The sequence below is a fragment of the Marmota flaviventris genome, chromosome 2 (assembly GCF_047511675.1).
Source record: "Marmota flaviventris isolate mMarFla1 chromosome 2, mMarFla1.hap1, whole genome shotgun sequence".
Classification (NCBI taxonomy): domain Eukaryota; kingdom Metazoa; phylum Chordata; class Mammalia; order Rodentia; family Sciuridae; genus Marmota; species Marmota flaviventris.
In genome coordinates, this window is record NC_092499.1 from 36,504,675 (window position 1) to 36,564,152 (window position 59,478).

At 45.1% G+C, this 59,478-nt stretch overlaps 4 protein-coding genes across 5 annotated transcripts; 1 reads left to right on the forward strand and 3 right to left on the reverse strand.

Annotated features, from left to right (window-relative positions):
• Positions 1-1,524: 1,524 nt before the first annotated feature.
• On the reverse strand, positions 1,525-12,312 carry Cdh24 (cadherin 24). Of its 2 annotated transcripts, XR_011706565.1 has the most exons (14): positions 12,219-12,312; positions 10,877-10,929; positions 10,384-10,708; positions 9,904-10,198; positions 9,611-9,730; positions 9,370-9,537; positions 9,012-9,199; positions 8,284-8,537; positions 6,816-6,952; positions 4,315-4,436; positions 4,120-4,231; positions 3,631-3,879; positions 1,871-2,866; positions 1,525-1,785 (listed from the first exon to the last, which is right to left on the reverse strand). XR_011706565.1 is itself a non-coding variant. In XM_071607759.1 (13 exons), the coding sequence occupies exons 3-13, from the start codon at positions 10,582-10,584 to the stop codon at positions 2,367-2,369; spliced, it is 2,346 nt and encodes a 781-aa protein (XP_071463860.1). In that variant the 5' UTR covers positions 10,585-10,708; positions 10,877-10,929; positions 12,219-12,312; the 3' UTR covers positions 1,525-2,366. The 2 variants fall into 2 exon arrangements, 1 of the variants encoding a protein (XP_071463860.1); XM_071607759.1 differs by having other exon boundaries at positions 1,525-2,866.
• Positions 12,313-13,308: 996 nt separating this feature from the next.
• Acin1 (apoptotic chromatin condensation inducer 1) lies at positions 13,309-49,173 on the reverse strand. The gene is given in 19 exon segments (XM_071607760.1): positions 13,309-14,252; positions 15,242-15,342; positions 15,451-15,775; positions 16,010-16,117; positions 16,252-16,359; positions 16,815-16,960; positions 17,280-17,421; positions 18,243-18,395; positions 18,514-18,647; positions 20,413-20,455; positions 23,854-23,995; positions 31,787-31,902; positions 34,504-34,719; positions 35,685-36,953; positions 37,982-38,070; positions 44,062-44,181; positions 44,594-44,705; positions 47,386-47,451; positions 48,862-49,173. Coding segments are annotated over 19 exon segments (4,029 nt in total). The 3' UTR covers positions 13,309-13,925.
• C2H14orf119 (chromosome 2 C14orf119 homolog) lies at positions 48,966-52,233 on the forward strand. Its single transcript, XM_027920081.3, has 2 exons — positions 48,966-49,504; positions 50,694-52,233. The coding sequence occupies exon 2, from the start codon at positions 50,695-50,697 to the stop codon at positions 51,121-51,123; it is 429 nt and encodes a 142-aa protein (XP_027775882.1). The 5' UTR covers positions 48,966-49,504; position 50,694; the 3' UTR covers positions 51,124-52,233.
• A 218-nt stretch (positions 52,234-52,451) lies between these two features.
• On the reverse strand, positions 52,452-57,057 carry Cirop (ciliated left-right organizer metallopeptidase). Its single transcript, XM_034637400.2, has 14 exons — positions 56,763-57,057; positions 56,567-56,660; positions 56,431-56,482; positions 55,995-56,138; positions 55,612-55,737; positions 55,193-55,277; positions 54,904-55,049; positions 54,651-54,822; positions 54,405-54,474; positions 54,233-54,329; positions 53,859-54,131; positions 53,420-53,649; positions 53,073-53,252; positions 52,452-52,602 (listed from the first exon to the last, which is right to left on the reverse strand). The coding sequence occupies exons 1-14, from the start codon at positions 57,055-57,057 to the stop codon at positions 52,452-52,454; spliced, it is 2,115 nt and encodes a 704-aa protein (XP_034493291.2).
• Positions 57,058-59,478: the final 2,421 nt, after the last annotated feature.

Genomic DNA, 59,478 nt, shown 5'->3' on the forward strand with positions numbered 1-59,478 from the left:
CATCTCCTTATCTTGTCTCTTATTCCCTTTTTTCCCCTCCCTTCTTTTCCCACAGTCTTGTCCATCCTCATTCACTTTGACAGGTTTTGTCCTTCCAAAAAATGAGGTATTTAAGGCCAGACTTAAGCCCATAGGTCTTGCTGACAAGTCTGTTTCCCTGTGCCTTGTCAAAACTTAGAGGAAGCCAGGCAGGACCCATGCCTGTAATCCTAGTGAGTCAGGAGGCCAATACAGGAGGATCACTAGTTGGAGGCCAGACTCATCAATTTGGTGAGATCTGGCTAAAAAAGGAAAAAAAGAAAAAAGAGTTCTGGGGATGTGGCTCAGTGGTAAAGTACCCCTAGGACTGATCCCCAATATCAGGGGAAAAAATTAGAGGGAAAATTCCTCTAAGTGAATTTTGAGTTGGGGGAGGAACTCCGGAGGGCATGGGGAGAGCTGGACAGGCAAAGCCAACATCCCATTCCAATATCTCAATACTTGGGAATGGCCATGAGTCATTTCCTCTTTGCACCAGTAATTCCTAAGTGTTTTTTTTTTTTTTGGTGGTGCTGGGGACTGAACCCAGGACCTTGTACTTGCAAAGCAAGCAATCTCATTCAACCAACTGAGCATTCCACATCCCTAGTTTTTTTTTTTCAATTAATCACCCCCAAGTTATTTTTTCTTTTCTTTCTTTTTTAAAAATAATTTTTGTGTAAATTTTATCAAGGCACAAATAACATACAGTAAGATTTGCCAATTTTTTTTTTTTTTTTGTGTGTGTGTACATGGTGCTGGAGATTGAACCCAGGACTTGGTGTATGCGAGCGAGGCAAGCACTCTACCAACTGAGCTATATCCCCAGCCCCCCACCCCAAGTTCTTTTTATATTTGGTGCTGGGCATTGAACTCAGGGGTACTCAACCACTAAGCCACATCCCCAGTCCTATTTTGTATTTTATTTAGAGACAGGGTCTCACTGAGTTGCTTAGTGCCTCGCAGTTGCTGAGGCTGGCTTTGAACTCGAGATCCTCCTGTCTCAGCCTCCCAAGCCACGGGGATTACAGGCATGCGCCACCACGCCCCGCATCGGTTTATTTTTTGAGGCAGGGTCTTACAAAGTTTCTTAGGGTCTCACTAAGTTGCTAAAACTGGTCTTGAACTTGTGATCTTCTCACTTCTCTGAGTCACTGAGATTGCAGGTGCCCAGCTCCACCTTCCCCTCTTGCCAGTCCTCACATTTTCACTTTCTTGGACAGTCGATAATAAGAAGGAACGGGGAGAGTTGGTAGTAGGAGTGGGGGTGCATCCATTATCTCCTTGCTCTCCGAATGCAGTGACTCAAACTCTCTTCTAACTAGAGGGTCTTGAACTGAAATCCCCCAAGGAGAAGGAATGAGCTGGAAAGGTATAGGTTTAGGCCTCTCCTTCCATCCTTTAGTACAAAGGGAGCTCTGTCCAGAAACCTGAGTGCAGAAACAGAAGCAGGGCTCTGGATTTACAAAATAAAGTGTTTGTTTATTATGAAATTAGAGATGGAGGCCCCTCCCCTTCCTCCTTCTTTCCCCTTCCCCAGCTGCCTCCTCCTTTACTCCCCCTCTCCCTGGGGCCTGGAAAGCACACAAGACAATGCCCAGAGCTGGGATGCCCAGGGCAGGCTGACAGCTGGGCAGAGCTCCAGGGAGGCGGCCACGTGGGGGCTGGAGCTCTCCCCCTGGGAGGCAGGCTGGCTCCCTCCTTCTGCTGGAGGCCAGTGGAGCCAGGATGAGGCCATGAGTGATGGATGGAACCATGCGGGCAGGTCTGTTAGGACAGGAGCAGCAGTGAGAGGCAGAAATTAGGGAAGGGCTTCTATCCACCCCTGGCCAAGCTGTCTAGAGACACTGACCTGGGGCAGAGCATCCCCTGCAGGAGGGTGGGCAGCAGTGGCTGGAAGTTTCTCTTGCTTTTGGGATGGACGACAGAAAACCAAAACCAAAACCAAAAAAAGCCAGTAACAGGGACTCAGAGAGGGGGGAAGTGTGGGTGGGAGACAGACACAGAGCATATTTGTGGGCAAGAGAGACAGTATGTGAGAGCTTTAGAATCACAGAGACAAAACAGTCACAGAGAAAGCGGAATCACAGTGAGAGAACAGAGGTTCAGGGTCAGAGCCATAAAACCCAGACCAGGACAAAGGGAAAGTGGCACTGACAGAGATCCCTGGAGAGAGATCCCTCCAAGTGGGAGGTAAGGGCAAGGGAGCCCTGGGGAAGGAAGGAGGGACACAGGGACGGGAGGAAGCCTGAGGCTCTGGCTGCTGCGGCCTGCCTGGACCCTGTGGGGCTCACTCAGAGGACCTGTACTGGCTGCCCCACCGCGGCGGGCAGGGCCAGGGCCGGCTCTCAGGGGGCTGGGGGCTCTTTGGCCCCATATAGCTCGGCCAGGGTGCGGAAGAGCGGACCCCAGTCATCCACGGGCTCCGCGGGGCCAGGGGTGCCACCGGCCTCACTGCCAGAGCCCAGGGAGCTGAGGGAGCCGCAGGAGGAGCCCCGGCCCTCATAGCCATACACCTGCACCGAGTCGTAGGGGGGCACGCTGGGGTCCTCGTCTGCCTCACGCAGCCGCAATGCAAGCAGTTGGGCCACGTCAGCAGGACCCGGTGGTTGGGGCTGGCGCGGAGCCCGGGCCCGGGGCAGCACGTCGCGACGCACTGGTGGGCCAGGAGCTGGTGGGGCAGCCCCATCAGGGTTCTGCAGAGCCGTGATGTCAAAGGCTTCCGTGTCCTCCTCGCCGCCCCCCTCGTCGTCATAGGTGATGATGTTCTCGCGGACGTCCTCCTCCTCAAGTACCATTAGTGCTTCTTGCTTCTGCCGCCGCAGGGCCACGAAGAGCACCACTAGGGCTGCAGGAGAATGCACACAGGCCTCTGAGCCAACAGCAGGAACAGAGCAGCATTTCCATGCTAAACATAGATAGGTCAGGTGGAAGAGAAGGGACAGTGGCCTAGGGATCGCAAATCCTAGGTTTGACGTCTGATGATCTTTGCTTTGAATCCTGACTTCACTTCTCACTTGCAGTGTTACCATGGGAAGTCACTTAACTCTTCTGAATCTCTTTGACCCTTGGTTTACTTATGTGGAAAACAGAAAACTGCCAGGTATGGTGCATGTCTGTAATCCCAGCTACTCCGGGGCTGAAGCAGAAGGATTTTAAGTTAGAAGTCTGCCTCAGCAACTTAGTGAGACCCTCAGGAACTTAGTGAGACCCTATCTCAAAAATAAAAAAACAAAAGGACTGAGGATGTAGCTCAATGGAATACTACTCCTGGGTTTAATCCCCAGCACCAAGAAATAAATGAACAAACAAAAACTCCAGAAAATCTATTTACCTTTTAGGGTTATTGAAAAGATAAAAATTAAGTATCACTAGTGATGTGCCCAGCACCACACTTGGCACAGAGTAAGAGCTCAGTAAATAATTCTTATGGTTTGTTACTGTCATTATGGATTGGCAGATGGGGACATGAAGATAGAACTTTTCTCTTGGATACATTAGGTAGTGGGAAAATCCTGGCATTAGGGGTCAATTAAAGCCTATGTCCAGGGAGCTGTTTCCTCTCCATTCCCCTTCAGGCCAGGATCTATGGCCCACAGTGGCCTGACTCACCAAGCAGGGTGCCCACACAGGTGACGATGGCAAGCAGGGCGCCAGTGCTGAGCCCAGTAGGTGAGAGCTGAGCCTCAGGCCGGCAGGAAGCCACGGAGCCATCAGGCCGGCAGCGGCACACACTGACAGTCACCGTGGCAGTGCTGCTCAGTGCTGGCTGCCCCCAATCCCGCAGTTCTATGGGAACCAGGTAGGGGGCCTGGCGGGGTGGAGCAGGGCGGGAGGGCAGCAGCAGGCTGGCGGAGCCATCTGTGGGAAAGGGAAGGTGTTGGGGCACCTTGTGGGACATCTTCCTGGTAGGATTAGTCCAGCCCTTAAAGCCAGCTTCCCATGGGAAGGTTTGCAAAGAGCAAATGAGTATAAACCTACCTTCTGTTGGGTGGAAGGCCTGACAGGGGCAGGGGTCAGGCAGGCTGGGCTGGGGTGGTAGAGGAGGAGAGGAGGGAGAGTCAGGCATGGGCATGGTTATGGCTGCAGGAGGCCACCCACCTCGGTTGTCCTGGATAGTAAAGTTGGCATCAGGGCCCAGAGGACCTTGAAGGGAGACTCGGCTACTGTTGCCGACTTCATCTCTGTCCAGGGCCCGGATAACCTGAATCAACTGGGTGGAAGAAAAACGGCCTTGAATGGAGTGCTGCTTGAGAGACGCCTTGAGAGTCCAACCCACCTGCCTTAGCTGCTCACCTGGCCAGGGGCTGCAGAATCACAAACAAAGGTGTCATAGGGCTCAGCCAGCTGGGGAGCATTGTCATTCTCATCCAGGGTCTGGATGGCCACTTGTACACGGGAGGCCTGTGCAGAGCTATCTGAAGCCAGAACACCAACACATACACACCACATATGCACACATAACAAAGTTTACACATAAACATACATGGTGTGTGGTCATGGATGTCACGTGCAACACACAGCATGCACATTTAATACATGAAATAAGCATGTAATAACGAAGTAGCAGCAAACCACATTGTGAAGCAAGTGGAACAACATTGCCAAGTACATAGAATATTCATGTAGTACCCGAGATAGTTGCAGAACATAAGATATATGTGGTAGAAATACAGTACCCATGATATATGTACACAATAACCCACATGCAGGACACATAGAGCATATGAAAAGTAAGTAGAGGGTGCATACAGATTGTATGCAGATAAGGGTCATGAAATATACAAACACATTCATAACACATATTCAAAATGAATGTTAAAAACAAATACAACATACATGAAGCAGATGTTTGATATACACAGTACATGCAGTGCCACCCCCGCTCACATACCTAGGGCCCAAAGAAAGCATTTTCACGTATAGTGACCACGCATAGCACCAGTGAATGGACACACACACACACACACACACACACATAGACACACATTCCATCAGAGATCTGGGAGGCTATAGTGTAGCAATAAGTATTACTTAGATTTAACCTTGGGGAGGAAGAAGCTTCATGGTCTACAAAGTGCAAAGCCAGGATGGCCTGGCCATTATGGCCAGACTCAGGCCCCCTATTCATCCATCCCCTTCATCAAGTGGCTCCCCGCCATTACTCTACCTTGTTTTCCACTGCTAATGCCATCCAGGAGAGAATGCAGAGGTGCACCTGTCATCTCTCCTAGGCTGAGCCTCCCAATTTCTTTAGTCTTTTCCCTAGGCAGGGGGAGAGCTGGCTGGCCCTGGCCAAAGGGGCTGAGGTCATAGCCTTGGCAGGGGAGGCTGAGTGGACTGCCTGGGATAGAGCCTGGAGACAGGATGGGAAACAGTCCACTCCTTCTCTGTAGGATGGGCCCAGGGATGCTAGCCAGTACTGGGTAGGGGTAGGAGCAGGAATGGCAGGAAGGTGAGAAGACAGCGAGGAGGACACATACATACACAGCTACATATACAGGAAGGCAGGCACAGTCATACGATGTATGTCTACACACACACACACACACACACACACATACACACAGGCCATCCTTACAAGCACAGACATAGCACTGCCAGATAGCACACAGTTGCCTATACAGAAACACAAACTCAGACACATACACTTAAACACACATGAAAGCCAGTATGGTTGAAGAGATAACAGCTCAGACTATAGACCGACTGGGTCAGATGGCTCCACCACTTAATCTTTGTATGACCTTGGGAAGCTACTAAACTTCTCTGCCTGAGTTTCCTCATTTAAATATGGGGAAAAAAGTCATATCTCCCTTATAATGTGTGGTGATGATTAACTAAATTAATCCATTTTTGGTACTTAAAATAGTGCCTGATATACAAAATGTAACAAATCATTATTATCTCTCCACAAACACATGTACACAATACAGTATATACAAACAGCTACTTGCATATAAAACTATATATATCCAATCACACATATGCAGTAATAATAGCAATAAAATTCTAGATACTCGATCATTAACACATTTCCAGTTATATATATATATATATATATATATACACTCACAAATTGTGTGTAGGTGAGTACATGTATTTTTCACACATATGGATTTATAAACATACCTGAGTTCTACCCACACGTACACATACTTATAGCTCTTCACTGACATACACAAACATCTTCATATACAGTCCCAACCTTGATATAGAGTATGAAGACAGTAGAGGCACAAGAAGGAGGTAAGGGACTGTTCACAGAAGGGAGGGAGGATTCCCTGTCTCCCCAGGCCATACTGGGTGCCTGAGGGAGAGGCACAAGAGCCTACCTATGATGCTGGCACTCCTCCCCTACCTTGAGGGCTTCCACCAGGCCTTCTCTGGGAGGGGCTGCTAGTACACTCCTTAGCTGCCAAGGAGGTGCCCAGCCCTTTTCTGGCCCCCAGCTCTAGCCTGAAGCCGAATGTACTGGGTAGACAGATGCACAGGGAAGGAGAGGTAGGGCTCACTGAAGCAAGACCCACTGGCTCTATGCTCTGAATTTGTGCAAGTCAGGTGAAGGGGAACATTTAGGGACAGAAGAATGCTCAGGGAGACCTACTGTGCCCAGCCCAGCCCAGCCCAGCGCAGGAGACAGGAGGCCTGCTTGGAGGTGAGGATCCAGGCTGAGGACCCAGGAACTGGACACACTGGTGAAGGTGTGATGGCGACTGGCCTTCCCCACCCACATGCTCAAGGACAGCCCCTCTGCCAGCAGGATGCTGCCTCCTCAGGGGCCCAGGACTCCTCACCAAGCTCAGTGGCCAGCACAGTGAGGTTGTGCCAGACACAAGTCTCACGGTCCAGGGGTACTGCTGTTCGGATGGTACCATCTTCGGGCTCGATGGAGAAGCAATGCTCTGGATCCGAGTGGGGGAGGATGGAGTATCTGAGGAAGATGGGGCTATGTCGGTGGCTGCTCCCTCCCTTGATTTCCTCCCTCCTGGGCACCTTGTTGGACCTCATAGCTCATCTGGGCAGAGGGCCCAAGATCCTTGAGCAGAGCCTGCCCCCTGCACCCAGAGCCATAATTCATGTTGGAGTCTCCTTAAAAGGCAAATATTCCCAGGAGTTCACCACCATTATACACCTGTCCTAAGTTTCAGGGGGACTCTATTTCGTGAAAGTGGAGAAAGAGATACAGAAAAAGATGAAAGTGGATTATACTACCCGTCTTTCAGATTTCTGGGCTCCATTGTGTGGACACAAAGACTTGTGTTTCAGCCCTGTTTTGCTTTGGACCAGATGTATGGCCTTGGACAGACTGTCTCCTCCTTTTTTTTTTCCCTTCAGGTGCTGGAGATTGAACCCAGGGCCTTGTGCATGTGAGGCAAGCACTCTCCCAACTGAGCTATATCCCCAGCAACTGAGCTATATTCCCAGCAACTGAGCTATATTCCCCAGCTAGATTGTCTGACCTCTCTTTACTTAACTGCAAAATGGGAATAACACCAACATCTCCCTCCCAATGACAGAGATGCTGGCCATGCAGGTGTAAAGAATAGCTTGTTCTCAAGATAGATTAGAATCTCAGCCCTACCACTTATTGTTGGCAAATTGCTTAACCACTTACAGCTGGCCTCTAAAACAACTGGTGATGGTTACACCTACTTAATAGGGCTGATGTGAAAATTAAATGTTATCCAGTGGGTAAAATGTGAAGCACTTAGGGAGGGATCAGTAGAAATCCACTTATCAAATGAGATTATACTTAGCAGGGTGTGGTAGTGCATGGCATTTTCGGGCTTGATAGAGAAGCAATGCTCTGGATCCCAACTACTTGGGAGGCTGAGGCAGGAGGATTGCATGTTCCAGGCCAGCCTCAGCAACTTAGTGAAACACTGTCTCAAAATTAAAAAAAAAAAAATTAAATTAAAAGGACTAGGAATGTGGCTCAGTTATAGACTACCCTTAGGATCAATCCCTAGTTCCACCAAAAAAAAAAAAAAGAAAAAGAAAAAGAAAATTACATTTGCCTGCACTACCACTGGGAGGTGCCACTATAACCTGCCCAGGGATGGGCAGTGGTTAGCCAGGCCCTTCAGCCCTTCCCTGGGACTCAGGTCTGCAGATCAGCAAGGTAGGCCACAGGTGGGACAGTCTTGCTGGGAAGTATGACCTGTGGCAAGGTAAAAGGGGCATATCCTTGGGTGGAAAGAACCCACCTCTGTGCTCCTCTCTGGAGGCCCTGTCCCTCCCCTAGCCCACATCCCAGCTCACCTGATTGGACTGGCTGGGGAGTCTAGGTCAGCTGCTGAGACCTGGCCCACCAGGGTCCCTGGAGACTTGTTCTCCATCACTGCCAGGTGGTAGGCAGCCTGGGTGAAGGCAGGTGGCTCTGGAGCATCTTGCACCGTCACTCTCACTGAAGCCACATCCTTGAAGGGCCCTCGCCGCAGGTAGGCTGGGTCAATGAGTGTGTTGGTGGCCTCTACACGGAATGAGTAAGAGCGGCGGGTCTCAAAGTCTAGGGGCTATGGTGAGATAGAGAGTAAGTGAGGCACATGGAAACCAGGGCAGGTCTAGTGTGAGCTGGAAGAAGGTGGAGTCCCTTCCCTATATGGACCCGGTGCTGACGGAGGTGGTTCTAGGAGGGCTGTGGCCTAATGGTCAGCACATTACATAGTATTGTGACTCTAGGGCTTTCCCCAGATCCACTGAAGACTTATCAAACAATGTGAGTCAGTCATTTTCCCTTTCTAGGCCCCCGGGGCCTCACCCGAAAGATGAGATGGCCATGATCTCTGTGCTCCAACATAAGAGTCCTGAATATGTTCTTGGAGACCAGTTAGAAATGTGCCCAGTGGGTGAGGCAGGAGGAGATGTATTTGAGTCTGCAGGTGGTGCTGGGGATTGAACCCTCGGCCTCACACAGGCTATGATAAGTGCCCTAGCACTAAGCTACCCATCCAGCAGAGTCTGCATGTGTTAATAATCAGGAGGCTAACCTTGCGGACAGTGAGGAGCCCATCTCGACCCTGGGCATCTGTGCTGATGCTAAAGGCCTCTGACCCTTCCCCATCCAGGATGCTGTATGCCATGAGAGCATTATCCCCCAGATCTGGGTCCTGGGCCTGCAGCCGGCCCACCAAGGTGCCAGGCCCAGCTGTCTCCACCACGGAAAACTGGTACAGGCCTGGGGAGGATGGAGGGAGACACATTCTTAGAGTCAGCCCTCTTCCCTAACCCCAGCACTTCCTTCTCCCAGGGTGTGGGCTGGGGTCAGGGTAAGGACGGATGGTTTCTTTAGAGGCTGTAGGGGTGGGGTGGTCAAGGGACAGCTCAAGCACAGTATTGCCCCCTTACTCTGAGGGAACTTGGGGGGGTTGTCGTTGACATCGCTGAGAGTGACCGTCACTGTAGTGCTGCCTGATAGCCCCCCCATGTGGCCGCCCATGTCCTTGGCCTGGATCACTACTAAGAACTCCTCCTGGGTCTCCCGGTCCATGTTGGGGATCGCTGTACGCACCACTCCTAGGGAGAGATACTAGGTCAGGGGGTGTTTATCCTGGGGACTGCCCACCAGGGTCCTGAGCTCCATCCTTACCAGTCTGGGGGTCCACAGAGAAGAAAGGCAGTCCATCTAGCACTGTGTATACCAGCTTGGCACTGTTCCCATAGCTGGGGTCATCAGCATCATGAGCAGTCACCTGGATCACTGATGTCCCTGTGGGGGATCCCAGTACCCCACTCAGCAGCAGTAGGGCCAGATGAGGGGTCCCAGATGTGAGGGAAGCTGAGTTAAAGGAGCTGAATTCTGGGGCAGACAGCAAAGGAGGAAGGAGAGGTGAATGGGCACCTATTGACTGCAAGTGGGGCATTCAGAGTGGGGGTGCTCACCAACATTGGACATCTCAGGTACTGTAGCATGGTAGGGCCCGAGAGGAAACACAGGTGGATTGTCATTGATGTCTTGCACTTTGATGATGAACTCTGATGGGGGCTCCAAGGGCCGATTGGAGGCTCGGTCCACAGCTTGAGCCAGCAGCACGTATTGTGCCTTCTCTTCCCGATCCAGGCTTTTGGTGACATGGATATTGCCTGTGGCCTCGTCAATCACAAATACAGTGCCTGCTCCCTCTCCGGTCAGCAGGTACTTGGTGCGGCCCTCACCCCTGTCAACATCTGAGTGCAGCTGTAGGAGTCAGGGAAAAATAGCAGAGGGCTCCCAGTTCAGGGAAAGAGGGTTAAGTCTAGGTTTGGGTGGAGGGCTGGGAATCCTGAAGGACCAAGGTCATTGCAGAAGTGATAAAGTTGCAGGGCGGGGCCTAAGGGCCTGACAGAGTAGTCAGAGTAGACATGGGAAGGGCTAATCCTTACCTTGCCAATAAGGACGGGCTCTGGACCGGCATATTCCTCAATGACAAAGAACTGGTTCCAGACCCAGCTCCTTCGGGTCCGCAGTAGTGCAGGCCCTGGGCGCCCCCGGGACCCTGCCCAGGCCCGAACTGGGGCTGCCAGACGCCCCATGCAGCCCCAGCCACCCAGCCAGGCCAGTAGGAGCCTCACCAGGCCCCACATTTTTGGATTCCAGCCAGGGCTCTGTTCACTGGCCGGGGGTGCTGAGGCTGGGCTGGGCCAGGTGGCCCATGAGCGGGCTGGGGTGGAGGGGCAGATGCAGTGGGGCTACCCCATGGATCCACACCTGTAGGACAGGTAGCTGCTCAGGGTCAAGGAAACCCTAAACCGTATTCCTCCCCAAAATTCTAAAGACCAGATCTCCAGAGAACCAAGACACCCCAATGCCCAGAACCCAGACTAAGGCAGAGAACAGTTTGCTCCTTCCCTCCACCCAGGCTCTGCCTGTATTCACCTCCAGCCTTCCAAACTGATAAATCTCTGACCAGTCAACTCTGAGTAGAAAAGCTGGGGAGGAAAACAGAAGAGGAGATGTTGGGATGGTTTGGAATCCCGAATCCTGCCCCCATCCTCCCACCTCAGGCATGTAGCCAGGGGACTGGAGGAGAGGGGACTACCAGAGAAAGGGTTTAGAATTAAGGTGTTAGATTCAGAGGTGTGGCCTTAAAGTGTCTATAGGGTCAGGCAGAGAGATGACAAGGAGTGCAGTCTAAGACAGGTCGAGAGCCCATAAAAGTCCCTCCCCTATGGGAAGCCCCCACCTTTCCAGATCCCATCCCTAACCCACAATGCCAGCTGCAGTCCTTTGAAGGGGGATTGGTCTCATGAGGCAGAGTGGAGGCCAGAGCTAGAAGACAGGGGACAAGGTTTCAGGCCAGGCAAAGAGACAGGGGCCAGAGACAGTGTGATTGAGGGCTGGACCCAAGACTCGGGGGTTGTCCAGCAGAGACAGAGACAAGATGAGAGAGACACAGAATGGCAGGTTGGTGGGGGGAGAGGGAGAGATATGGAGAGATGATATCTGAAAAGCAGAGAGAAGTCATAGGTACCCGTCTTGGGAGCTGGTTGGGGTGCAGAGGGGCTTTCAGCATGTGTGCATGGGGGGGAAGGCACTGGTGTTATATCAGGCCTTGGGAACTTCATTCTGGGAGAGGGAACAGCCAGGAACAGAAGAGGTAGGGAGAAGCTGCGGGAAGGGAGCTAGGGAGAGGACCCTTCCCACTGTTCTCTCTCTCCTCTCTCCTCCTGGGGGGCCTCCTCAGGTAGCTGTCGTTTCCGCCCTTCCTCCCCCAGCGCAGACACACACCTGACAGTCCGTTTGCTCCCGAGGGAAGACAGGCCAGAGGGAAGCTGGGGACCAGGGAGGGAAGCGGGACGAGAAAGAGAGAAGGAAGGGTATAGAGGAGTGGGAAATAGGATAGCGGGAAGGGAAGAGCGGAAAGGGAGTCAACAGGGGAGGGAAAGGAGAGCGGGAAAGGGAAAAGAGAAAGGAAAGGGGAGAAAGGTGGAGGAAGGAAAAGGCAAAGAGATGGGAAAAGACGGGACAAGAGGGAGAGAAGATTGGGAGAGGGAACGGGAAGAGACGGCAAACAGGCAGAGAGAAGGAAGGTGAAGAGAAATAGAGAAAAAGAAAGAGGTGCGAGGGAAGCAAGGGAAGAGGCAGAGCGCGGGAGAAGGGAGCCGGCAGTGGGCTCCCAGCCACGGAGCGCACTGCTCTGAAGACACCCGCAGGCAGCTGGCCCCCTGCTGCTCCTCCAAGGATTTCCGACCCCAGGCTCCCGGGCAGGCGCCCTTACCTGACACTATGGAGGGGCCCAGGACGGCGGGAAGCGCCCCCGCCCGTTCCCGTCGTCGGCTCTCGGGGGCGCAGCCCCAAGCAGATCCTAGCGGGCGCCGCGGCTCCGCTGCAGGTCTGAGCGGCCCCGGCGAGAACAAGGGAGCGAGACGGAGGGGGCGGGGGAAGGAGGCTCCGCCTGCGGAGGAGCGAGGCGGCTCCGCGCCGCGCGGGAGAGGAGAGCCCAGCCTCCGACCCTCCCCGGCCAGCCGGGCCCGCGCGGCGGGGGCGGGGGCGGCGCCTCGCGCTCGCCCCCTCGGCGCTCCCAGGCGCATACAGATGCGGCGCCCCTCCGGGACCCGGCCCGCAGCGTCCGGCAGGGCACTCGGAAAGGAGGACAACATCCAGGCCACAGCGCCAGGCCATTTCCGAAGATCCGTCAGGGAGGGTGAAACAGCGAGCGCCAGGCTGCACGTCGCCCGCAGCAGGGCAAAGAGCGAGCGCGCGGTGAGGCGGAGAATTAGGAGCCCACTGCGGAGACCAGGCTCCTCGCTCCCGGACCGGCTTTTGGGACCGGTGTAGCTGCAGGACGACAGCATCTTGGGATGTTTGCACTTCAGAACACCGTAGCGCGTCGACTGGGGTGCGCTGAAGAATGGCAGGAGGGTCCAGGAAGCCTATGAGTCGGGTCCAGGGAAGGGGTCAGGGATGCAGGCACGACATCAGCGGGAGGGCGGAGGTGGGCAGTGGAACCTTTTTGGGAAGCTCATTTGCAAGACCTACAGAGTGTGGGACTACCGCCCCCTGGTGGCAGTTGTAGGAAGCACCTCGAAGATGGTGACCGAATGCCCAATACAGGACCAGGAAGCGGGAAGCTGGCCATTCTAGGCCTGCTGCAACGGAAATGGGGTGTTTCATTCCCCTGGGGTTCCCCCTCCCCCAAAGTGAGCAAGACCCACAGCAAGAATGAAAAACTGTGGGAAGTCCCTGCTTCATGAAACAGGAGTTGGCTGGAGTGCACGGAATCTCAGTCGTGACTGCTCCGTGCAATAGCCATTCTCTTCAATTTGGCTTCTCACCCAAACCCTTTTCAACAAAAGCCACACACATACTTGTTAAAACTAAGTCAGATTTTTATTTTTTTCCATAGACCACATCATTTAATAATAAAAAAAATAAAAATAAAAATTGAACGAAAGGAAAAGGTGGATATAAAGTGGAACCAGTGGGCAAGAGGCAAAGGCTGCAGGACAGAAGAGACTGGGAACTGCAGGGGCCCGGGGACTCAGGAAGAGATGCTGATTCAGCTCATAGGTGACCCAGTCCTGGCCCCGGCTGTTCCCAAGAGGAGGCTGTGAGTACCCAAGGAAGGTGGTGAGTAGGACAGAGGGAAAAATCAAAGAGGTTTGGGGGACTTGGTTGTTCCCCACCTCTGGCCAACCACCTCCCTCCATAACCTGGCTCTTCCCCCTCACAGACTTAATGGAAAAATGAGAGGGAAGGGAGGGCTAAGCCCCAACAGATAGGTTAAGGAGAGTGTATGAGGGGGAAAGATGGCCACTGCTCCATTTGGTTATGTGGGGACAGGTGGCAGTCATACTTCAGCACTGGGCAAATGGTGTGAAAAACCCTTGGTTACAGGGTGGTGGTGATTGTACCTATCCCTCTGTGGCCTTCAACCCCCTGGGGCAGAGTGGCTGGTACCTGCAGCTCTCTAGTGTTTTCCCAGCTAGCGACGCCCACCCCTGTCACGAACAGGTGTGCTCCGACTTCGGCTTCTGCTGTGGCGCTTGGTGTCTCTGCGATCCCTCTCCCTGCCTCGTTCCCGGTCCCTTTCTCTATCCCGATCTCGGTCCCCCCTGTCCCTCTCCCTGTCCCTGTCTCTCTCCCTGTCCCTCTCTCGGCTATGCTCTCGACGTTTCTCCCTCTCTAGCTGTCGGTTCCGTTCCCGCTCAGCTTCCTTCTCACGCTCCTTCTGTTCTTCTTCTTCTTGTTCCTTTCGCCGCTTTTCCCGTTCCTTGGCGCGTTCAGCCCGCTCTGCCTCCTTCTGAACAATCTGTAGCCAGAAGGGTAGAGAGGAGGCATTGCAGCCCTGCTTGCCTTGGTCCTACTCTGTCCATCTTGCGTGGATCCCTCACTCTTAGCTCAAGGTCACTGTAAGCTTTGCTAAGCAGGAAGGGGGGGGAAGGGACTTCACAATTGGACCCATCTTTCTCAGGAGCCTCTTTTTCAACTTCCATATGCTGATAAGCATTGGTGATATCCATGCCCAACCTGTTATTTCCCTAGCTTCCATCACCCTAGATGTAAACAAATCTCTTCTCTTGAGTTTTAAGCCTGAAATTCTCAAAAGGCCCATCACTATTAAAAAGCAATAATCACCCCCCCAAAAAAAACAAAAAACAAAACAAAAAAACCCACAAAGAAATGGATGACTTTATAACAGATTTCTTAGCCAGGCCTGTAATCCCAGCTACAGTTCAAGGCCAGTTCTGGCAACTTGGTGAAGCCCTGTCTCAAAATAAAATATAGCTCAATAGTACAATAATCCTGGGTTCAAGCCCCAGTTCTGCAAACAAATATAAACCAGCTTCTCAGATGCCTACAAACCTCAGTTCCTGTCTGTGATCATCTTCACTCAGGTTTGGTTTATTTATTTATCTGGCAGTGCTGGAGATGGAACCCAGGACTTCAAACATTCTAAGCAAGCACTCTACCACTGTGCTGCATCTCCAGCCTTCAGGTTTGTTTCTTCTTTGGCATACTCATCCAATTGTTTCCTTTTTTTGTTTGCTTTGGGGAATAAGCCCAGGGGTGCTTTACTACTGAGCCACATCTCTAGTCCTTTTTATTTTTTGAGAAAGGGTCTTGCTAAATTGATGAGGCTGGCTTTGAACTTGCAATCCTCCTGCCTCAGCCTCCTGAGTCACTGTCTTCCCTTATTATCCTAAGCCAATATCTGGGCCTATTCACTTTGAGCCATGTGAATATCCTCTCCCACTGACCTCAAGTCTTGCAACTGTGAGCATGAAGCAGAGTACTCACCTGGCTGTCAGTAAGTGGGAGCCAATAGATGCAGGGAGCTGCCTTAGTCTTACGAAAAAGATCGTCTAGCAGCTTGGCAGGTGGCTCCTCCTGGGCTTTCTCTGAGGTATAAGAATATGAATCACATGATGCACATGACCCTGACCCATCTCCCCTTTGGGTCTCTGTCCCACCATCTAGGGGACACATATGCCCCCACAACTAAATACCTTTCTTCTCACTTTTCTTCTCTTTAGACTTTGCACGTTCCTTGCGGCGGCGATCACGGGACCGTGATCGGGAACGGGGACCTTCTCGAACTTTATCACGATCCCATTCCCGCTCTGATCGAGTTCGTTCTCGTCGCTCCATTTCCCGTTCCCGTTCTGCCCACTGTTCCCTCACTGCCCGTTCTTGCTCCCGCTGTTCTGCCCGTGGGTGCTGTGGTGGCTGGACTGGGGGTGGGGGTGGAGGGTGAAGAGGCCGGGGTACCCCCTGTTCCTCAGTCTTAGTTTCAGAGGGACGGTCCACCAAGAGGCCCCGGTGGTAGTCCAGCTGTGGGCAGAGGAGGAACAAGTACAGTCAGTTTGGAGACACTATCACTCCCATTAAAGAGACCTAGGAGTACAGGCACTTTGAGGAGCTCTAGTTCAACTAAGGGAACTAAGTAGGCAGGGAGAAGAGGGATGAATAATCTCAGTGACTACAGATTTGGTCAGTATCTCAGCTGGAATGTAGTAGAAAATGGTTTCCCCTGTCTCCCCTTCTTCCTCTCCTTAAGTTTCTTACCTCATCTTGTTCAGCATAGTCAGCACAAAGGAATTTGGGATTGGACTGGGGCCATTTGACCCCATGCAGAGCTGTGCGGGTGGCAACGGCTTCCTCTACTGTTGAGTACTATAGAGGGAGAAGGCAGAGAGTCATGGTATAACTTCAATCTTCTCACTTGCCACAATGCCCTTAAGCCTGACCACACTGGTCACAAAAGGAAATATACACCACAACCTATAGAATCAGTTTCTTCCCCTCACCGTTACAAAGCAATGAGATTTGATCTTGTCAATCCAGAAGGCCTCTTCTACTAAGGTTCCTGTACGTCCCAACAATTCCTTCAGTTGGCCTAAAGTGAAGGGACGAACCTGCCAATGAAAATAGACTTTCAGGGCTGGGAATAAAGCTCAGTGGTAAAGCACTTGCCCCAAAATGCATGAGATCCTCGGTTCAATCACCACTACTGCAAAAAAAAAAAAAAAAAAAAAAAAAAAAGGATTTTCAGGGTCTTGGAGAGGGCAAGAACACCCATATATCCAGTCTTAGAAAATGATTAAAAGTATTTATTAAAGGTCAGGAAATGAGTAACTGGCAAATCTTGGTGTTCAACCTCAGATGCATGAGCCCCAAGCTCAAACTCTTTTAACAACTAAAAGTCTGGAATGTGGGCCAGGTATGGTAATACACATTTATAATTCTAACTTGGGAGGCTGGAAATTCAAGGCCAGCATTAGCAACTTGTCTCCAAAAAAATAAATAAAGAGACAAGATTGGGGATTGTAGCTCAAAGGTTCAATCCCCATGTTCAATCCCAATGACTTACCAAATTGGAGATATGGACGATGTTACTGATTTTGCCCCGGGGTGGGGAGGGCACCTGGGCAGTTCGAACTGGGTCATCAATTGTAATGGAAACTCCAGACTTCTGCTGGCTAATGGACCGTCGAGTTAAAGTGTCTCCTAAAGTCACTATCAAAGAGAGCACAAGAATAGCTTTTAGTAGGGAACAATGTTGGCTTACCTCTAAATATTGACTCAAGCAGCCACTCTTCAATCTACATGTGCTGAGCATCCATAATGTACAAGGAACAATGCTAGGCTAATCTCAATGTGAAGATTCAAATATTAAACAGATTCTCGCCAAGCTCAAGTAGCTTTAATATCTAGAAGGAGATGACAAATATGGGGGGGGGGGGGAAACGAACTAAAAGGTAGAAAACATCAAATGCCTACAGAGGTCCAAATGAAGTGCTTCGGGAATCAGTGAACTGCATTGTATTTCATTCACCTTTCTTTACTTCATGTTCCACAGGAGGTGGCAAGGCTACCTCTACTGACACTTGGGGAGGTACAGGGGGTTCTGCTTCAGGCTCCTTTTCTTCTTCCTCTTCTTCTCTCTGCCCATTTTCCTGGCCTTCTGCAGGTACTACCTATAAAGGTACAAGATAACAGAGGGTGTGTCTATCAAAACCATACTAGCACATTCTTTTCAGCCTCTAGTTCTCTGGTGAGACAGTAGTAGAGCCAACCTAGAAGGTTCCTTCTGCCAAGGGGAGATTTTTATTTTCTCTTTTTTGCAGCACTGAGGATTGAACCCAGGAGCCCTCTACCACTGAGCTACATCCCTAGCCCTATAGGGTCTTGATAAGTTGACAAGGCTGGCTTTGAATTTGAGATTCTCCTACCTCAGCCTCCTCAGTAGCTGGGATTACAGGTCTGAGCAACCAAGCCCAACTAAGGGGAGACTTTATTATTTATAGTTATCTCCCACCAGATCCTGAGATTGTTACTACATCAACTTTGTCTTAAGAAAAACTAACATAGGTCAGGCATGGTGGCACATGCCTATAATCCCAGTGGCTTGGGAGGCTGAGGGAGGAGGATCATGAGCTCAAAGCCAGTCTCAGCAACTTAGCAAGACCCTGTCTCTAAAAGAAAAACTAATATAGAAGTAGGCAATTATTTATGGTTAAGGCAAGATAATAAAACATTTAGGCTTTGCAAGCCACATGGTATCTTGCAACTTCTTAACTCTGGTGATACCACACATAAGCAGTCATAGCCAAGAGTAAATGAGCTGGTGTGGTTGTGTTCAATAAAAATTATTCACAGAAGGCAGCGGACTGGATTTGATACTCTGACCAATTAACCCAATACTTTAGAGTTCTTTTCCAAGATTTTACCTTAGCTCCTCACCTGCCTGTTCTGTGCCTACTACCCTTCCCCTGATGCTAGAGTGTAGAAGCCTTACCTGAGTGACTGTCCGGCATATTTTCAGCCCCTTGTCATGGGTCCCATCATCACCATTACGCTCTGTCTCATCCTCAGAGATGCGGGAGTCATCAGCATGAAGATCCACAACAGCCTCCTGCCCCGCCAGGGGTTTGATGTCGGGGATGAGGCTCTGGGACACAGATACCCCCCTCCCCGTTACACTGGGCCCATGTCTACTCCCACCTTAACATGTCTTCTCCCACCTTAACATGTCTTGTCCTCCCTTTCCCTGGCTCTTCCCACCTCACCTTGAGTGATTCAGTGGTGATACTGATGGAGGGCTTCTTCTGTGTGGTGGCTGTGCTGGCTCCCCAACGACGTTTCCGACCAGGCTGGCCACCCTCTGTGTCACTGTTTCCAGCTGGTACCCCCTTGGTAGCTGCTGTCCCCAAGAAATAGGACCCAACAGTTAGATGGTCTCAGGCCCTCTGCTGGTTCACACCATAATACCCACAGGTTGCCTTCGACTGGAGTTTTAGTAAAAGGTTAACTTAAGAAATCATATGGCTTCAGAGTGACCAATAAAAGGGCTGGAGTCCCTTTCTGACAGACAAAAACTATAATCTATAAAAGCAAAAAGGGAGAGATAACTAACTAGTTTGTTGAGCAGTTGTTATTTTGGCATTAGGGACTGAACCCACAGGTGCTCTACCACTGACCAACATCACCAATCCTTTTTATTTTAGGGCAGTGTCTAAGTTGCCCAGGCTGACCACAAACTTGTGATCCTCCTGCCTTAGCAGTTTAAGCTTTATTTATTTTTCATCAAATGATAGTTTCTCTCTCTCTCTCTCTTTTTTTGTAATGGGGACTGAACCCAGGAACTCTACCACTGAGCTACACTGCCAGTTTTTTTTTTTAATTTAGCTTTTAGTTGGATACAATATCTTTATTTTACTTGTTTATTTTTATTTGGTGCTAAGGATCGAACCCAGGGCCTCCTATGTACTAGGCGAGCACTCTGCTGCTGAGCCACAACCCCAGTCCCAGCTGTTTTTTATTTTATTTTTGGACTGGGTATTGAACCTGGGGTGAGCTACATCCCCAGTCCCTTTCATCTTTTGATATAGGATCTTGCTAAATTGTTGAGGCTGCCTTGAACTCTAATCCTCCTTCCTTGACCTCCTGCCTTAGTGTAGTTTGAGCTTTTAAATGGTAAGGAAAAACATCTGACGTGGAAGTGGAAGAGAAGACAGTCTAGGTATAGGAATGCATAAAAACCAAAGAGATGTTGGGCATGGTGGTGCATACCTGTAATCCCAGTGACTCAGGAGGCTGAGTCAAGAGGATTGCATGATTGAGACTAGCCTTGGCAACCTAGCAAGACCCTGTCTCAACATAAAAAACAAAACAGGATGGGAATGTAGCTTGGTGGTAATGGTGAGGTTCCCCTGGGTTCAGTCCCTAAAATGGTGGTGGTGGCAGTGGGGGACCAAATGACCACGTCATGTTAAAAATCTAAGCAGAATTTAAAATTAAAATGTGATCTCATACTGTAATTCCCACACTACAGTTTGATATCTAAATTATAAACAAACAACTATTATACCTTTTTTTTGAGGAGGGGGTTTAGGGAGGATTGAACCCAGAAGTACTCTACTACAGGGCTACATTCTCTGCCTTTTTAAAGATAGGTTTTGCTAAATTATTCATACTGGCCTCAAACTTGCTATCCTTCTGCCTCAGCCTCCTGAGCAGCTGATATTAGAGGGGTGCTCCATCACACCCAACTTATTATACTTTTGTAATCTAGAGTTCCACATTGGAAAACTGTTAAGAGCTGGGCATAAGGACAGGTGCCTATAATTCCAGCTACTTGGAAGGAGTCCTGACTGTGAATTTGAGGCCAAACTGGGAAACATGGCAGACCTCATTACAAAAACAAAAAGGCCTCTAAAGCTAGGTGGGAAATGATCTGAGACACAGTGCATCTCATTAAAATATAACTGGAGAAACATGACAAGGACTATCCAAAATTTTAAATTTCAAAATGGAACCCAAAATATGTCAGGTACAGATTTGCTAGGTGAAGGGGCAGAGAAGGGATGACTAAGAATTTCACTGAGAGAGAATGGGACTCCATTTCTCTATGAACACTGATTTGATGGTATTCCTGGCCTTTATCAGGGATTCAGGGCTAGACTTACAGACAACGGAGATCTTCCTCTTGAATGATTTGGGCAGCGAGCTCTGTATAGAGAAGATAAGGGGGAGAAAGAGAAAGAGAGACACCCCACAGAGAGGGGGAAGGAGGTTAAATGGGGCAGTCTTAGCATAGGCTCCAAAGACACACAGAAAGAGACAGAGAAAGATAGAGACACAGAGACAGGGACAGAGACCAAAACAGAAGCGGCAAACGGCAAAAATGAAGCAGAATCAATGCAAGTTAGAGAAAAAAATAAAAACCAAACATCAGCAGGGAGAAGACATCTATTCCATACCAAACCTATGTATTAGCTTTACCAGAAATAAGCTGGAAGAGGAATCAGCAGCTTCCCATACCTTTATAGATGTTGGGCGTGCCCTCTTCCACTATCTCTACAAGTTGAGGACACCAAGCCCAACAAACTGTGCCCAGAACTGGGTCATCTACTCTCCCAGGAACTTCCTTGCTAACCCAAGGAAACAAGGAAAATCAACTTTGGGATGGCAACTTCAGCAGGGCAGTCCTCCTTTTCTCAATCCCCAGCCTGACATCCACTAAAGTGTCAGGCTTTGGAATGCTTGAGGGCAGGCTGTCAGGACTATCTAGGCCCCCACCACAGGAAAGGGGCCACATCAGACTCACTAGACATGAAAGGTCTCTCTAGTAAAGGGAAGTTTGTGTGAAGGACAGGATGTCCCCAGATACATTGTCATTCTTTCCAACCACTGTCTACAGTCTAGGAGAGCCTTAGTGTTTTCTCTCCAATCAGGGATCAAGCCTTAGGGGCTCTGCCAAGGACCAGAAGACAGTTTGGATATGTTTCTCCCCTAAAACACTGAATGGAATAAAGACTACGGACAAAACTAAGGGGGATGGGGAAGGGCAACAGAGATTTTAGGTGCTTATTTCTGGAAAAACTAAGACTACCCTACCACCCTTCTAAAGGGTAGGGCAGAACCCACTTGATGAAATCCCTTTTCCCTAACCACCCCCGGCCCCGTTTGTGTCGTCTAACCAAGTCTCCTTGGTCTCTGTTAAGGGCCAGCCTGACCCTTAGCTGGGCCGCTCTCGATGGGTAAGTTAGTGAGAAAAAAAAAGGTCTTAATTAAAACAGGAAAAACATGAACCAAATAAATAAATCCAACAAAGAAATCAGAAAAATAAGGATAAAGAAAAAAAATCAAAATAAAAAAGATTAAAAAAAAAAAAAAAAGGAAAAGAAGAAGAAAATAAAGAAGAAAATAAACTAGGAATATGACAAATGTTCCAGGTACCATCTCACACCTGGGATCTTCAGTTCAGCCAATCGCACCTCACTGTGTACTGTATCTAGTCAACCGCCGGTCCAATCAGAATGAGCCCTCCCTGCTAGGCGCTGTGCAATTGGTGGGGGGTTGGGTTGGCAAAAAAGGTGGGCGCACGGCGTGGTAGTCAGCACGGCACTGCCAGAGTCCTCCCAGGGGCGCAGGGGGGGCGGGAGGGAAACGTGTGGGGGGACGCTGCCCAGTTTCCATGATGTCAAGACAGTTCACTGGCGGTGGCCAGGCTCAGCGAGGGGTAGAGGGGGGAAAGGGGCAGAGACATCAGTCCTGGCCCAGTAGGGGCATCATCTTGCAGTCCCTGATGAGATGGCCTGTGAGTAGCAGGAATGGTCCTTGCCTTTTATCATGAGAGCAAGCAGGACCCTATGTCCACCAGTGGCAAGCGGCAGCAATACCACCACCCAATACTTGGAATCCAGGTGACGACTCCAGAGTCCCTTTCTCCTCTGCCTGTAACTGGGGAAGGGGTCCTCTCATCGAGTGGGATCATGGAGCCTCTGATGAAGGTAGCCTGGGGTAGTAGGTGAATATCCCCAGGACCTGGTGCACATTCAGCAGCAAGGTCAGAATACTTTTCTTCTGAGTTGTGGGCAGCATCTCCTCAGGGACTCCAGCTGAGACAGTGGTTCCAGTCAGGTAGATGAATGAGCCTCTGCCTCCAGGGATGGAGGAGAAGTTGGAGCAATCAACATGCTGCCCTTCACCATGGACAACAGGGACCAAAGGAAAGTCCATCTGATGAGCAAGTGGTGATACATGGGCTGGGCTGTCATCAGCATTAAATCCCTGGGGCACAAACCCTAGACTTCTCTGCAGGGTTCCTAGTCGTCACAGCTTAAGCCGAGGGCCCCACTCAGTGTTTTACAGCATGGCACTGTGATCACAAACATTGACTCTTTAGGTTGTCTTGGTGCCCTAGATGGGGATCCCAACAGTCTGTAGCAAACAAGGCAACCCACAATCCTTGATAGGGCAAGGGCATGTGGGCAGGCGCCCCAGCACTGGCACAAGCTCTTCTTGGGGTGTCCCAAGTAGGGAGATGATGCAAGTCCACCCCTTTCCAAATGCTTTTTCTCAATACAAGTCTCTCCAGAAACAGTGCTCTTCTTGGCCCCCTGATGTAAGCAAGACAGGGAGGCAAAAGGGGGCCCATCACAGGAGCCCACATACATGCCCCCCTCTGGCCAAGACACCTGGATAGCAGACTTGGCTCTGATTGGGCAGCTCAGTAGCAGCGGGTGGGTCCAGAGGAAGAGGCGGCATCAGCGATTGGCCAGTTGGGCAGGGTTATATTTTACGGGCGGATTACCGTACATGAGGTACTTGGACAAAGTTTTACGGGGAAGAAGGACCTTGTAATAAATAATATTCTGCACATCAAATCACTTTCACCGGCCCCCGCCCCCGCAACACACACCAGAGAAAGGCTACACACACAACAGTCCCTCCCACCCATTATCCCACTCCCAAACCCAGCTAATTATATTATTGTAAGAGCCAAGAAGATTTCGCTGGCTCTGATGGGGGGAGCCCCCTGAATTGGGTGCAGGACACCAGAGAGTATATATGCCAAAAAGGGAGGCCAAGGGGTTATAGATATGAAGAAAGGACCTTCTGGATCAGTCCAAGTGCTAGCTTCTAAGGAGCTACATATCTGTAATGAGACCACTGGGGGGCAGATGAGGAACAAAAATTCCTCAGCATGGCTCATCTGGTGAGAACCACCAAAGCCCACTAGATGGCGTTGACCTCCATCAGGCTTTTAAAAAGGAGGGAAAGCTCAAGGAGTTATCTAGAAGAGCTTGGGAAAATAGCAGGAAAAGCTGTGCCTGGGTCTTAGAAAAAGATTCATTAACAGACTTCCAATTAGCTACAAACTTCCAGGAGTCTGGACTATACTACTTCCCCCACAGGGAAAGGATGAATAAACCCTGTCCCCATCACAAGGGGTCTCCCTTGCTAAACCAGCGAATTCTCCCTTGGCCCTGTCTTGATCCAAGGACCTGCCTCATCCCCTCTTTAAATTATCCCATTTTGTAAGAGGGTTCACCAGAATGGTCTACTCTTTCCCCTAGGATCACTTCAGCCCACCCACCCCAACAGGTGGCTTGGATATTTACCTCTTTCTTCTCCTCATCTTCAGCGCTGACTTCTGGGCGGTCATCGTTACTGATTTGGTCTGCAATAGGCATCGGAGGCTCTGAAACCTCATTTTCAGGTCTGTTTTCACTTGTGTCCATTGTCACTTCCTCCTTCTCCTCACTGACAGGATGGGGGGAGGTTTGGAGGGGAGAGCAGGAAAGAACCAAGGGGAAGAAAGAGCAAGATGTCAGATTTTGGATAATGAAACCCCCATGCCTCATCACTTGGGTAGAACTGGGATGGCCACTTTTCAGATCAGACTAGAAACCTTGCCACCATAGGAAAAGTGGGAAACTTGGGGGGAAAAGCATGGATCCACTGCCTACATGGGCTATTGCTGTGGAGCTAGGACACCACTTATTCTTCCCAGAGTATGCTCACATGAAAGAAAGACTCTCCTGGCTGAAATGGTCCCTCTAAAGTGACTGTGATTTGCCCACAACCCCGTGGCCTCCATATCCCCCTGACTACAGGCACCTTTACCTTGTATGAGAAAGTATGGGGACCTGATTCCTTAAAAACACAAGAAAGAATGGCCATGGCTGTGGCAAATGATCCTATCCTTGTGTTTAATCAACTGCTTAATAAGTAAAGGCCTGCTGACCCACTGGATCTGGAGGCACCAGAACAGGGAAAATGGTGGGGGTGGGGATTGCAGGGGGAATCTAGGGCTAGTTAAGGTTTGAGCTTCAATAAGGATCTTTTCTCATTTAAAAGGAAAAACTAAAACTGCTGAAGAGTACAAAAGCTCAAAGAATCAGGCCACTTTTACCTGCTCAGAGGTGTAGGAACCTTTCTTATATTCATTTGACTTTTACCCAGTTTGTCCCCATTCCCTCATTCCAACTTCCTAGAGATAAAGAGAACAGGCCTCCCAGTAAGGACACACCTCCCCCACAGCATGTAGCTCCCCCAACCAAACACTGAACCCACTCCCCCACTTTTAATCATACAAGTTGGCACCCACTTTAGGCAAAGAATCCCCGAGCTTCAGTTCAGATAAACTATCTTTCCATCTTTGTTTTTTGTCTTCATTTCTAACTTCTATCTTTAATTTTACTCCTTCTAGTACCCAAATATCAAGCCAAAAAAAAAAAAAAAATCCAATTTATATGATCAGGAGCCCAAGCGTCCCCAGGCCGATAACCACCACCAGAAAATTCAGCATTCCCAACAGACTGCTTGACACTCAGAGGTCAGTATAGCTTCCCAAGGGGAGTCAGAGAGGGATGCACAGGTTAGGGGGAGGGGAAGTTGGGCCTGTGCCCCCAGCTAAGAGGCCCCCACAGAAACACGCGATTCAACTACTTGAATCTAGAAAAAAGGCTTATATATATATATTAAAAAAAAAAAGGCCTATTTCCCACACAGTGAGGGCAAGTGGAGCCAATCACAATTCGGGCAGGAAGGACAAAGGGGGAAAGCAGAATGACTGAAAACAAACCAAAATGAAAGATGGAACGAAAGCCATGAGGAAGAGAAGAAAGATGAGGTGAGCCAGAGAGGTGGGGAAAAGGGATACATGGAAATGTGAAGCTCTCACCCTTCTTTGCTTTCTGATAACATGATTTTTTTTCTCCCCCTGGAAGTGCTGTTTATCCCTTTCTGGAATGGAAGAAATAACAAAAACCAAACAAAAAATCCTAAAAAAAAAAAACCAAAAAACCACCTTCCTTGTTCCAAGATCCCACCACCTCCTCCCCAGCCACCCGATCCAGAGAGAGAAAATAGAGATGCAGCAACTGGGGATCCAAAAAATGGTAAATGGAAGGGGAGGTGGTGGTGGTGGTGTGGGGAGGCTAAAATAGATCTGGCTTTTAAGAGATAAGCGTTAAGTCCTCACGGCAAACCCCGAGTTCGGCTGGATTGGTCTCTCTGGAGGAGGAGGAGGAAGAGGGCCAGGCTGCTGGTAGTGGCTGGCTCTATTGTATTGGCGGAGCGGCAGCGATCAGCCGGAGACATGCAGGGGAGCCATCTTGCCACTTACCCAGCAGCCCGTGTGTGCGGATGGGGGAGGGCCCTGCTGCAGCAGGGGAGGGGAAAGAAAAGAGGGAGGGAGCTGAGTGAGCAAGGTTCTTATCCTCTGGCAGGCCACAGGGAGCCGACTGCTGGCTCAAGAGGCCTGGCCTTTTTCCTTCTTTTCTCAGATTACAACAGCTACTGAGGCCTAGACCCAAAGGGCCTGGGGGATAGGGGGAGGTGTGCTTTCCTAGTCTTCCCAGGGGCAAGGAGGGGGCTGGGTGGAGAGGACATAAAGTTACAGCTCCTTGATTGGAAGACTCCAGAGAATAGAAGAAAGGGAAACCAGCAGAGTTGGGAGTGAAAAAAAACGATTAAAGAAGATAGATAAGCATAGTTGAAAAATTATTAAAGATAACCAAAGCCTCCATTCCTTCTACAAATGGAGGGACACGAGCAATATTTTTATGGGCCCACTACCCTCAACCCAGGAAGCAAGCATGGAAGACCAGTCATATGCTTAAGGTGGGGAGGTGGGAATAGAATTGTCACTATCCAATACTATAGTCACTATCCAATCACTGGCAGCTCACCCAGGCAATGACCACGTGTTACTATTCCATCCAGTCTGTTTCCCAGGATAAGGAGGGAGAGAGAGTTCCTTTTCAAAATACCAGGAGAAGGGAGGGTGGGTGTCTCTGAAGAGATGACAGACAACTTTGTTTCACAGAGTCTTTAATAAGGTCACTCTGCCCCAGGATTCCCTGGAGCCAGTTAGGAAAAGGAAAACCGGGGCAATTGGACCTTGCATACCTGAAGCTTGAAGGCTACTTTTTGGAGTAGACTAGACACTGGAAGTGAGAAAGCTGCTACTTGGGACAGGGGAAGGGAATATCAGCTGCGTAGAAAGTGATCAGAAACAAAACAAAAAATATTAATTGTGGGCGTTTTCACCAGACCACATGTTAAAGTGTAAAACAGACCATAAAGATTGAAAAAGCACTCAGCAGATACTCAAAATGCTTATTTGTTGATTGCAAAGGTGCTTTTTTTGTATTTTAAGGACAGCAGAGGTTTAATACCAGGATAAGATTCTGTGAACTTAATCAAAAAGCTCAGGTTTTGTCTGTTTTTTTGCGGTGCTGTAGAATGAACCCAAGGTCTTGTGTATGCTAGGCAAGTCCCCTACCACTGGGCATTTTTAACACCAGAGGTTTTAGCCAGGGGTGAAATTTCTTACTGCTGCTTAAAGTCCTAAACTACATGTTTTAAGTTAAGGATTTTTTTCTTTTTTGGTGCCAGGGATAGAATCTGCAGCCTTGTTCATGCTACATCCCCAGCACACCTCCCCCTATCCCCCAGGCCTTTTTGGTCTAGGCCTCAGTCATGTTTATAATTTTAGAAGTTCCCTTTCAGACAGGTTCAGTGCTGCATGCATGTTATCCCAGTTTATTCCTGAGGCTGAGAGTGGAGAATACCAAGTTCAAGGTCAGGCTCAGTGGCAGAGTACCCCAGGATTTAATCCCTAGTAGTGGGAAAAACAAATAAGCAAAAAGTATTCCCATTCACATATGGTCCTTGTCTGCTCAAAATATAAGAAAGAGAACTCTGGATTAGACTGCTAGGACCTGGCACCATCTTCTTTCAAACTGTGATAGTAGATAGTTTCTGATCCTGTGCATATTTCTTAATCTGTACAGTGTGGTTAACTATACCTGTTTCATGGAACAGTGTAATAAATGTTAGCTCCAGTCTGGCCTGGACAACACCCCAAAGTGCAGAGGTGCACTACAACACATGTTCGCTATTATCTCATTTGATGCCCCTTCTGAAGCTCTTTTTGACTCAGATTAGTCTCCTCTTTCTCTGAAGCCAAATTATTCAGTGATTAGCATGAAAGATTTTCAGCAATGCCCTTATTACTCTCTACAAGGAAGACTAGTTTGCTTGCCCCTCACCTCCACCATGCAGACTCTCAAGGGGAGGGACTCCATCCCTTGGCTCCTAGCCCACAAAGAAATGCTCTTTAAATATTTCTGAATTAGGGTGCCACAGTGGGCACCAAGTAGATACTTATCAAATGCTTACTGACCTAAAAATTTCTTTCTTAAAAAAAAAAAAAAAAGACTATTACCCATCAGAAAATGTTACCTTCAAAACATCCTAAACATTCCTTGTCATTCTAAAATACATTCAGCTGCTAAACTGCCTGTCCAGAAGTAGCTTACTTGGAGGAAGAACTTTTTGTTATTGAGAATTTTATCTCATTTTTTTCTAGAATATGAATTTTACAATTTTCTCCTTGGCCTTCTTAAGACACAGGAGATCTATTTCTTCTATTTCCCTTTGGTTGATTTTGTGGGATCCGAGAATTTCCAAGACCTTGTTTTCAGAAGATAATAAAGAATCCTTGAAACTGTCCCATCCTTTTTAAACAAAAGGCACCTCCCTTTCTTCCCTCCATTATTTAAGTTCTTGCACAAATATTCCCAAAATCTTTTAAAAATCTGTGAAATGGTATGGGGAAAGGGGGTGAGAGGTGGGGATAAGCTATCCATAATTAAACAGACAGCATTAGAGCCCAGAAGAAAAGGATGGAACCACTTGGAAGTTAAAAACATTTTGTAGTTTTATGTAAATGAGATTCAAAAGAATTAATGGAAAAAAATAAATTCCTATAGGCATATGTGTTTGAATTTTAGCTATTACAGAAAATTCACAAGAAGTTTATGAACTGATATGGAAATTTAGTAACAAATACTGGGACTTGATCCCTCAGGAACTTACTAGTTCCAAGTTAACTAAGGACAGTATGATTTTGGAGGGTATGTCCTTAGATACAAAGTTCTCAATGAGCAAACTCATAATACTTATGACAAATTATGTTTTTTTTTTTTTTAATTTATGCATCACTTGGGATACAGGCATTGTAGATCCCCTGGAAAATATCAATTACATTGTCACATTGGTTTACAGAAATACTCCCTTAGTATCAAGAGCCTTAAGTTGCGAATGCCTGCTAAGTTTGTGTCAGAAGGTTGTGTTTAATTAATTCAGGTTTGAATTAACTACTACTAAATGATATAGCTGCCTATACACTTTTATTATCCTTTTTTCCTTTTGCCCCTTATTGTTGGTTTGTTTGTTTTGTGGTATTAGGGATTGAACCCAAGGCCTCATGCGTACTAGGTCAAATGTTCTACCACTGAGCTACATTCCCAACATTTTCTTTAAGACAGGGTCTTGGGCTAGGGTTGTGGCTCAGAGGTAGAGCACTCACTTAGCATGTGTGAGGCACTGGGTTTGATCCTCAGCACCACATAAAGTAAAATAAAGACATTATGTCCACCTATAACTAAAAAATAAATATAAAAAAAAAGGACAGGGTCTCACTAAGTCGCCTGGGGTGGCCTTGAATTTGAGAGCCTCTTGCCTCAGCCTTATCCCCTACTGTTTTATAATGTTAAAAAAAAAAAGAGAGTACTATAATTTCTGTTGTATGAGGAAACTTCTGTTAAAGGCATAGGAGAGAGAAGACTAGATTTTGGAACAGGGATTGATTGAAATAGGATTGAGGGCTTACAAATCCCTGCTCTAAGTAATAAAAAAGACACCTGACCTCATAAACCTAGAATTCCTCAGGCACTCATAATGGGAACAGGTTTAACCAAGTATAGCAAATAAGTTAGCCAATCTCTTCCAAAAAGTAAGAAGTCCTGAAGATAAAGTCTAATTTATTTTTTAACACTTTATTGCTGGTTTTTTTTTTAAATCATTGTCACTTCTTGTTGAGAGAAGACAACAAAGGTTAAGCCACAAATGGTTTCTTCCATTTGGTACTGTTGATCCCACTTTTAAAGTTGGCTAGGGCTCTAGAGGACTCCCATACTAAACACTAGCACTGTGGAAGGTGAAAAAGACTAGGAGAAATGTTGTGAGTCAGGCAGAATGAAGGCAAACTTCTCAAGCATTCATTCACCAAATTTAATATTAAAAATAGCCTATGAGTTTAGGCCTGTGGGCATTTTTTTTTTTTTTTTTTTTAGGCTGTTGAAGAGACTATCTGGCAGGCAGCAGAAGGAAAGAAGGTAAGAGGGATGTGTCTCAGCTATTCCAAATGTAGACTGCATCTCTAGTCTACAGGATGCTCAAATGAAGCTTGCCTAGGCAACAATGGACAATCTCAATATTTGCTGATGGTGTCATTTCCCTAATACTTTGTCAAAATCAATGTGACTAGATTATATCATAGAATGAAGGTCAAAGCCACCTTTACCCGGGAAGGAAAACTCTGTATATGACTCCAAGCTTCATTTTCCTTGGACTTGAATTGGAAAGTTGAGAAATAAAGAATCTTCCAAACAACATAAAATGCTTTTCTATTGCTAGGATCTTACAAACCCAGAACTTTAAGGCTAGCAAGGAGCTTTTAAGAAAATTACTGTTTCTTGAGGTGCATAGGAAGAAGTTCCTCAGGGCAAATTAGTAGTAGGTTGTCAATACCCACTTTGAAACTGTCAACATCGTGAAAAAAGGGCACGCTGTACCTTCATGGAATAGGGGCAGGAAGGGGAAAGCAGATGTTATGTCTGTATGAGTTATATGGAAGGAAAGATGTCACCCCATTTTCTCATTGATGATATAACTGAGGAACTCTAAACATCTTCCAGTATCCGCTGAGTTTTCTTTTATGGTCCTAGAAGAAAAACCCTTTTCCAAAGGATAATATACCCATCTCAAAAAGGAAAATCAAACCAAAAAATGTAATGGCCACAAGATGGCAGAAGAAGCAAGAATATGAGAATGGACAGTAGCAAGGCAAAATCTATGTTAAGGCATATGAAACGAACATTAATATCACAAGGATATGAGATAATAAATCATGTCCCCTGCCCACTAACCTCCAAAATTCAGAGTCAAAAGACAATCTGAAGGTCTCCTAAGTGTATAAATTATCAGATTATTATACACAGGAAAAATAATACTGATAATAACAGTACTAAAATGACATAAAAACAATTATGGAACAACTTGAGGCTAATAGTCTGCATAAGACATTCTCTAAAACAGTTCAAAATTCCTGATGTCCTAAAGCTAAGCAATTCTATTTCTATTTCTATAATGCTCCCCCCCCCCCATTTCCCATGAAACGTTGAAACCATGAATTCTGACTCAATGACTTTTCTTTTTTTGGTACTGGGAGGGAAGAACCCAGAAGTGCTTTACCACTGAGACCCATCCCTTGGCCCTTTTTTCAGTTTGAGACTTTAGTGTCTTTAAATTAGTGTCTCAAACTGAAAAAAGGGCCAGGGATGGGGCTCAGTAAGTATCACTAAGTATCTCACTAAATTGCTTAGGGCTTCGCTTAGTTGCTGAGGCTGGCCTGGAACTTGTGATCCTCCTGCCTCAGTTTCCCAAGTCACTGTAATTCCAGGCATGAACTACCACACCTGGTTTCAATGACTTCTTTTTTTAAAATTTTTTATTTGTTGCTTCAATAACTTCTTATAATTTCAAGTTCAGAATAATGAATAATGTACTTATTCAATTACAAATTTAACCTGATATAATTATAAGATCAATCGAAGAATCTTAGGGGCTCAGGAATCAATATCTGACTTCATAGGAACTTCATATACTGCTGCACTGTGTGCTGAAGGAAGGACTGTGCTTCTTTACAAACCCTCAATATCCTTTGTTTAACTGCGTGGCCACAGGTGTAGTTAATAAATATGAGTTAAAGACTGAGTTAAGATTCCCTGAGTTGACTCCTTTATATATCTTGAGTGAGGAGATAGAAGCTTCAGTTGTTTGCTCCTTAAAGGAGCTACACTCCCACCCTGCCTTCATGTTTTAAAAGGAAACTAGGGCTTCTCAAAGAATCCTAGACAGCAAAGATTGGTCCCACATTCCTAGTTCCTTTTTATACCCAGGTCAAGATTTATCACTTACACAGTGGGATGAATCCTTTCTGATTCTGGTAGATAAGAGGTCTGAGTTTCTGGGGTTTGAGGCTGTGTGGCAGCTGGTGGCTCTGCCTCTTCAGCTTCACACTTCTTTGGGCTCACCTGTCAGGAGATAGCAAAAACAAAGATAACAAAGGATTTAATTCAGTTGGTTCCTTTTCTTTGATCTGGAGCTGGAAAAAGTCAAGGCAGGATGAAAAAGAGCCACATCTCCAGTGGACTTTGAACACAACTCTTCTATGTCACAGAATATACCTAATTTTGCTTAAATGAAACTCTGTTAAGCATAATTATTAAGTGCTTTTAGATTCTGCCATTCCTGTATTGATACCAGTCTAAAGAATAATTGGGCATACCTTCCTTCAGAAGGACTTCCAGCATCAGAGTACTGGAACTGCACTGAGTGTGACACCCTGATTTGCCTCAGTAAAATGAGGGCCTATGTAATTACTTGTCAGAGAACATTGGTAAGTACGGACCACTGCAAGAACTTGGGGAGACAGCAACAAGGTGTGTTAAGTCCATTTTGTCAAAGGGAACCGGAGGAAGACTGTTTGACAAACAGTCCCTTTGACAAAATGGACTTAACACACCTTGTTGCTGTCTCCTTTCTGATTCTGGTAGATAAGAGGTCTGAGTTTCTGGGGTTTGAGGCTGTGTGGCAGCTGGTGGCTCTGCCTCTTCAGCTTCACACTTCCTTTTATGATGACTTCATTTTTTTTTAAGTCATTGATGGACTTTTATTTTATTCATTTATTTATATGTGGTGCTGAGAATCAAACCCAGTGCCTCACACATGCTAAGCAAGCACTCTACCACTGAGCCACAACCCCAGCCCCCAACTTCACAGATTTTGACATAACTGAGGAAACTCTTAACTGAAGTCTTGGAGTGGTCACTTTGTGAATGTGTGAATCACTAGAATACCCCATAATTTTATAAAGAAGAATGGGAAGGGGACCATTCAATTACACCATTTAAGAAGCTAATTAAACAACTGGAGGGAAGTTGTCAATATCTGATGGAGAAAAATGTACAATCCAGTTTCATGTTTATCCATGCTTATTATTATATTTCACTCAAAAACTTGTTTTCATTTTGATGGTTTAAATCTGTTCTGCATTCTTGAGTTTCTCAGACATTAAATAAGTAATTATCTCGATCAGACATTAATATATAGAAGAAACACAGGCTGAGTATGTAAGTGGATGACACCATTTGTAATGTTACATATTAATAACTACCATTATAGTTAGACAAGACAACTAATCTTTGTTCTATGTAGGGCTGGGGATGTGGCTCAAGCGGTATCGCGCTCTCCTGGCATGCGTGTGGCCCGGGGGTTCGATCCTCAGCACCACATACAAACAAAGATGTTGTGTCCGCCAAAAACTGAAAAATAAATATTGAAATTCTCTCTTTCTCTCTTAAAAAACAAACAAACAAACAAACAAACAAACAAAAAACGATGAAGGGTAGGGATTGGGGCTATAGCTCAGTGGTAAAGTGCTTGCCTCTCATGTGTGAGGCACTGGGTTCAATCCTCAGCACCACATTAAAAATAAAGATACTGTGTGTTCATCTACAACTAAATAAATATTAAAAAAAAAAGATGAAGGGTAGAATAAAGTGTGGACATTTAAGAAATATGAAATCTGTTCCAAAGCTATTTTTCTTTTTTGGTACTACAGTGTTTGGTACTAGGGTTTTTGGTATTAAGAGGTGTTTAACCACTGAACCACATCCCCAGTCCTTTCATTTTTTTATTTTGAGACAGGATCTCACTAAGTTGCTGAGGTTTGCTTTGAACTTGCAATCTTCCTGTCTCAGCCTCCAGAGTAGCTGGGATTACAGGCATGGATCACCACACCCAGCCCAGTGCTCTTTTTCTAATCTCTAACAGAATAACATGATTAATCTTGTATGGGAGTAGGAAATAAAATTTTTGAAGTAAACAAAGCCTATTTAACAGAATTATATTGCATAATATTATAACAATAAATTTTGTAGAAATGTAAAACAAAACAAAACAAGAAAGTCAGGCGAGTATATATACAGTACCAGCTCAATCACAAAGTCCTCTATATCTGCATTATTTCATCTTAGAATGTTGACTATAATGTAGCTTAAAAAGAGATACCTTTTTTTTCTTGGTGGTGGTGCTGGGGATTGAACCTAGGACCATGTACATGCTAGGCAAGTACTCTACCAACTGAACTTTATCTCCAGCTCTCAAGATAAATACTTTTTAAGACCTTATTTCTAAGTCAGCAATCATTTCATTAGGGTTTTTTTTTTTTGGTGGGGATGGTGAGCGGTAGTGTTGGGGATTGAACTAGAGTTTTATCCATGCTAAGCACATACTCTACCACTGAGTTGACTGGGGATATATCCCAACCCTTAGAATTCTTTTTTGGAGAACCGATAAAAGTCTTCCTTTGGGGCAGATAAGAAGAAGTTCTGAGCAAGAACTGATGCTGAGAGCCCTGGAGATGAGAACACTGCTTCTCAGCCTCATGGAGAACTTTTATAAACCAGGGAGTAGAAATGAGTTAAGTAGGATTAACAAGTGTCCCCTACCCCTACCCTCTACATTTCTCCTGAGGTTTGTCCAGACTGACTTCTCAATTTTACAGTTAAGACAAAAAGGAAAACTATGCCTAATTCTCCATCTCCCTCTAGGGAAAGGTCACGATAGCCTACCCGCTCAGGCTGTAACTTCTGGGTCATGAGCTTTTCGGCTGGCTCAGGCTGGCTCAGACGCCTCACTTGGATGGATGAGGAGGTGGAAGTTCTCTCCTTTGGCTCAAGAACCTGCAGCTGTGGCATTGGTGGAACTGCAATCTCCTGACCAGAAGAGGGATCTTTGGTTTCAGTGTAGCTGGTGTTGCTGTCCCTGGAGGCTCCAGGGCTCAGAGACTGAAGAAATTAAATGAAACGCAGAGAAAAGAAAATTACTTTATATGGTACACATTGTGTGTGTGTGTGTGTTTGTGTAGATGGATGGTAAATAATCAGTAAATCATTGAGTTTTCCAACTTGTGCTAACCCAATTCATACCTGAGATTTTTTTTTTTGGGGGGGGGTACATATTCATACAGAATAATTGGTTTCACTGTGGCATATTCATATGTACATATATATAAGCATAATCTGAACAATTTCACTTCTTACCCTCCCCTCCTGCTTCCCTTTCACTACCCTAATGGTCTCCGTTCTACTTTCATCACATTCTTTTCTCCCCTGCTATTTTTTCTTCTATAGTTTCCACAAATGAGAAAAAACACATGACACTTTCCTCTCTCACTTATTTTACTCAAAATTATGGTCTCTAGTTCCAACCATTTTCTGAAAATGACATAATTTCCTTCTTCTCATGGCTGAATAAAAGTCTTTGTGGGGGCTGGGGTTCAATCAAATCTTAGCACCACATAAAAACAAATAAATAAAAATAAAGGTTAAATTCTTTTAAGTACGGACCACTACAAGAACTTGGGGAGAAAAAAAAAGTCTTTGTATTTATTATTCCTGCTTGAATTACTGATCTCCCTTACTACTTATCAACAAATTTACTAGGTTCCAATTAGATGCTGAGTACTGGGATACCCACATTAAGGCATATCCACACCCTCAAGAAGTTTATGTCCAGCACAGCATGAGAGTAACTTTCTTTGGAAACAAATGGACTCAGAATGGAAAACAATTCCAGTTAGGGGCCAATTAATTGAAAATTAGACTCTGGGATGAGGGTAAATTATCAGTGAACTGGGGACTAAAGGAAGCTTTTCCTATTCCTGTTAGAAATTATGACAGGTTCTTCTGGGGATGAAAAACACTGGCTTACAGACAGAATTTCAACACACACAGGAATCTCTCATACTCACTTTTCTGCTGCTGCTTGATGCTGAATGGGAACGGGAACGAGATCGGGAACGTGACCTAGATTCTGATGTTGACCTGGAGTCTGTCTTGGGTCTACCATGAGGGTTGGCGTGAATTCGTGCCTGGGATATATCTCTCTGCTTGGATCTCGGAGGTGAGAGAGACTGAGAGCCAGAGCTATCAGGAGAACGAGACCTAGATCTAGAACTGGAGGAAGAGGAGGAGGAGGATCGGCTAGAGGATGAGTCAGCTGACTGTTTCAATCTGTGGCTTGGGAAAAGATTATGTGAAGCCCTTCTGCCTTCCTTCTGTTCCAAAGATGGTTGTTTCAGAGATTCCTCAGTAATGCCTTTGGGTGATGTTAATTCCTCCATTTTTAAAGAGACTGGCTGAGCAGATTTTTCTGGCTCAGTTTCAAGACCTTTCTGGGTTGAGTATTCAGCCAATGTGCTTTTCTGAAGTAGAGGCAGAACATTCTCTTCTGGCACTTTCTCTGCTGGAGATTCTGCTTTGGTGTCTGCAGGACTTGACAAAGACGACAGGCCACCTACCAACTGCACAGTATGCTGAGATATTAAAAGCTGTCTGGTCTCAGCATCTGTATTAGGAGATAACTGGACGAGGACAGGGGGTGCTGGGCCTTCCATGGGTTCTATTTCTTCCTCACTCTGGAGTTGTGTATGAGGTGGTGGAGAAGATGCTTCCTTGGTAAGTAAAGGTGGGGGAGTCTCCTCCTCACTGGCAGTTTGCTCCAGTGGTAGCACAAGAGGGGCCTTCTCTAGATCTTCGGTCAGTAGAGGAGGGGAAGGGGACTGTGATTTTTCTTCCAAGCCTTGTGAAAATTTTATTTCTTCTCCTTTCTCCTCAAGGGGGGAAACTGATTGCATCTCTTTCTCTTGTTGCTGTTTGGTGAGATGACGAGTTCTAGCTTCTTCCTGGGATCTTGTAACTCGTCCTCCTCTCTCTAGCCCCTCCTGTTCCTGCGCTCTTATGGTTTTGGGTCTCTCATCAATCACCTCCTCTGGTTTTGCTCTGGGCATCACATCTCCCTCTTCTTCCTGAAACTGTTTCAGGATTGGTGCCTCCCTAGATTTTTGTCCTTCCTCTTCTTCCTCTTCCTCTTCCTCATCTTCCTCCTCCTCCTCCTCTTCTTCTTCCTCTTCAGTTTTCAAATTTCGATCTGCTCTGACCCTCAGATTTCTAGAAGGTACTTCTTGATTCTCTTCCCCCTCAGCAGCTTGACTACACTCAGAGGATTTAGCTGCTCTTGCCTGAAAGAAAAGATATAAAACAGTTCCAAATATATTTGCTCACAATCAATGGAGAAAAAGCATCCCATTTAATACTCCCAAGAATAAGAAATTCAATGATATACAATTTTGTTAACACAGAAACAGGTATGACAGTAGATAACTATGACTAATGTGGGTTCCTTTTGGGAATCAAAATAACAGTAACCAAAAGGAATAATGAAGCTGCTTGTAGTTCATTTTTTAGCTTCAAGTTTTTAAACATCTAGAATCAGGGAGGAAAACAAAAATACTGTCACATAATCTGATTATTTTTATCATTTTTAAAAATATTTTTTATTTGTCAATGAACCTTTATTTTTTTATATGTGGTGCTGAGAATTGAACCCAGTGCCTCACACATGCTAGGCAAGCACTCTACCACATTGATCTACCATACCAGCCCCTATTTTTATCATTTTAGTATATTTCTTTTCATTCTTTTTTCCTTACCTTTCTTTGCATGGTCTTAATTATGCTACACATATGCCTTTGTACTCTGCTCACTTAACATTGTTCTAACAGTTTTAAAGTTTTAACCAAAAAATTAATTATGCTGTATCTTTTCTAATAATGTGCTTTAAAAATACAACCAGGGCTGGGATTGTGGCTCAGTAGTACAACATTCGCTTAGCACATGTGAGGCCCTGGGTTCGATCCTCAGCATCACTTAAAAATAAATAAATAAATAAAATAAAAAGCTATTGTGTCCAACTACAACTAAAAAAATCTATCTATCTATCTATCTATCTATATATAAAGAATGCAGACCAACCTAACTTTCATATATCTATATATTTGCTTTGATTTCTAAAGACTAGATCAGACCTAAACAAACATACAAAAAAAAAAAAGCATAAAAAAGTGACAAAGAGAAGTGAGAAGATGACTATATAAAAATTTATAAAAACACTACCTCGAAAACAGTTTGAGGAGGAAAAGGAGGAGGGGGAGATATTTCAAAGCACCACTCAGAGAGGTGACTGAATGTTTAGGAAGTATTTGATTACCTGTCTGACCCTAGATGATCGTCTTTCTCCTTTTCTTGGTTTCTCATCATCAGATTCACCTTTCTCTTCAGAAACAGAGGAGCCTTTTCCTATCAAATGAAAGAAAATCAAGTCAGATTTAATGTCATGAACACTCATTCATGACTTTCTAAAATCCAACAAACTGTGGCATATAAGCTGTTTTGATATGTATCTTTTATCAATATGTATCTTTTATCAATTTCTTTGGCTTCCATGTTCAAAAAAGACTATACATAGCCCTGAAAGTCAGGGTCTTATTGATTATTCCTGGTGTGCATGTCTAGAATATTTTCAACATCACATACATACTACATGAGTTATGTACCACAAATAAAACTAAAATAACTTTAGAGACTTCAAATTGTCTAGCAGGAATATACAAAGCACTTATTTCTACAAAGTGTTTTGTTATTCTGAACCAAAGCTCAAGACTTCACTCTGTTCTAGGCCCATTTTTCAAAACACCCTATTGCCACTATTTGCTAATTTTGATCAAAATATTATGATTAAATAAACCAGTCAATTTGTACAATGATAAACTCAAGAAAAAAGAATTAGATGAATGGTTTCCAGGGCCCCATTGTTCCTAGAAATCACTTGAGCTAACTGGACAGGGCTTCAGAACTGAGTCCTTTTGAGTATATATTATATGTTGGAGCTCAAGGAGAAAGATTTTTTTTTTTTTTTTTGGGGGGGGGGGTTGGCTGTTAAAATAAAGTTTGTAAACCACCAATCTAGGTCATTCTGAATGATAATTCCATGTAAAACTGAAGGTTTCACTAATATTCTATGAAGGAAGACAACTGTAAGTAAATCACTTAAGTAATGTTAGTTTCATGCCTTGGATAGGGTTGAACTTGAAGTTTCCTACCAGTATTAAAATATTACATAGAAGGACTACAAGTATAGTTCAGTGATAGAAGGAAGAGATAAGATCTTGATGCTAGTTGAGAAAAGAGAATAACTCAGTGGGAAAGTACTTGTCTAGAATGTGTGAAGACCTGGGTTGGAACTCCAGCATTGCAAAAATAACAAACAAAAAGCACAAAGGTAACTAACTATGTTTCAGATTTAATCGACTAGATTGAGTTCAGTTTTGGCACAACACAAAAGGTTTAAACGATCCAGAGAACCATGTTCTAAATTAATAGCATCTAAACTAGTGCAGATAAAGCAGATGGTAAAAACTAATTCCAGATCTTTTTATTTCTATATCCCATTACTCTAACATGAACTAGGCTTTGCTACTGTAGTGACCAAACAAAAGCAAAAAAAAAAAAAAAAAACTAATGAAATGACTATAAGACAATTTTGTAAAACTTTATTTCATAATCACTTGATTAACAGGCTCTCAGATTATGATTTTATGTGCAGAATCTATAATTATGATACTTATAATGATGGTTCAGACTCTGACCACCGAACTATACCTCAAGTTCTTATTTTTTATTTTGTGACAGGACCTCACTAAATTGCTGAGGCTGGCCTCCAGCTTGCAATGCTCCTGCTTCAGTCTCCCAAGTAGCTGTGTTTACAGATGTGCAACACTACACTCAGTCCTCACTGTAATTGACAGGGCCTTGCTAAGTTGCCCATGCTGATTTCAAACTTGCAATCCTTCTGCTTCAGCCTCTGAAGTTGCTGGGATTACAGGTGTGCACCACCACACCCAGCTATATTTTAAATATATATATTTTTAGTTGTAGTTGGACACAATACATTTATTTTATTTATTTATTTTTATGTAGTGCTGAGGATGAACCCAGCACCTTGCATGTGCTAAGTGAGCGCTCTAACAGAGCCACAACCTCAGCCCCTATGATATTATTTTTGATACTGTAAAACTACAGTTGATTCTGGATTTTTACTCCTCTGGAAACACTTAAATAGGTCATCAAAAAGATTTGTAGAAACAAAGCAGAAAGTTTTGGTCATCATTGTTTTGTGAAAACCAGACAGACCCCTCAAATATGAAACATAAATAAGAAAACATAAATAAGAGGTGATGAATCTCTAACCGCTTAGAAATGCTACAAACTCTAAGAAAAGGGCTGGCTAAGAAAACCCATGGCTACAACTTTGTTAAACGAATCAGTATTCTGGGGCTGGGGTTGTAGCTAAGTGTTAGAGCACTTGCCTAGCACGTATGAGGCACTGGGTTCAATTTTCAGCCCCACAGAAAAATAAATAAATAAAATGAAAGTATTGTGTCTATCTACAACTAAAAATATTTTTAGAACATCAGTATTCTGAAAACAAATTCATATTCTGAACATATATTTTAAAATATTTTTGTATTTTCCCAGATTGCATTTCTTCTGGAAAAAAGATAACTAAGAAAAATACATTCAGGGATGACATAGAAGGAGATATATAGACAACTTCTGACTATGGAGAGTGGATACTAACTTCTCAACACCTTAAAAAAATAAAAGGAAGTCAGGCATGGTGGTGCATGCCTGTAATCCCTGAGTCTTGGGAGTCTGAGGCAGGAGGATTGCAAATTCAAAGCTAGCCTCAGATGAGTGAGGTGCTAAGCAACTCAGTGAGACCCTGTCTCTAAATAAAAAGCCACATCTGGTGATGTGGCTCAGGAGTCAAGTGCCCCTGAGTTCAATCCCCCGCCCCTCCCCGAAAATATCAAAAGGAAAGTCAAGGAGGATTTTATAAACTTCCTGTTTGGGATATTGCCTGCAATACAAAACAAGAGGTTACTGAAATATAAGACAAAGATCCAAAATGTATTTTGGTACCAGGGACTGAACACAGGGGCTCTTAACCACTGAGCCACATCCCTAGCCCTTCTTATGTGTATTTTTTTGAGACAGGTTTCACTAAGTTACTTGGAACCTTGCCAAGTTTCTGAAGCTATCTTTGAACTTGCAATCCTCTTGCCTCAGCCTCCCAAGCTGCTGGGATTACAGGCATGAGCCACCACACAAGGCTACATTCATGTTTTGTTTTGAAAGAGACGAGAAAGAAAAAGACAGAGAGAGAGAGAGAGAGAGAATGAATTTTTTTAATATTTATTTTTAGTTTTCGGTGGACACAACATCTTCATTTTATTTTTATGTGGTGCTGAGGATCGAACCCAGTGCCTCGCGCATGCCAGGCGAGCGCGCTACCACTTGAGCCACATCCCCAGCCCAACACATTCATGTTTTCTAATGCATTTTTCATCTTTAAAAAAAAAAAATTATATATATATATTTTAGTTGTAGGTGGACACAATACTTTTATTTTTATGTGGTGCTGAAAATCGAACCCAGTGCCTCACACATGCTAGGCAAGCGCTCTACCACTGAGGCACAATCCCAGCCCTCATTTTCTTTTACTTCTGAATATCTTTTACCCCCATCAATTATAGCCACTGGAAGAATCCTAATAATGACATAAAACAGGGAAGAGAGTGGCTAGCCTTACTCTAAATCTTTGCTTTTGAAATCTTATTTTTATTTCAATATCTATTCCTCATTTTCATTTCAAACTACACTTAGAATTGAGAAAACCTATCTTCTTTCTTTTTTTGGTCCTATTCATAATTTTAAACAATTCCACCATTTCCTATAAAATAAAATTTAAAAAATGCTCATATTTATTGGTTTGGCACTTAAAGTCTTATGTAATATTATCCCAATCTATCTTTTAGATTGTTTCTACAACTATTCTCAAATATGAAATAACTTTATTCTGCCATACTACATACTACCTCTTCTTTAAAAATATCATAACCATTTCTATCTCTATGCCTTTGTCCTTTCTAATAATATCCTGTGTTTTCTCTCTTTTTTTTAATCAGTACTGGGGATTGAACCCAGGAGTGCTTTACCATGCCTAGTCCTTCTTTTGAGACATGGTCTCGCTATATTGATGAGAATCTTGCTAACTTGCTGAGGCTGGCCTCAAACTTGCAATCCTCCTGCCCCAGCCACCTGAGTTGCTCACATTACAAGCATGTGCCACCGCACCCAGGTCAATATATATTTTCTTGACTAGCTTTTGAGAAAAAAATACTGACAATTCATTTAAACAAGAGTGTCCCCCTCCGTGCTGGGCACAATAATTCCAGTGGCCCAGAAGGCTGAGGCAGGATGATTGTGAGCTCAAAGACAGCCTCAGAAATTTAGTGAAACCCTAAGCAATTTAGTGAGACCCTGTCTGTAAATAAATATGGAAAAAAGGGTCTCAAATGTGGCTCAGTGGTTAAGCGTTTCTGATTTCCCCAATACCAAAAAATCAAAAAAGCTTTCCTCTTCCTCTTGGCATTACAGTCAGGGAAAAAAGAGCACTCAGACTAAGGAGGACCATCTGAGGGTCTTATATATATTTGAGGAGAAAAGAAGACCCTGAAGGAACTTATTAATAATTCCAACATGCTGCCAGTGTTAATTTATTGAAAAAATTTTCAACTCTCCATCCCTCTGGTGGTCAAGTCTCAGCTAGGAGGGCATCTCTTCAAGACCTATTTCTGAAGCCCAGATCTTGAGCTGTGTGGAGGTAGGATTGAATTGTGTTAGTGGCTTCTTCATGTTCTAAGATCCTGGCATGGAGAACACACCCGATCATATTTGATCTCTGCTACATGATATGTGGTTCAGAGATTGGCAAAAGCTGCCTCACTTACATCATTTCAACAGTTGCTGAAGTTCAGAATTTCAGGCCTCATCCCTACCAATCTAATAACATGCATGTAAAAAAGTTTCCAAGCCAGGAATGGCTTGCATGCCTGTAATCCCAGCGGCTTGGGAGGCTGAGATAGGAGGATTCCAAGTTCAAAGCGAACCTCAGATAAACAAGGTGCTAAGCAACTCAGTGAGACCCTGTCTCTAAATAAAATACAAAACAGGGCTGGGGATGTGGCTCAGTGTTTGACTGTCTCCGAGTTCAATCCTTGGTACCAAAAAAAAAAAAAAAAAAAGTTTCTAAGTATTATAATGCATATCATGGATAGACAAGCATTGGGTTACATGGAATGGCTTTCTCAATATTGTTCTGAAATTAATGAAGATAAATAAAAATTAAAAAAAAAAAATTTCCCCCTCAAAATTCCCTATGGGTCTAAGAATAGGATCAAGAAAAATAGGCACTGAGCAAATCAAGATCCTAAAATTAGACTCTAAGGTCCTCCATTTTCCCTCACCTTTCAGGAGATTTCTCTCCCATCATTAAATACCTCCCCCAATCTATTTTCATTAATGAATCCTACATTAATCAAAAGAGCGGCACCCCTACTACCACTGATGACTAACAGCAGTGATAATATTCAAAATACTCGTTAAATTAGATACTGATTTAATACATCTACCTACCGTCCACATCTTATAAACATGCTCTCCTGAAAGTATAAAAAGTCTTAAGTGGTTGCCAAATAGCAAAGGCTATTATTTATAGACTTCTGCATGAGATACAATGCAAAATTGCGTGCCTAGTATTTTTTACAATGTGAAAAAATTAATCTTGCCTGAACCAATACCATATACTAGGTTAGAGATCTTGATAATATGCTCACTTATTATTCTGCACTGCCTTTCAAACACTTAGCACAACTATAATTATGTAATTATTTGTTGAAAGTCCATCCCCTTACTACACTCTTAAGTTTTTTTACAACTGACTTGGCTTTTTCGCTAGCATTTTCCTGGGGCCTGGCACATGCCAGGTATACAATAGATACTCAAAAAAAATTTTTTGTTGAATAAATTAATAACTGTAGTGGGTGCTTAATTGGAGGAATGACTGGATGTATAACACATACTATACACAATTGATAGAGATCAAAGTAAACTGTGACCTGCTAAATTCAGAAGTACAAGAGACTGAAGAGGTAGATGATTAGAAAAATCATACTGCCTTAAAATGCTAAAAAGTTAACACAACACATAGGTGAAAGCAGAATTCAAAAAAGACATAATTTCCCTGAAAAACAGATGTCAAATATCAATGTAATGGAATTTCCCTGAGACTTTCATGAAGGTTTAGCATGAAAGGAGGCATAACTACCTCCCCCCACCAACTACGCAGGATTGACAAAAAAGCGCAGCGGGGAGGGAGATACGTACTGGGTGAATGTCTGCTGAGCTCCAGCTCTGGTCTCTCCAGGCTGCTCTGAAAGTCAGGAGGCAGCAGGGAAGCCACTCCCCCAGGATGGATCATCTCATCCTCCGACTCAGCTGAAGCTTCTGCAAAGTACAGATTGGGTCGGGGCAGGGAGGGAGTGAAGGGCTCAGCATTTGGGAATATGTAGAGGAGTGAAGGATGTCAGGCAGAGTCATAGATACAAAGATACACACCAAAAAGAGCACTGTACATAAAGGGGAAAAAAAAAACTCCCTAGGATTAAGCTCTACCTCATCTAAATGGTAGTTAAATTTACTTATAACTTTTCCTATTGGCAGGAAACCTAACAAGACAATCAAATTAAATGTCCTTTCCCTGACAAAGTAAATATAACTCACTTGTTTTCATAAACTACCAAAGCCAATGAGCAGTAGTCTCAGCCTTATTCCTGAAATTGCCTAGTTAGACAGGCCTATCTATACTGTGACAGGGATAACAATAAAAAACTTGTTAGAAGTGACAATCTGGGCTTACCTTCAAGTTCTGCAGCTTCTCGAGCTTCACGTTCCAGACGCTGTCTAAGTAGCTCCTGCTGCTTTTCCAGATACTGCTTTATGAAACTGTTCTGGCTCATTTCCTCGCCAATCTGTGAAGCGGAAATGGAAAAAGATGATCTAGGAAAGCAAATCAGGAAAATTCAAGGAAGAAAATTTCACAGAGCAAAGGTCTACCCCATAAGCGGAGTCCAAGAAAGATAACAAAAGTGTTAGAAGGTTGTTCTCTGACTATTCCTTTATTAAAATTCAGCCTTGTGAGTAGCAGAAGATGGCAAAAAGAACACAGTTTTTATTTTAAATATTTAGTTCCCAACCAAAGAGTGATGCTGGTGCACAACAACTTACAAAGAAAGAAGAATTCCTAGAAACTATGTCCTTTCTTTGGTGCTAAGGACCAAACCCAAGGCCTCATGCATGCTAAGCTCTCACTTTCCCAATTAGTTACATTCTCAACCCAAATTATGCCTTTTAATCTAAATTCTTAGATAATCTAGTACATTCTGTAAAGATATTCCAAATTAAAACTGAAAGGATAAGAACACTACTATTTCCTTCAAAAGATCAAGTTCCCGGTTGGGGTTGTGGCTCAGTGGTACAGCTCTTGCCTAGCACAGGTGAGGCACTGGGTTCGATCCTCAGCATGACATAAAAATAAATAAGGAAAAAAACGTTAAAAAAAAAAAAAAAAAAAGATCAAGTTCCACCAATGTGGGTGCAGTGGTGCACACCTGTAATTCAGGGACTCTGGAGGCTGAGGCAGGAAGATGATCCAGCCTCAGCAACTTAGCAAGACTCTGTCTCAAAAAATAAAGGGTTAAGGATGTGGTAAGCACAGTGGTAAAAACATCCTTGGGTTCAATCCCCAGTACCAAAAAACGAAACAATAAAAAAGTTCAAGCCCTACCAATCCATCATGTTGTCAAACATCTCCAAAATTCAAGTACAGTATTTAAAATTATGAAATCAAGAGACTAAAAAAAGGGGGAATGCTCATTCAGCACTTAGGCAGAACTCCATTTTCCCAGTACCACCAAAAACAAAAACAAAAACCCTCACTACATTTCTTCCTGGAGCAAAAAGAAATCCTTGGAAATAAAATTTAAAATCCAGGGACTTATTCCTTTTCCCCTTTTTTCTGTAACACAGATTTCCACATAACTCTTTGTCCAGTTTTTTCTTTTCATGTCCTCCTCCCTAGAACCTTTCATTTTGTGAGCGGGCAGACACTGGGGAATGAACTCAGGAGCACTCAACTACTGAGCCACATCCCCAGTCCTATTTTGTATTTTATTTAGAGACAGAGACAGGGTCTCACTGCTTAGTACCTCGCTGAGGCTGACTTTGAACTCACAATCCTCCTGCCTTAGTCTCCTGCCTCAGCCTCCCAAGCCGCTGGGATTACAGCATGTGCCACTGTGCCCAAGCCCTAGAACATTTCTTGCTTAGCATGTCTTATTAGAACATCAGAAAAAGCAAAGAAACCCAAATAAATACTTCCTATGTTATTAGTCATATTTCTTAAGCATAATAATGTTTATTTTCATCTAAAGTAGAAATTAATCCCTTGGTATTCAATGGACAGTGATAAAATGTGGGCTGCACGTATTAGAGAATAAGCATGTTTGTTACAAAACTTCAAAGACCAAAATGCAACTAACAGAAGGAATACAATTGAAATTGATTAGTTTATGCAGTTTTTTTTTTTTATACTTGTTAAGATACCAACTAAACCTCTGAAAGCTGGCTAGATTATGATACTTACAGCTTAATGAGATGGTAACAAGGGAGTAGGAAGGTTCTCTTATTTTCCACAGTATCCTGGGACTTCATCTAGCACTAGGGTTGCTCAACACTTCATTAACAAAGACCTGGGTTTTTCCTTTAAGTGTGTGACACATTATAATGAGGGGATTTTAAAAGCTGACAAGAACCCCAAGAAATTGTGCAGTCTAAGAATTTTTCTTTTTAACGACGGAATAATGTCTTTAGAGGAAATCTTATGCAGAAGCTCAATGCAGAAAGCAAATAAAAATAGTAATTTGGTTTAAGAGAAAGATACAAACTTTGGTTTAAGAGAAAAATACAAACTAATTTGGTTTAAGAGAAAGACACAAACTTTGCTTACTTCTGAAGAAGGTATCTTCTTTGGTAATCCATAAAAGCAGCTACACATAATTCCAGAAGATCAGTTATGAAACTACAGTTCTAGTCCAACCATTGCTCATATTACAGGTAAGGAAACTGAGGAAACCAAGGCCTCCAAGTTTAAGTTTCTTCTCCTAAGTAGCAAAGCTATTAGTGATGTTTAATAGTGACCACATATAGTTAGTAGGTACCAACAGAAAGGGTGAGTGATTTACAGAGATTGAATTTTTGGAAAAATTATGTCAACCAAAGTTCCTGATCAGCAGGTATTTTCCTACACTGTCCTACTGGTGACCTACTTTACATCAACTACTTTTCCCAAACCAATGGCAAATAAATGATGTCAGATGCTTATACTACATTAAGCCATACCTTTTGGCAAACACCACTTCAAACTAACAGGTTAAAACTAACAGGTAGCTCCTGATTCTGTTTTTCACCCCAAGCCCTTGTGTAAAACTGGGCTTGTTTAGAATTCAATTACCCTACTATGAGAATACTTCCAACCAAAGGAATTTAGGAAAATACTGGTGAGAAATTAAGCTTCAAATATACAAAACCAGGTCATTCCATGTGTGTCTATCTCCAAACAACCCATTCTATCTAACAAACTTTCTTTCTTACCTGGGAATTTGGCTGGAATGCAGCATGGGGTGTTGAATGTTTCTGTAAATTTTCTAGCATTAGAGCCTGGTACAGAGAAGGGCAAAAGTCAGAAACCAGGGGGAAAAAAAAAAAGGAAGAAATCAAATCTCCACCCCTTCCACAACCTTTTCATTAAATTCAACAACTTAAATACACATTTAAACTGTACTTCTTTTATGAAGCCCTGAAAGCTCTTTACTAATACTGTTCTCATATTCTGAAGACCCTTAAAGGTGGCCTTGGTTATCCCTCCTAATCTACAAATGTAAAGATACAGGCATACAGACAATCAGTGTTGGTGTGACAGACTAGTATTACAATCTCTTAATATCTTTGCACTTTTAACTAGAGCCCCTTCTAAAACTGCCCATGCAGGTAAGAACATTTCAAATACTCAAACAAGCTTTGAATACATAAAACCAACATGGGGCTGCTGTTTGGGGCCTGAATGAATTACTTGGATCAGTTACCCAGGACTAGAACTACTTGAGTGAACTTGTATATTCCAGCAGAGTGACACCTAGACTTATCAAATTTACAAAAATTTCAAAAAGAAGGCTACATTAGAAAATGACCACAAACCCTGTAAACTGTGGTCTGACCTAATCCACAAACACCCACACAAAACCGTCAGCTTATGTATAAGCAACGGTCTGCCGAGTCAATCCTTGAGCTAACTTAGCCCTAATGGGTACTACCTGCCACGTATCCTAATGAACTGTAATTAAAGCCAAGACACTTCACCTTCCCTCCATTTTCACCAAACCTATACCCACCAATCCATCTACATACCTCACGACAAGCCCACCCCCATCTACTCAAATCGATTCAAAATCTCCAACATACACTAACCTGACTCACTTCTCTCAATATTCACCAAATCCTTATCTACTCAAATTGCTTCTGGACTCCCTATAAACTAGACACCCCACTATCACCAAGTGCCTTCAAATCAGGGTCTCTTCATCTCACCTCCTAATCTAATCAAGCAGACATTTTTACCCTATCCCAATCGTATTCTTGCAGATACAGATACCAACCCCAGCTACCCCTCCGCCAACTGTACCCCTAACTCGGACCCAGACCAACTCGCCCCCCTCAGGCCAGCAACGCTGGTGGTTGTAGTGGGATTTAACTCCTTCTGCAGCGCATGCGCCGAAACCACAGACACAAACAAGGAGGGGGTGGGGGAAGGAGGAAGGAGCTTAAGACACTCCAGGAGAGTAGCGCGCACCCTCCCATTTTGGGCTCGCGCTGCTGCCGTTAAGGCGGGAACCGGCGCGGTCTCTGTTCCAGCGCGAGCCTCACCAACTACCGTGCGCGCGGATCGGCAGGCTCGCGCTGGCGGCCTGAGAGAGCTCGCGCGGAGCCCGAACACTGCGCCTGCGCCGCGGCAGAGACTAGTCTCTACCGGGTCCGCTCCCCTCCGACATCCAGGCAACGCCGACTTCTCACCCCTTTGAGCCGCTTAACCAGGGCACTCTTCTGCCCGCTCTTGGCTAGGCCTCGCTGCTCTAGTGCGGCCTTCAGGTCGGTCACCCGCAGCGCCTGAAGAGGCTTCCCGTCCAGAGTCACCTCCTCCAGCTCCGCCATCTTGCGTGAGGTACTCGGGTCCGTCCCGACGGCTTCGGGCATCTTCGGTAATTTCCGCCAACGCCCTTCGAACGTACCGAGCTGACCCCGCCCACTGCCATAGTCTACCCCTCGATTACCACTCAAAGCTCCCCGGATTTTTCCGGAACTGCTCGGGTATTTCCGTCTTCACATCGGCACCAATCGGTTCTTTGCCTCCGCCCTGCAGCTTCTCCTCCCTCACCCTGCTTTGAGGCTCGGTTATATTCGCCTTGCCGAGGCTTTAAATCGAATCTATTCGGAAGCCCTCGACTTTGGCATGCCCGTAATCGGAGATATTCGGCCATCTCCGGTCTTGGAGCTGAAGCGCTGGGGCTCTTGGGTGTTTGGGGCTGGTTCGAGACCGGAAGTGCGTGGGCTGCCGGGCTGGCCCTGTTTAGGGATTTCAGGAAATATGGAAGCAGCGGCGGTAGTTGGAGTCAAAGAACTCTTGTGACAGTCTCCATGTTCTCTGAGACTCCAGGAGGTAAGAAAGGAAGAAATCCTTACTTGGGTCGTACTCGGTGTTGCCGATTACCTTAGTAGGGCAAGCCTCGTGCTTCCTTATGGAAATAACTACCGTCCCCCATCTTCCGAATCCCCGCCACTCCATCTAAGGAATACGTTACTCGTGGCTTCCAAAGCGGGCTAGAGGCAGCACTATGTCTTTAGACACAGATAGTGAACTGACTGATTCATAACACTGAACTTGAGTTTGCTGTGAAAGATATGGGACAAGATCCCGAAAATTTCCCTTTCTCGTTTGGCCACTTTGAAAATGGCAGTCACCTTGAAGTGTTTCGATACTTGAACCGATGTTAATTGTTTAGGGGTTCCTTTATTTGTCACTGCAAATCTTCCAACCTAAGAGCAGAAGAAACACAAACAGCAATATATGGACAAATAATTTAAGGTTTTATTTTAATTTATTTTTAAGGACAAATAAATTAAGGTTTTCATTGCTAGAAATTCAGACTGTAGTGCTGGGAACTACTCAAATCAAATTGATCGTTCGATTGCATTCAGGTGTAAAATGAATAGGAGGTCACCTATAGGTATATAAAGCATTAAGGAGCCTGCCTGGTGGTATACATCTCGATTTAGAAGGCTGAGACAGGAGGATTACAAGTTCCAGGCCAGCCTCAACTTAGCGAGACCCTGCCTCAAAATAAAAAATCAAAATGACTGGGGATGTAGGTGAGTGGTAAAGTTTCCCTGGATTTCATCCCCAGTACCACAAACACGTTAAGAAACACAAAAACACATTAAGGAAAATAGTTCAAAGACAAATTGTCACACATCAGTATAACACTTGTTAGACCCATATAAGTCAACAAACCAACTTGTTTTTCAGACCCTTGAAGACCTGGCTTCTCTTGGTTTTCTAATTTATCTAATTTGGGATAAGGTCCTCACTCTGCTGTTTAGTGTTCCCTTGTGCTTTATAGAAAATATTAAGGGGATCCTGGATTCATGGATAATATGAAGTTCTTGCAAACTTCAGAGACTATATGCATATTGCAAAAAGGCCCTTTCACACTATATGATGTTTTCAATGTTTTTGTTGTTGATGTGACAGGGTTTTGCCGTGTTGGCAATAAGATTCCTTGTTCCTAGGAAGTTGTATTTTAGTTTACTCTGTCTAGAGAGTGTATAACAGTGCTTTTATGTTTCAGGATGCCACTGGAATCATCTTCCTCTTCAATGCCAGTATCCTTCCCTTCTCCATTACCCTCAGTACCAGACAATATTACCAACTCTTCCCCTCCCCCCATGTCTTACATCACTTCCCAGGAGATGAAGTGTATTCTTCACTGGTTTGCCAGTTGGTCAGGTCACCAGCGTGAACGCTTTCTACAGGACCTGGTAGCAAAGGCAGTGCCAGGAAAATTACAGCCACTGCTGGATGGTCTGGAGCAACTTAGTGTATCTGGTGCAAACCGACCACCTTGTATCTTTGAATGTCAGCTACGTCTTTGGGATCAGTGGTTTCAAGGTTGGGCTGAGCAGGAACGCAATGAATTTGTCAGACAACTGGAGGTCAGTGACCCAGACTTCGTGGCAAAGTTTTACCAAGCAGTTGCTGATACAGCTGGTAAGGATTGATAGACATTCAGATCAAAGAAAATAACCACAGCTGGTGGAGTCAAGACCATCTCTCCACAGTGACTCAATTCAAATGTGTCACTTAAAGATTTGGGGATAGTATCTCAATGAGCTGACTGAACTTACATATGAGTATAGGCATGGTTACTTCAACGTTACCAGCATTTCCTCTGGATTCCTAGTGAAATTGTTATCCATTTAAGCAGATCCAAATCAGTCTCCTAGTTTGCTTCCTTCCAAGAGATGTCAAAACCTCATAAATGTAAATGACTTTTGCAACTGTAACCGAAAGGAACCTTCATGTTACAACTGAAGTCTATTGCTGGCTCATGAAGGATATAAAGTAGAATCCTTCCATAGAAACAGGAGAGAAGAACAAGAAAAAGTGTTATTTGGGGGAAGGGTACTGGGGATTGAACCCAGTGTTGCTCTACCACTGAGCTATACTCCCATCCCCCTCTCCCTTTTTTTGAGACAGAGTCTTACTAGGTTGCTGAAGCTGGCCCCAAACTTGGAATTTTCTTGCCTTAGCTTCCCAAGTTGCTCATTTATGGGCATATGCTACCATGCCTAAGGAAAGATATTTTTATAGTTTGGTGGGATTCTGGTTTTACTGCCCTTCCCATACTCTAGCGTAATTATGCAACATCCCAACCACTGGGTCTCCCAGTAGAGATTTAGTAAAATTATGGAAAATCAGGAGAGGGAGATAATTAGTTACTCCCTCCTTCACACTGTTTGACCCCAATTAGCAATGAAAATTGATAAAATACCAAATTGTAATGAACTTTTTCTAAAGAACACATGATATTCTTGAAGTTTGTAGCAGATGTTTCTGTTGTTGCTCTACAATAGTATGAAAATAGCTGGATGTGGTGTTACACATCTGTAATCCCATCTACTAAGGAGGTTGAGGCAGGAGGATTGCAAGTTCCAGACCAACTTCAGCAACTTCTTGAGACCTTGTCCCAACAAGTAAAAAGGGCTCAGTAGTAAAGTGTCCCTGAGTTCAATCCTTAGAACCAAAATAACAAAAAACAGTGTGAAAATAAGTGATACTTTACAGGTTAGTTTATTTTTTTGTACCAAAATAAATTTTTATAACCATGAGACTCCACTTTTTCACCCCACCCCTCCATTGCCAGACTAGTATGAAGTTGATAACCTGGAAGGAGGCATTCCAGGGAAAGTAGGAAGGTGTACACAACAGATTTTTCCATCTAGTCGTGTCTTAAATAATCTATGCTACACCCTGTCATGTTCTGGGTAACATCATGCTTCTTTTGTTCTTCCAGTTAGGCCCCTTGTGTATCATGTATCAAGTGATGTTACAGGGCAGATGGTCCCACCTGAAGAGTTGCTTGTTTTTGATAGGCCACAATTCCTATTGCACCCACCAGAATTAGCAGCAGTAGGCAGAGTCCCACAGACAGAGTGATTTGGGTTGTGGAAGGATTATGGTCCCAGGTAACCAGCAACCTAGGAACACAGAATGTGGCCAAGAGTAATGCCTCAGTTTAGGAGGTGAAGGTTTACCATTATATTACAGAACTCATGAAACCCTGCTTCATCCAAGCAGTAAGTTAAACAGGAAATCAATAAGAAGGAGTATAAAACCTGAATGTAGGAATAAGACCAAGATCCATCAGCAAAAGGAGATCTGTTAGGGAAATGCTTAAGGAAAGAATCAGATTCTGGTATTTGGATAACATCTCTGGGTAGATGTTATGTAAACGTCTAAGGGATCTAGGATTCTTTGAGATGGGGGAACTCTATTATTTGTTGTGAGGTGTCATAATGATGGGTCCAAGGTGATCATGTTAGAGATCCTTATTTTCTGAAATACATAGTCCTGTCTAAAACAATATGCACTAATATGTGCTTAATAACTGCAATTTTGAACATCTGGAGTCCAGGGATTCAAAAAATTGCTTGGAATATTGTCTTACTTGATATATTCTGTGGTAAAACTGGCTTCTCCATGATACACTTCTAAGGCCTTCTCCTGGAGAGTCAGGGTGAGGGCCTTGTACAGCATAGCAACCGAAGGTCCTTGGCAGCCAGGGGATTTCCACATATGCACAGTGAACACCAAACTAGTGGTAATTGATGGGCTGTGGAAATAGCACCTAAATGGACATTTGAGTCTCTTAATGGAGGAATAGTTCTTGGAAGAGTGTATGTCATAAAATAGGTGTAGACTTAGGAGTAAGAACAGAAGGTCTTCCAAGGAGAATAAAGAACTTGAACGTTCTCCATGGCCCACTGTATAAATGGCCTGAACTGTTCCCTTTACCTGCCAGTGCCACCTCTGTTCACCAGGGCCTGCAGTACTGCTTCAGCCAGCTCTTCTTTCTGTTCTTCCTGCAGTGTGTGGCCTGGGGGTCCAGCTAATCCTAAAGACAGCTTGAATAGCACGTCTTGGGTTGAAAGATTCACAAGTAGAGAAGTAACAGAGTTGTTACCTTCATTGGCCTGACATAGCCGACCTTGGGGACAGTAGAGAAGACCATGGTACCCAGGTATCTGCAAAGAAATTCATAAAAGGCTTAGTTATAGTCTCAATTACACGTTCAAACTTTCCTTCAAAGGAATACATTCTAGAGTCATGGGCTCAGTACTTGGTTAAAAAAAAAAATGACTATCACAACAGGTTGTACAATCCTACCAACCATACCAGCATTTCTAACTTCTCTTTGCCAGTGTGCCACAACTCTTCCTCTTAAGGTACCCACCTGAATAGCCTTTCCTGGACGACACGAGACCCAAGGTGATCCCTCTACTTGCACCTCATATGCACCTCTTTGGGTACATTGATGTAAATAACAACGGCCAGTGAGCTTTGCTTCCTTGAGATTTGGGATCTGAGAGGGATGGCTAGTCTTATCCCCAGGGAGCCGTTGTAAGGTGAGGTTGGCAAGGAAGCAGCGACTCTGGGAATGGTAGATCTCCCCATGGGGATTCTCTGTCCCAGCTGGGAGCCCATTTTCCTTCTTCCAGCATTCACTCTGAAAAGGCAGAAAGTAGGAAAGTGTGTGCTTTGATTCCTTAGAAGTTGACTCTCTTCCAGGTATACTCCATTGTTAACCCAGCTCACTGGTCTACTCACTCTGTTGGCGAGGGGCTTGTACATGCGGCAGCCTTCCAGTGTGGGGTCTGAGGAGCAGCTTCCCTTGTCCAAGTGCAGATAGTGGCAGCCCATCCCACTATGTGGAAGGGATGGTAGAGTGACACTCAAATTATAGACGGTTGTTCCATCCTCTACCATTCAGCACACATACCTGCCAGTACAGAAGAAGTCTGAGGAGCTGGTCCCACATGTGGTCACCAAGCCAAATTCTAGACCAGATCCTAGAGGAAAAGAGAGGAGAGCCTTCAACAAATGAAGCCCTACACATCCCTCAACACCAGCTATGCACAGCCTGAGTTTCACCTTAGCAGCAGATGATCCCTTCCAACCTGACCCACTTCCCCCAGAGCTAATGTGGGTCATGAGTGTTACTCTGCAGATTTCCCTTATTTCTCACCCTTGCCCCACAACAGCTCCTCTGCAGCACTATGGTTGACCTGATACCAGCCTGAATCTTGGAAGGCAGCAAGAGTGACTGAGTCAAGTCGAGTGCGCTGGGCACCACTGAAGGTAGCAGCCATTATAGAACCCTGGAGCAGTCTGGCCTCCCAGTGTGAGGACGAAGGGCCCTGCTAGAGGAGGGAGCAGATAGCTGGTTGCTGACTCGCTACTCCCTCTTTCTTCATCATCCCAGGAGTTATCACTCTCACCTCTTCTTCCAGGGGAACGCCCAGAGAAACCCCTACTACTCCCAAGTGTTTGGCCAGGCTGTGGCTAACAGTTGGGGTGGTGAGAAGCAGCTGTCCCCACTTATCTCGCCTTGTCACTTGTTGCCTTGTAGAACAATTCTCTCTAACTGGGAACAGAAAGAGAAGATGGCAATATGAGGAGATGAAAACCTAGGAAGGGTGAAGTACAACTGGAAGGAAGGAGGTCATAAGATAGTTAATTCCCTCTGGTTGACACTGCATAATTCTCTCCCTCATTCCTCCCATTTACTGTTGAGTCCGGAAGGGCAGTCCCGCCACTTCTTGAAGAGCTGTCCAGAGAAGCCCAGGATATGGAACAATTCATGAAGTGTGGCCTAAGGACAAATGACTTTAGTGAAGGGCACTGGATTTGCAGCAGAATTAACCAACGGATTCTATAGCCAAATCTACCCATTCAGCTTTTTTAAAATTTTGAGATGGGTCTTGCTAAGTTGTCTCCAACTTGCAATCCTCCTGCCTCAGCCTCCTGGGTAGCTGAAATTACAGGCACATGCCACTGTGCCCAGAGGCATCGGCTCCATAGAGCATGAGGTACCTTCTGTCCCATCCTCAGTAGGTTCTTTACTTCATGGGAAGCTGTGTGACCTGTGTCCACTTCCCCTGCCCCTCCACCCATTTGCTTGTCCTTAATCATCATGCACCAGTTACCATGACAATGTCACCATGGCTGAGGCTGGGGCTGACAAGATGTTGGGCACAGTAGACAATGGTACCAGCAAGGGGCCTGTCTTCTGAGTCCAGCTGGCAGCAGGCCGAATAGGCTATGATAGAGGGCTGCAGATGGGCCAGGAGAGGGTAGGGGTGGAAAGGAAGAAAAGAGATAACAAGATGGAGGGAATCTCCCTGAAAATGAAGGACCTGGAGACGGTAGAACTCTGAAGGGTGTAACCAAGGCATGGCTTGGTGAGTTCTTAGCTCCTGTGCAAGAAGCACAATTTAATAAAAACTGCCTCAATCCTCTCTACCTCTCCTCATGAGATTTAAGATTAAGGGAGGCACAGCAGGGTAGAGAGATTTGACTTGAACCTCACCTCTTGGTGGCACCTGGAAGTGTGGACAATCCGCACATATAGGAGAAAATCAGTGTTCTGGACCCCAGGCCCATCTGGCTGGACCAGTTGTGGGGGACCCTGCTCTGGCCACAAGGTATAACCATAGAGATGGGCATCAGGTATCTGTAAAGGAGTCAGATGTGGCATCTTGCTCAGCAGAAAGATATGGACAGTGGGAGACTAGGTGCTAGGAGGAAAGGAGAAGAGTAACACTGTCTTTGTGCCTTCCACCCCGCCATGAGAATACAGATTTCTGATTCCAGCCACCTGACTTACTTTAATATATTTTGGGGTTGTGGTAGAGAGGGACCAATATTCCACATTGTTATCAAAGCAGAATTGAGTAATTCTGATGCTAGAGGTCCTGGGGAGGTCTAAGAGATCTTCAGATCCCTAAAATTGGGAAGTCTCTTACCTTTGCTCCCAGGCAAGTCTCTCCTTTGTACCCTGGGTTCAAGAGGCTGCACCTGCCAAGAATATCCGTGTTGAGCTGGAGCCATTTCTGGTATGTTGAAGGCTTGTTGTATGTTCTGTTGGTAACATGAACTGACCTGTGGTAGTTTGGGGTATCTGGGTCTCCCCAGACAGCATGACAGTACTGTGTAGGATCTCGACTCAGAAGCAGGGGTCCTTGCACTGGAGGGACTTAATAAGATGAGGCCAATTCTGCTTCAACTTCTCTGAGTTCAGTTTGGTGCTGGTCTTGGCCTCCCTCCCTCTCTCGTCCCCTCACATCTCCTTACTCACCTGCTAGGACACCCTGGATTTGCTGAGTGGCCTCTCTCACTGCAGTCAGGGCTCGGGGTCTCCCTCTCATTACATCCCCCTCAGGATCCCAAGCTCCATCAGATGTAGGCTCTCCTATATAGTAAGTTTGGATTCGGAGGGGTTGAGGATCAAGGGAGTTGGGGAGGGTGAGGTAGGAGGAGCGGAAGTCTGGGGCCATTTGGGAGAAAGGGGGCCTGAGAAGGCTCACAGACTTCTGAGTCTCATCATGTAGACATCTGCCTGTGGCTGCCCCAAGGAGGAATAGTAGCAGCATCTTCTATCAGTATCTTTCCTCAGTCTGCCCTGCACCTTGTCTTCTGTCCCCTTCTTCTCTGATTCATTTGTTTCTGCCTTTCCTGTCTTTACTCTGTCTCTACATCCCCTCCACCACTCTTGTTATTCTAGCATTTTAGTGTTGTTGACTAAATCCACAGTTCCCTGCTAGCAGGTTGGATATGAACCACAAGGACCAAAGCCATCCTCTTCTGGGGGTGCCTGAGGTGCAGTGCTGGGGGAGGGGAGTGTTATCTTGAGGGCTCTTCTGATCTTTCCAGGGATAAGTCTTCCTTTTCCACTGTGGCACCCTTTCCTAACCCACTTTTATCTGACATCCTAATTCTCCTGCCTTTCTGAGTAGAAAATCTTGAAAGCTCTCCAGAACTAAAAAATTTGGTGTCAGCACAATGGTGGTGGTCGGAGCACTCTGCATTAATGCCTGCACACAGGTGGGCAAACAGGCCTCTGCAGTTCACTAGCCTGTGTCAGAAATGGCAGGCTTCTAACTAAATTGCAAGACTTGTAGGTATCTCTTACATCTGTGTAGGTCTGTCAGTAGGTGCATAACAAATATGTGTTAGTTGACTGATGCATTCTATGGGAGGCTCTTGTGCTAGGTCTGTGAGACTTCACAGAACCTTCTTAAAGGCCTGCAGGGTAAGGAAAATAAACTCTTAAAATGGACACTAATAGTTGTTCAAAGCTGTTTTTAAGAGAACTTGGAACTCTTTGTTTTGTTTTCTCATTCTGTGCTTTCACCTCCTGTCCCTTGCCCCATTTGGATACCCGCTCCTCCCCTGCCTGGCTAATTCCTACCTTTCCTGCAATCATTCTGGGAAGCTTTTCTTAACACCTCCAACTCAAATTCCATACCTGCCAGAGGTGGAGGGGGACCACCTCTGCAAGAGGGGCCTCTCCTCCCACAACCAGCTTGTCATCCTCTGTTTAAAGGGTTGGCCTAGTGTCTCTCCCTCCATGTTTTAAACTGCTTGGAGTACACCTGCTTCCTATCAGGCTCTGGCACAACCCATAGAGTGGAGCCTTCAGTGTGTGGAAAAGGGGCAAAACCTACTAATCCCATTATTAACTTTTGAGGACGAGAGTCAGGTTTAGCATGGTGTTGCATACCTGTAATCCCAGTGAGCCTGGGGCAGGAGGATTACAAATTCCAGGTAAACCTCAGCAAGACCTGTCTCAAAATAAAAAATTTAGAAAAGGAACCAGTGTGATGGTACACACCTGTAATCCCAGTGGCTTGGGAGGTGAGGCAGGAGGATCGCAAGTTCAATTTAGCAAGGCCCTAAAGCAAGGCCCCAGCACCCCTGGGTTCAATCCCCGGTACCACATAATAAAATAAAAAATTAGCCAGGCACGGTGGCACATCCCAGCAGCTTGAGAGGCTGAGACAGGAGGATCACAAGTTCAAAGCCAGCCTCAGCAGTGGCAAGGTGCTAAGCAACTCAGTGTGACCTGGTCTCAACAAAATACAAAATAGGGCTGGGGATGTGGTTCAGTGGTCAAGTGCCCCTGAGTTCAATCCCCAGTATCCCCCCCCCCCAAAAAAAAGGGCTGGGGATGTCTTCAGAGGTGAAGTGTTTACCTAGTATGAAGGAGGCTGTGGGTTTCATCCCCAGTACCAGGAGGAAACAGAAACACACACACACATACACGAAAGGGAGGAGGATGATTGTATTCAGAGTTGTGACAATAAGTGAATATTTATAAAGTGCTGAGAACAGTGTCTAGCTCCTGGAAAATAGTCAAGTAAAGAATACATATTATATGTAGACTTTAAACTTTAAGAATTTTTAAAATTTAAACATTATCAACATATGTACAAATCTTTAGGAGACTCTCATTCTTTCTCTAAGGCAAACCTAGTCTTCTCCAAGTGTCTGAGGTCTTTTTTCTCCTCCAGAGTTCTAGGGGAAAATATTCCTGTTTAGGATTTCTGTGACAGATTCAAATTCTGACTGCCTGGTTCTTCACTTTTCCAGGCCTAACTCTGCAGGCACACCTAATGCTTTGCTGCCCCCTTGTGGACATGATGAGAGGGCGCTCCTCTGCCGGGTAGGGGTTGATCTTGACTACCTTCTGTGGGTGGAACTTTGCACACTATAGCAGAAGAAACACAATACCTTATTTCCCCTCCCCTGCATTCCTGTGAGCAGGTTCTGTGAAGCCTCACAGAGGATGTGTCAGTCAACTAACATATTTGTTGAGGACCTACTATCAATCCTATGCAGATGTAGGAGACCCTGGAAGAAACACTTAAGTGATTTCCCATTGAGACACCTCTTTCCTTCATTTGCACTGCAAATTCTTTCAAGTTCCAGGTTATTTTCCTGTTGAGACTTGACTCCTAGCAGAGCTGGCTAATTTTCCTACTCTATGTATATATATGTGTGTGTGTGTGTGT

Excerpts from the sequence above, each read along its gene's own strand:
- Cdh24 (XM_071607759.1), bottom strand. The coding sequence starts at position 10,584 with ATGTGGGGCCTGGTGAGGCTCCTACTGGCCTGGCTGGGTGGCTGGGGC. Across the intron at positions 3,880-4,119 it reads TACTATCCAGGACAACCGAG|ATGGCTCCGCCAGCCTGCTG; the intron begins GTGGGTGGCCTC and ends CCTTTCCCACAG. Across the intron at positions 2,867-3,630 it reads CTGTGTGGGCACCCTGCTTG|CCCTAGTGGTGCTCTTCGTG; the intron begins GTGAGTCAGGCC and ends ATTCTCCTGCAG.
- C2H14orf119 (XM_027920081.3), top strand. The coding sequence starts at position 50,695 with ATGCCACTGGAATCATCTTCCTCTTCAATGCCAGTATCCTTCCCTTCT.
- Cirop (XM_034637400.2), bottom strand. The coding sequence starts at position 57,057 with ATGCTGCTACTATTCCTCCTTGGGGCAGCCACAGGCAGATGTCTACAT. Across the intron at positions 55,050-55,192 it reads CTGCCCTTCCGGACTCAACA|TTAGAGAGAATTGTTCTACA; the intron begins GTAAATGGGAGG and ends TTCTGTTCCCAG. Across the intron at positions 54,823-54,903 it reads GCGTTCCCCTGGAAGAAGAG|GGCCCTTCGTCCTCACACTG; the intron begins GTGAGAGTGATA and ends CTCCTCTAGCAG.